The 72,089-nt window shown below is 41.4% G+C and overlaps 1 protein-coding gene across 1 annotated transcript; it reads left to right on the top strand.

Moving 5' to 3' along the window:
• The first annotated feature begins 19,496 nt into the window (after positions 1-19,496).
• Positions 19,497-56,353, top strand: LOC147701208 (trafficking regulator of GLUT4 1-like). Its single transcript, XM_086929963.1, has 2 exons — positions 19,497-19,912; positions 54,754-56,353. The coding sequence occupies exons 1-2, from the start codon at positions 19,559-19,561 to the stop codon at positions 54,952-54,954; spliced, it is 555 nt and encodes a 184-aa protein (XP_086786089.1). The 5' UTR covers positions 19,497-19,558; the 3' UTR covers positions 54,955-56,353.
• Positions 56,354-72,089: the final 15,736 nt, after the last annotated feature.

Raw genomic sequence — 72,089 nt, 5'->3', positions numbered from 1 at the left:
ACCAGTTTTAGCAAAAGAAGCATACATGAAAAAATACATTTTATATATATTTGTAACATCTGCTAGGAAAAATGTTTCAAATAATTCTCTTCCTTCCTTTCAACGCGCAGTAGGACGGATATTTTAACTAACTGGTACATTGGCACAATCACAAGAATGTACAAAGTTCAAGATGGCCTTGACTCCCTCGTGGCTTGAGGAAAGCTGCCACAGTCTGTGCATGCATTCTTCTCTGAAAATGCAAGTCATAGCCTTGATGGATTCACAGGCAGCCATGTTCTCTTAGGCCCAAAAAACAAAGCAAACACAAAGAGAATATTAATTTCATGTAAATCAGCCCATTATGTTTCCCTCCCTCATACTAATACCCCTTATAAATGTTTACCTAGCCAAGCTATTAGTTTCAAGCAGCTTTTCTAATATTTATGACATGTAAAATAAATGTGCAATGTGCAACATAGCATTTTTATGCTTTAGTGTAAATTTTAAAAGCACACACAGTTAATACAGCGCACACAGCAACATGCTTTGGTGTTTTAGATAGCTTTTCATGCAAAAAGCATTTAGCCCCATGTATAGTGTTTGGTGCATTTGTTAATTCACACATTATAAAAAGAGGTGTTTTAAACTAAACATGTTTATCAAAATATGCAACAAGCCAAAGTCTTTTAAGACAGGAATAGTGAATTTAGATTGCAAGGGATGAGCTGGGAAGAGAGAAACACATTCTATTATTCTTCAAAGGTAAAAAGGCCACTTTTCTCTACACTGAAAAAACACATGTTAATTCAGCAAAAGCATTTTAGACTGAATAAGCCTCACTTTCATGATTTTCATGTGCCATGTTTTTAACTTGCACCAAAATGTGCGTGGCAATTTAAATGCAGTCTGTCTGTAGCACAAAAAATAAAACAATGCCTGACTGCAGATGAAATCTGCTCCATCAATCCACCCTTCTGATGATATCAAATCATAATCAAATGATTTATAATTCATCACACATATTTAATTTCAAAAATGACATTTTTTTTAATTGCAAAAGCTGAGCATATAACAATTTTACTTCTATTTCTAAGGTAAACACAAGTCTATCTGTAATCAGATCATATATAGGCAAGCTCAAATGTTTTAGTGCAGAGGTCTGTAAGTAGCTTCTTGAAACAGTTAGTCTTCTTTAAAATAAGTAACTAAAATAATAAAAAAGGAAATTAAACAGGACAGTTTCAGCATTTCTTTGCTCTGTGTCATCAGCTTGCCATCAGAATGGCTCATACAGTGTGGCATTCTGTACTTTTTCCATGCAAATTAGACTACTTAGGTGCTGAGAAACTCTGACAGAGCACCATCAATCCTTTGCACTTTTTTCAACCTAGGCCTATCACTCTTATTTTCACTTTGATCAGATTCAGATGTTTCACCACAGCATCTCTCAGATCAAAGCTGTTGCACCATCCATTAGGCAGATCTTGTGTAGCAGCTGCAATCTGGTGAGATACTGCACACTGTACATCAACCAGACTTACACAGCAATGGCTAGTGTTCACATCAATGTTTTCCACAAGTGCATTTGCATATGTATTTTCAAGCCACTTTGGTGATGCTGAAACACTGTCTTTTGCAAAAGATAACTCTGTGCTGCCATTGTGTTACTTTATTATGCTTGACACTTCAGGCAGATAGCTACAATCCACTCATTGTCCAATCTGTTGTTCTGCACTCATTATCTTTGAGACCACATTATGATCTGATTTCAGAGAAACTGGCAATCTATACCTGGGCATCAGTCTTTGCAATAACACTTTTGCCACTATGCAGTTGTCACTTTTCTCAAAAACAGTTCTGATACAACCCTGATGTTCTGCTTCTGAAATATTTTCTTGAGCCTCTTTTAATTCACCTGTGAAGATTCCATAGAATGTACAAATGTCTGACATAATATCGACAGACAGAATATCGAAATACAAAAATATCGGCACAAAAATATCGACATCAAAAATATCGGAGTCATATCTTCATAAAGGTAAGTACAAAAATATCGAAAAAATAATATCGTAGTACAAAAATATCGAAATTAAAAATATCGTTTTTTTAAATGTATTATTAATAATGTAAAAATAATTTTAAAATACATATAATTTTACAAATATTAAATAAAAATAAATATTAAAACAAAATTAAAACTAATACATATACATTTAAAATAAATAAAACACTTAATAATTTAATATAATTTTCTTTTTTTTAATTTCATTTAATTGATTAAATGAAAATTATTTTTATTTTTACCCTGTACGCCTGTACCCCAAAAACCCAAAACTGACCCTGAACCCTAAAAATATCCCTGTACCCCAAAAACCCAAAACTGACCCTGAACCCTAAAAATATCCCTGTACCCCAAAAACCCAAAACTGACCCTGAACCCTAAAAATACCCCTTTACCCAAAAACTGAAAACTGACCCTGAACCCTAAACATACCCCTTTACCCAAAAACTGAAAACTGACCCTGAACCCTAAAAATACCCCTTTACCCAAGAACTGAAAACTGACCCTGAACCCTAAAAATACCCCTTTACCCAAAAACTGAAAACTGACCCTGAACCATAAAAATACCCCTTCACCCAAAAACTGAAAACTGACCCTGAACCCTAAAAATACCCCTTTACCCAAAAACTGAAAACTGACCCTGAACCCTAAAAATACCCCTTTACCCAAAAACTGAAAACTGACCCTGAACCCTAAAAATACCCCTTTACCCAAGAACTGAAAACTGACCCTGAACCCTAAAAATACTCCTTTACCCAAAATTAATTAATATTATTTAATTACCAATTAATTATTAATTAACAATAACAATAAAGTAAATATATTAGCACATTAGCAGTAATTAATTTAATTTAATAATTAATATTATTTTTTCCCAATTAATTAAGAATAAAAAAAATTATATATAAAAAAATTACTCTAATTAATGTAATTAAATAATTAATATTAATTAATTACCAACTAATTAATAATTAAAAATATGTACAAAATTATATTAATTAATTAACTAATTAATATAAATTAATTACCAATTAATTATTAATTAAAATATTTACAAACATATATTAATTAATTAATTATTATTAAATTACTTCCCACCCTATTCCCCTATAAACCCATAACCCGCTACAGAACATATTTATCAATTAATCAATTAATTAAAATTAATTAAAAATTAATTCTCAATTAATTAATTAATAATTCCTACTAATTAATAATTAATTTAACATAATTAAATTACTTCCCACCCTATTCCCCTATAAACCCACAACCCGCTACAGTAGTAAAAGACAATATTTAATTAAATTACATTAAAAATAAATAATAAAACATAATAAATACAATATAATATACACTAAATTTATTTAAAAATTGATATTAGTAACATCGAAGTTATTTATTTTGATATTATTGACATCGATATTTAAAACTTCGATATTACTGATATCATACTAATATCGATATTAAGACTGTCGATATTACTTACCTTCGATATTTTGTCCCATCGATATTTAAACTTCGATATAATTGTATATCGAAATTTAAAAATCGATATTTTGTCTGTGTACCAGAATGTACATGCTAACAGAACACAAATGTGTGCAACTGAATTAGCATTTCTCTCTCCCCTGACAACAGTGACTCTCATTTGAGCACTTATACTGCATGTTATGGTAAAGGCAATCAATTTCGGATTTTGGACTGAGGTAACTACTGAAAGCCATATAGCTTTGACAACATAATGCATAAGGAGCACAGCATGTGCTGCTTTTGATGTGTCACCTTTCAAACATGGGCCATCTACAAAATGGACATTGTTGGGCTGACTCAAACGTTCATCCTTAAAGTCTACATTTTGCATTGTGCATATTTTCATGATATTTAGACACTCATATTCATTTTCATCACAACCCAATTCATTTGCTAACATTTCTGTGATGTTAGGGTCAAAGGTCATTGGGCAATACATCACAGGCCTTTGAACACATTCATCTTTTTGAATAGGCAATGAGAGAGCGCAGCCCTCACTCTCACTGCAAATTGGTGTATTTTCTTTCAAATAAACTTTCATTCCTAGTGCTGGGGCGCAACATTGTTTCTCTTTCAACTCTAGGAATGCTTGTGTGCAATTGTTGTCCAATGGAAGCAGATCAGACACACCCTTTTGTGTCAGCCTCAGTGAAGGCTTAGTCAGTAGGGAAAAGTTTAGTAACCACTCTCTACAGCAGCTAACCATTCCCAAAGATTTCCTGACTTCTTTCTGAATTTGAGGTGGATTTATCTTGGAAATTATTTCCACCTTCTCTGGTGACACCTTTCTACCTCCCTTTCCAATTTTGTGTCCAAGGCATTCATTTTCTTTTTGACAGTACTCCTGACTATTCTCATGCAATGGCACTGTGACATGAGCTTGGCAAAAATCAATAAAAATAAGCCATTCTTCAGCACATGGAATGTGAAAAAATATATTGGCTGGATTCGGTACCACAGGACAACATGGAAAAAATATGCTTTTAATCTCTTGCACTATTCTGTTCTTTTCATTTATTTTCTGTGAACCTGTGATCAGAAAGTTATACAAACTTCCAATCAATTCTATCAAAAATCCTTTTATTGGTAACATTTCTGCAACTGATGGTGTTCCTGAATACATGTCATTTGGTTCTAATTTTAATAAGACATGTTCTGCACATTTTATTAATCTGACATCCTTCTCTGTGAACTCTCTTATTTCTGTGTTTATTATTTTTTCCAAAACAGAAGGTAATTTATCAACTGTCTTTTCTGAAAATAATGCTACAGCTGTCTCTTGTTTGGCCATTTTAAATTGTACATCCTCTACAGGAATCTGAAAATTAACATTATCTGGTGTACAGTATTCTGTGCTGTTTAGTTTGCAAAACAATTGTTTTCCTGCTAGGCCAGAGACAACAGTTTTGCAATTTTCTTCAAATGGGCCTAATTTTTGTGCACATTATTCTAAAACTGGGTTTGTAATTTCTTTGTTTAATAATCCTGCAACTAAATTTGGACTTTCCACTGCCTTCACAATGGACTTGGTAAATTCAGAATTGTGAGGGTTAAAAATCTCATTTTCAAACACAGCAACCTGTTGAACTGGGTTCTGATTTTGTCTCTGGAAATAATTCACATTTGCTCTGGACACTTTATTTAAATTAATTTTAGCATTTTCCATATTTTGTGGGACCATCTTTGCTTGGAAAATTCCTGCCATAGGTACCTTTTTCTGAACTGACATTTGCATTTGCTTAACTGGGATGTTTTGCATCTGCATTTCTCTGTGTTTTTGTGCAACATATTTAAAGTTATTTTTCTTCTTCCGATGCTCAAATCAACATCCATACCTGGATTTGCACAAACCAAAACACCTTTACTTCCATCCTTTGTTCTTTTAATCCGTACCCAATCAACATCCTCTGCTGGCACTCCACCCTTCAGAAAAAATAATCACTGCTGTATTTTCCTGCATAACAACAGAAAATGATGGTGCATTCATGCAAACCCTTTTCATGGTCTCTTCACTTGGCCTTTGAACAACTTTAGATTCAAACCACAATTCAGTCTGCATGGCAATGTAAAAGAAAATTTCCAAATTAATGCACAACTCCTTTAAAATTTCAATAAATCCTTTAACTTGTGGGTACCACAGCATAATTCTGTCTCTCAATTGTGGGATTGTGTTCAGAAATGCTGCAAGCTCACTTTTATTCTGTGGCATAGGAACATGCACTTCTCCCACTATTTCTCTCAATGAGTATGCAAAAGCTTCTCCCTCATTCTGCTTATTATTTTTCTCAATTAAATCTTGTGGCTTCCTTATCCATTTTCCTTGCTAGGTCTGGTGGTTTCTTTTTCTTCTCATGTTTTATTGCCCACTTGTCTCCTAATTGCTCAAGTCCATTGCATTTAAAAATATATTTTAATTTTGCAATGTGCAATTGCATTCCTGAAGAACACATTTTGTCATTTGCCTCATCATCCATGTTTACCCTAAAACTTTTCTAAAATGGAAAACTTCCTGAAACATCCGTTTCATATTTTTGAGCCAAATCTGTCAGTCCATTATGTGTAGTTAATGCACATGCAGCTGTTTCCTTACTCAGGGAAATTAAATATTTTTCCTGACACTGGTTCACATTTTCATGATTTAAACAGCAGGGATTGTTATTTTCTTCATGTTCACATGTTGAATTTAAAACATTAAGCTGTTTCTCTTTTTCAGGGCCTGTGATAATATGTTCTCCCGTGTTTTCTATCTTTTAAATCACTGCTGCTTCCTCAAAGCATGTTTGAGAAATACCATTTTTAAATATATTTATTTTATCTTGGGCTGCAGATGTTGTAAATACCATTTTCCCTCACCTTTTAGTGCTTGGGGTAATTTCTGTTCAATAATCTGTTTATTATACGTTTTTGAATTAAACCCTGCCATAGTCACTCCTTCTGCAGCTCTTTGAACCTTTTCAGTAGAGACCATTTTAATTGGGGCAGTCATAATTTTTCTAGGCATTATCTGTGCGTCTGCCGTTAGCAATTCATGTACTGAATCAGGCACATTTGAAGCAGTAACACCTGGAGGTATCACTTTCAGTGCTGAATAAACAGGTAATCGGTCAATATAAAATGTTTGCAGTTTTCTCAATCTGTGTTTTTCTCTGTTCAAGAGAAGCAGTAGCCACTGCAGTACTTACTGGTGCACTATTTTCAGTATTTTTACTGGGAACCACATAAAGTGGTGGACACTCAGTTAACAATGCATCCATTATTTCATCCCCAGAATCATTATTTATTTGAAGCTCTTTATCATCACTAATTCCCTTCTCCTGCATTTGGTGCTTTACCTTTTTATCCTCACTTGCTTTGATTCTTGCTACCTTTTCCCATACGCTTAAGGCCTCAAATTGTGCAGGTTTAGAAGATGTCTTTAATTCACATAACACTTCCCTTAATTTGTCAATAATTTTCAATTCAAAAGTACCATCTTTTGGAAACCTCAAAGCACCCTCTTTTTCAGTAATCGTGCACCATTGGTGAACCCACATACCTGTATTTTGTCCCAAATTGGTAGACATAAAATGCACAGGTGTTCCTTCAGGAGCATCACCAATGAAAAACAAATTTTTCACTTTACCTCCTAACAGCTTCTTTAAACCTTCAAACAATTTCACTTTTGCAATAGTTCAATGCAATTTCTTTTTTTCCAAAGCTGTCAGTCTCAATTTCAGTCAGTTTTACTCCTACTACTGACCCTCCACAAAATCTTACTGCAATATTTCTCTTAATCAATAACTCTGTTAGTAACAACATAAATACATTCGCTACTCTGTCTGTTCCACTAAATAAAGGATAGATTTAGATTCAATGCGAGTAACACATTCCGCTTACCCTTCACAAAGTAAGACCTTCCGTTTATCCTTCAAACACTACAGGTAAATCCCTTCCGCTTACCTTTCACTCAAGCTCAGAAGAACCTGCTACTCCTTTGGACTTATCCTTTAGGATACATCTTAGGCCAAAGTTTCACCAGCGAACCCTTTTGCTGTCAATCAAACTCAGAAGAACCTGCTACTCCTTCAGTGTGACCCTTTCTAGGTGATATCAGGCCAAAGTTTCACCAGCAAACTCTTTGCTGTCACTCAAGCTCAGATGAACCTGCTACTCCTTCAGTGTGACCCTTTCTAGGTGATATCACACCAAATTCTAGCAGTGAACTCTTTGCTATCAATCATTCACACAGAATATAGTCCCTAATTTACCACTGCCAGCCCTACCTAGCTTCTCAGTGATATTCCAACAGTCGAGTAACCTCAGTGCAGTGTGGCTTCCATTTACCACCCGCTATTCCTTCCTGGGATTCTCCCACAGGTGTGCATACCTGTGTTTCCAGACAACATAAAAAAAGACACTTACTTAACATAAAGAGTTAAAACATGTAATCAATAACCAAAAAAATTATATCCTATGAAATTACCAATATAATCATTAACACCATCAATTCAAAATGAGCAAAATGTCACCAACAGTAAAAAAAACCATAATAGTTTCAACACTTCAAAAATACACCCTAGCACATTAACAACATTTCACAACCCTATTGATACTCACACCACTTCTTGCATCACCTTCCAGTACTGTTTTGCCAGTCTTCAGGTTCTGAGCATTGGAGTCTGGAATCAGGACTTGGACATTTATCTAACTTGAGCAATTATTTTACTCTCCTCTTAAGGTCAATGATCCATTAGTTGAGAACTTGATGGTGAAATCAATAATCATTAGTCACCAAACTAATCAATAATGAACCATCCTCTGCTACCAAAAACTGATGGAGCGGTAATTTCTTCTGGTAATTTCTCAACGCAAAACCCTCATGCTACCTCTATGTTACCGCTGAAAAAGGTGTTGGGCCCTTCAGACCATCTAAACCTGAACAGTCAGAAATGCAATTATTATTCAAGCCAATAAAGAAAGTTGTTGAGTATTTTAAAGGGTTTTATTTTCTAGTCAAAAGTTACGTTTTTCTCAGACCCTTTATTCATTAGTAAAATATCAATCAGGTTACAGAATTTGGAAAACAGGAAAAATAGCATTAATACAAAACATATTACAGTCTGCATATAAGCATTACATGTAGGAAAGAAAATGTGGCGCAAAATATCAGGCAAAACTCTTGAAGAGTTTCTAAGATAAATAGTCTTGCAAAGCTAATCAATAATTAAATAGTTGGCAAAAAATCTCCCATTAAGAGAAATAAATGCATAAGTCAAATAAATCTTTTCAGACCTAATTAATTAGTCAAAGCATAAACTTTAAGTTTAGCATCTAATTCTATCCTAATCCACTGCACTCTGCTCCAGTCTGTGTCTAAAGAGCAAAACAGCCCGCCTTTCACTGTACCTCAAAGGAATGTGGCCTGCAGTGCCAAAATATGACGTGCAAGGACTCTTTGGAAATAAAACTCTCCTCTCCTCGGAAGCAATCTCCACCCTATCAACTATCTCCCGGGACGTTCTTGTACCTAACCCATGTGAATGAAGCAAAGCCTAAGCCAAAATGAGCAAGAAGCCAACCACGCCTCCAGAGAGGTCATTATTTATACTCTAATTCTTGGCAGACTACACAAATATGTTTCATCTACAGGAAAACTTGTGCGTGATTGGTCAGTCATGATGGCAAGAGATCTCAGAATCCTGACTCATTCTAAAATCCTGACTATACCAGTTTTAACAAAAGAAGCATACATATATAAATACATTTTAAATATATTTGCAACATCTGCTAGGAAAAATGTTTCATTCTAATTCTCTTCCTTCCTTTCACAGCGCAGTAGGACGGATATTTTAACTAACTGGCACATTGGCACAATCACAAGAATGTACAAAGTCCAAGATGGCCTTGACTCCCTCGGGCTTGAGAAAAGCTGCCACAGTCTCCGCATGCACTCTTCTCTGAAAAGGCAAGTCATAGCCTTGATGGATTCACAGGCAGCCATGTTCTCTTAGGCCCCAAAAACAAAGCAAACACAAAGAGAATAGTAATTTCATGTAAATCAGCCCCTTATTTTTCCCTCCCTCATACTAATACCCCTTATAAATGTTTACCTAGCCAAGCTATTAGTTTCAAGCAGCTTTTCTAATATTTATGACATGTGAAATAAATGTGCAATGTGCAACATAGCATTTTTATGCTTAAGTGTAAATTTTAAAAGCACACACAGTTAATACAGAGCACACAGCAACATGCTTTGGTGTTTTAGATAGAAACACATGTTAATTCAGCAAAAGCATTTCAGACTGAATAAGCCTCACTTTCATGTTTTTCATGTGCCATGTTTTTAACTTGCACCAAAATGTGCGTGGCAATTTAAATGCAGTCTGTCTGTAGCACAAAAAATAAAACAATGCCTGACTGCAGATGAAATCTGCTCCATCAGGGGGAGGAGTTTTCCTTTCAGATACCTGGGCCAGGTTTGCTTTCAACAATGCTGCCTCCACCTCCTGCCAGGAAGCTGCACCAAGGAGGACAGATCTGGGTTTGACTATGCACAGATGCTTTCTGCCTTCAGAGAACAAATTATTTTGCAGTATAAATATTGAGCCCCAGACCCCAGAACTTTAGATCACTTCTGGGAAATCATGAGGAACCCTCTGCCAAGGAGAAGAGCCAGAGAAGCTGAGGAGGAATACTGCCCCTGTGCTGTTTTCTGTCTGGGGTTGGCCTGCAGTGGCTGCTTTCTGCCAAGGAAAGGAGAATAAGGACTTTTCTATTTGCGATGTCACCTGCTTGAAGAAAAGATCTCCAGGGGCTTGAAACTGAGCCTGTCTCCTGTTCTGAAGTCTCAGGAGCACAAATATGTCACCCCTTCTGTCTGCCTGTATCTAGGACTGCTGTTTTTAGCTGCTACAGTAGGAAATTGCAACACCAACGCCGGCGAACGATGCCGTAATCTGCACCGAAGCCATGAGCACTGCTCTGACTTGCGACGTGGGGCTGACCCGTGCTACTGTGCCGCATCGACTCCGAAGCCGACTTCATTATCGGGGAGCTGATTCTCGACGTTGGTGACTCCCCGAATGCATCAACATTGCAACACCGTAAGGAACAGTGGTTTCTGCGCCATCGTGAAGGAACCAGGGCTGGACCTCCCCTGGGGTCGTAAGGAAAAGAACGCTATTGCAGCACCAACGAAACTGCATCTACCAAAAGCCCTTGGCCTATCCTTGTTTTCATAAATTCCATGGTACTGTTCTTTGTGGGTCGGCTTGACTTCGGGCCCGAAGCCACGCACCTCACGGTCGGCACCGTACTTTTGGATTTCTTCTGTCACAACATCATAATAACAGAGAGGAGTTATTTGTTGCTAGAAGCTTGATTCAATTGAATACCCTATTTTTAAGGATACTTTGATTACTGCATTGTGGATTTTTGCGGTTTGGTCTTGTTTAGATAAAGATACTTATTTTTCTAAACTGGTGTGGTGTCCCTTTGTAGTGTTTTCACTGTATTATTGTATGTGTTCACAAATGCTTTACACGCTGACTCTGAAATAAGCCTGTCTGCTCATGCCAAGCTACCAGGGGGGTGAACAGGGGTTATTTTAGGAGTGTATCCCCCTTTCTCTGACTAGAAGCAAGGGTCCCTTTTTGGACAAAGGCGCAAGCCATTGTCAACTAGAGACCCCCATTTCTAACAGTGGGTCATTTCCTTAATGGCCTTGGCATATAAGGAGACAGGTATACCATGGCCAGCTGTGGTGGAAGCTAGATCCACCAGAGGTATGCTTACACCCCTCGCAGAGTTGCAGAGGGCATCATTTATTGAAAATCTAGGCCCTCTATTTTTGTCAGACACAGCAGGGTACCTAGGTTAGATCAACTGTATTATAGGGGGTTTAGGGGGATTATGTCACCTGAAACAGTAAGTGGTAGGGGTAAAGGGGCTTTAATACTTTTTCATTCTTAAGGGGTGTGACTGTGAGTCTGGAGGCCTCGGCATGTAATGAATCTTGGTGAAAATGTACTCAGAGTAATGCAACTGTTGTTAAGTAATTTGCATAGGGACTCTTATGAGGGCGTAACAGATGTTATAGGTACAACATTCACCTGGTAGATGCTGAATATATCCCTTAGAAAGAAGTAACAGTTTCTACTAACCATACCTACTTAATTCACCTCCACATATGAAGACATATCTTTCTCTATTACTGCCACTGTGGGGCTGTTTTCTTGAATTGTATTGTTAAATGCATGAGAAATCAAGCTTATGCTAACCTAAGTCCATTTCATGCTTTCTTCAGTTTTGAGCAGGACATTGTAACCGATCACATGATCACTGTTGTAGTGTTTTTTTCCCGCTGCAACACAGAATTGTGGGCTAACACTGAGAAGCCAAGATTTTCCCAGTGTACGTGATGTACCTACTCAAGGATAACCTGTCTCAGAGAACATCAAATACTATGTACCAAGTCATGTAACCTGAATAGACTCTGGGAGTGCCTGAGTCTAATGTAGTAGAAACGTGAGAGAATCTTTGAATGTATTCTGTGGTAAAATGTTTCTTCTTGCTCATTCCCCATTGGTGCATTTCCTGTGAACCATGTATTTGTGTAGTGAATGTAAGAAATCCTTTTTTGTCTAAAGTCCTATAAAGGACCTGTTTTTCATCTGTTGTAGCACCCAACTTTTCTCATTGTTAGAAGGTGAATCAATGCTTGATTTTCTGTAGAACTTTACTGAGTTCTCCATTTATTGTCCGCTCTATGCTTAATTGATTGATGGTCCAGCTTATGTACTTCTGAGAATGTTTATAGCCTCATTTAAATGTATTGAATAATTACAATGAGATTGGTCAATCGGGGGGCACCAAAGTCAGTACAAGGACTGTATCGCTCTTGGTCTAAGCCATTTGCATGCATTTGATGAGTAAGTGAGACACAGGTTTGAGCACCCACACTCCTAAGGTATCAAACTCCCTGCCTCAGAGTCTGCGCATTAGTTCTTTGTTGGAACATTTTAGGGGCGCACGACTAAAGTAACATTACAACTTATAAATAATCCTAGAATTACTCAAACATGCTAACCAAGAAACAGTCTATTGCAGCAGCATGAAACAATTAGCAAAGGCTATACAAGGCACTATAATATAACACAACATGTGGAGCTTATAGCTTTGTAGAGAGTGAGGTGGTATGTAGGTAAATCTCGACCCTGACCAAGGCCTCCCTCTCAAGTCTTGTGAGCCACAAAGCAATGGGCTTGAAAATCTCTCCTGCTCAAGTCATTGATCTTTGGACCAATTATTTTAACACAATTCTGTTGTTCAACACCACAAATATCTTGGTGGAGGGTTCGGGGAAGCCAAAAACATTGATTTTAGAATCAAAGTCTCAGATAGATGGTTGAAAACTTGACATCAGCTGTGCCGTGCAGGTCACGAGGTTAAAGCCAGGTGAGCCTAGATGAGACTTCCATCCTTCTGAAGTTGGTAAAGTGAATACCGTTAAAGTGAATCATTGTAACTGTTATACGGTTTCTACTATTTCCGTAATACTGTGCATTTGCGAAACATAAACATCAAAACTATGTGAAACTGAGTCTGTGCATACAATCTGAAAATGTTGACTTAGTTCCTGGTTAGCTCACAGTGTGGATACAAAGAGGTATGCAGTTCCTAACTAGACAAGTGGGCTAGGTGGTCATAAGTCCTCACTGGTTACAGAGGGAACAGGGAATTCCTCCTTTTGGAATTGGGGCCTCCGGGTGTAATGCTTATGGAATGCTCCGAGTCAGGTCGGCGCTGCAATACTTGTCGGGCTCCCTATGAGGGGCTCCTTGGTAGAGATCTTTTATTCCAATTTGCTGTATGGTGCCGTGGAGGTGAGGGGCCTAAGTGTGTAGAAAGTGGTTGAAAGTGAGGCTTTTAGGAATGGAACTTGCAAGTTGGTTCCTGAGGGAGGCAATAGAGGCCCATTCATATGGAAATTAGGCCTCTAGTGAGTCCTTAGTCATGGGTGAGACAGAGAGGTTCAGGATTTGGGATGTTGGCATATTGACCAAAAAGGTCTGAAGCTTTGTGATTAGAGCAGGGAGAGAAATCAAAGGGTCTGAGATCGCCAAAAGTCATGAAATCAACGTAGGGGCTAATTAAGTGTTGTTCACCTCCAAACGTGAAACTGGAGATGCCCGGGTGTGTTCCTATGCACTGGGCAAGGGGCTAAATATATAGGGCGAAAAGGAGAGGGAAAAGGGGTCAGCCCTGTTGCGTACCACGCCAGACTGGAAAAGACAAGGAAAAAAGCCAATTAACATGTAATGCAGCCCAAGGGGAGCTATAGATGCTCCTGATCCATCCAAGAAACTGGGTGCAAAAGCCCAAAAGCTCCAAACTCCTGAAGAGGTCGGGCCAAGTGGACTCAGTCAAATGCCTTCTCTGCATCAATTGAGAACAAAGGGCCTCCTTTTTCATCCTTGACACCATGTCGAGCAAATGATAGATGTGCCTAGTGTTGTCCCTCCATTAGTATACTGGTATGAAGCCAGCCTGAATTGGCGAGTTCAGTCGCCCCAGGGTAAATGGGTTAAGGCAGTGTGCTAGTACGCTTATAAAGAATTTAGCATCGACATTTAGAAGAAATATTGGTCTATAAGACCCTCATAGTGTTGGGTCTTTGCCTGGTTTGGGGCTGACTTATATGGAAGTTCCCAACATGGTATATGTAAGGGAACCTGTGGAGGCAAAGGAGTTAAAGAATTGTGTAAGGATTGGAGCAAGTTTGGGGCAAAAGGTTTTGCAAAATTTAGATGGGAATCCATCAGGTCCCGGGGACTTCATCAGCTTGAGGTATGCAATGGCTGATATTAACTCTTCAAAACGTATAGGCTTGTCTAGGGAGTCAGCTGTTTGTGGTGGGAGTGTGGTTGGAGGGCAGGATGCAAGGTAGTCTGAGGGGTTGACAATAGTGCCTATTGGTTCTGTATAGAGAGACTTATAAAAGTTTTGGAAAGCATAGGAGATCTGTGTATCTGAATGCACCTCTGTAGTCAGGGTAGGGCGGATTACCCTGATGGACCGAGATTGAATCTTGCCCGTAGGCGATGAGTCAACATTAATCTACAACGAATGTCTGACATAATATCGACAGACAGAATATCGAAATACAAAAATATCGGAACAAAAATATCGACATCAAAAATATCGGAATCCTATCTTCATAAAGGTAAGTACAAAAATATCGAAAAAATAATTTCGTGGTACAAAAATATCGGAATTAAAAATATCGTTTTTTTAAATGTATTAATAATAATGTAAAAATAATTTTAAAATACATATAATTTTACAAATATTAAATAAAAATATTAAAACAAAATTAAAACTAATACATATACATTTAAAATAAATAAAACACTTAATAATTTAATGTATTTTTTTTTAATGTTATTAAATTGATTTAATGTAATTTTTTTTTGTTTTTACCCTGTACGCCTGTACCCCAAAAACCCAAAACTGACCCTGAACCCTAAAAATATCCCTGTACACCAAAAACCCAAAACTGACCCTAAACCCTAAAAATACCCCTTTACCCAAAAACTGAAAACTGACCCTGAACCCTAAAAATACCCCTTTACCCAAAAACTGAAAACTGACCCTGAACCCTAAAAATACCCCTTTACCCAAGAACTGAAAACTGACCCTTATCCCTAAAAATACCCCTTTACTTTCTGAACCCTAAAAATACCCATTTACCCAAAAACTAAAAACTGACCCTGAACCCTAAAAATACCCCTTTACCCAAGAACTGAAAACTGACCCTGAACCCTAAACATACCCCTTTACCCAAAAACTGAAAACTGACCCTGAACCCTAAAAATACCCCTTTACCCAAAAACTGAAAACTGACCCAGAACCCTAAAAATACCCCTTTACCCAAGAACTGAAAACTGACCCTGAACCCTAAAAATACCCCTTTACCCAAAAACTGAAAACTGACCCTGAACCCTAAAAATACTCCTTTACCCAAAATTAATTAATATTATTTAATTACCAATCAATTATTAATTAACAATAACAATAAAGTAAATATATTAGCACATTAGCTGTAATTAATTTAATTTAATAATTAATATTATTTTTCCCAATTAATTAATTAAGAATAACAAAAAAATATATTAAAAAATTACTATAATTAATGTAATTAACCAATTAATATTAATTAATTACCAACTAATTACTAATTAAAAATATGTACAAAATTATATTAATTAATTAACTAATAATATAAATTAATTACCATTTAATTATTAATTAAAATATGTACAAACATATATTAATTAATTAATTATTATTAAATTACTTCCCACCCTATTCCCCTATAAACCCATTACCCGCTACAGAGCATATTTATCAATTAATCAATTAATTAAAATTAATTAAAAATTAATAAAAAATTAATTAATTAATAATTCCTACTAATTAATAATTAATTTAACATAATTAAATTACTTCCCACCCTATTCCCCTATAAACCCACAACCCGCTATAGTAGTAAAAGACAATATTTAATTAAATTTCATTAAAAATAAATAATAAAACATAATAAATACAATATAATATACACTAAATGTATTTAAAAATTGATATTAGTAACATCAAAGTTATTTATTTCGATATTATTGACATCGATATTTAAAACTTCGATATTACTGATATCATACTAATATCGATATTAAGACTGTCAATATTACTTACCTTCGATATTTTGTCTCATCGATATTTAAACTTCGATATTATTGTATGTCGATATTTAAAAATCGATATTTTGTCTGTGTACCATCTACGACAATTGCTATTCAGGTAGAATTTATGTTTCAGATGAACGAGTGCATATTCTGCTCTAAGTCTAAGCGCTTGAGGAGCAAGTGCCTTCCCTCCAGCTCTCTCCAGACCCATGGGGCCCGGTGCCTCAGTGTATTGCACAGAATATCTTCCATTCAGGAAAATGCTAAAGACCTTCCTTTTCAGCCAATAGACAGCATACGTGCTCCCGTTCCAAATGTGGCAGATGTCAAAAGCGCGGAGATGCTCCCTAGGGAGTCGAGACCAGCGCTATACAAGCCAGTAAAATAAAATAAAATAAATAAATATTGCCTCTAGCATGCGGGCGGGGAATGACCAGTTGGGCGCTTTAGGAGCAAGTGCATTTCCTCCAGCTCTCTCCAGAACCATGGGGCCCGGTGCCTCTGTGTATTGCCTCTAGCTCGAGGACTTTCAGCTTGAGAGTCCTCTGTTTCTCCTTCTGGAGATGATGTTCTGAGGCAGATATGGCAATGAATTCCCCTTGGATCACTAATTTCAGAGCTTCTCAGAGGGAGGTTAGTGCAACCTGGTTGATATTGTTAGTCTGTAATTAGACTCGGGAGGTGGCGGAAGGGGGGATGGGTACAGGGGGGCGCCCAATAGGGGGGATTGTGTCCCGGACTGCGGGAAGTTTTAATGAGGGGAAGGAATGCTGGGAGGGGGGGTCGGGAGCAAGAGGTGGTGGAAGCAGGTAACAGTGGATGGGGTCGCTGTCTCAGGGGAGGAGACGAGCTTGTGGGCAAGGCTGAGTAATCCAAAAAATCGAAAACACATACACGATCACTAGGGTTATAAGGTGACAAAAGTGTGGCGGGGGCACCAATTTGAGTGGCTAGGGAAGAGACGGCAACGGGTCGGATTGCAGGGTAAAGGAGGGAGGGACCGGATTGTGGGGATGAGGCCGTCCAAGAGGAAGAATTTCTCGATTAAAGAGATAAGGGCGGGCGGGGGATGACCAGTTGGGCGATCCGTTAAAGCTGGGCAGTAACGAACGCTAGTCTTTCCTTCCGTGGGGGAGGCGGACGGTCATGAATTTTAATTTTGGTGGAGCATGGCGGCTTTTATAACAAATTCAAGCTTGATTTGTGTTTAATGCTAGACTCACATTTGCATACTACAGTACGACTGCATTAAAAATACATGCAGTTACGGTTGGAAGGCAAAGTTGTGGGCCTAGAGCATGGCATGGGGGAAGGCCATGTAGGGGAGTTAGGAAGCCACACCCGAACGCGTCTGGAATGGTTGGATCCAGTGCGTGAATGGTTGCAATGAATGAGCTTGTCCTCTTTGGCGGGGCCAGACTTTGTCAGGACAGTGCTGCCGAGTGTTAATGCTGCCGTGTTTGGAAGCCCCTCTAGCAATCCCTTTTATGAGAAAAATTAAGGATGTTGGGCATGTGTAGCGAGGGGGTCATGTCTGGTCAGCAGCTGTGTCGAAGCGCGCGCTTGGAAGAGCAAGCCTGCGAGCAATGCAAGGAATGCCTGGGAAACTAAAAGACAAGACAAGCCCGGCCTCAAAAGTGGTGCATGCGCAAGCGCCCGCTGTGGAGAAAGTACAAGCGCGTGCTTGGGAGAGCAAGCCAGCGAGTGATGCGAGGAATGCACGTGCGGCCGTGAAAGTAAAAGACAAAACAAGCCTGGCCTCAAAAGTAGTGCACACGCGAGCGCCCGCCGCTGCGAAAGTGAGAGTACCGCGTTTTAATGACCCGTGACGGAGGAAAGACAGATGGCGGCTGGGCGCGTGCACCCGCACCTAACCGCAAACTTGAGACCACCAAAACCGTGTGGTAGCACTTTCAAAACCCGCTTACTAAATGTCTCGCAGGCCAGCGCATACGCTGGCTCAGGCGAGACCTAAAAAGCACTGGCAAAGTGAAACGCTACGCATTTGGGGCCGAGACCTATTGGCTTTACCAATCCCTGTTTTTCCTGGAACTATTAAGGGAGTGCACTAGTGCGGACAACTCTCTTCTTAATTCGTGTATAAAACATTTATTCAGATCTCGAATTAACATCTACTTAGACAGTATTCCGTATTCTGCCTAGAGTGCTAGGCATAATAAGTTCAAAAATTTGAAAATTATTATGCATTCTATTGATTTGTGTCTGTGGCCTGAATGATCTAGTGTTTTTGTTTTGAAATTTACACTGTGGAAAAACACGAAAGAATAGAAAGGCTAAAATATGTGTGACTCAAAAAGAGAATAAAATGGGTGTAGGTGTGCTAATATAAAAACTACCAAAAACTAACGAATAAATCAATATTACCTTCATGAGTGAATTGTAGTTTTTAAGAAAATTAAAGAATATTTAAATGTGTAAAAAGATTGTAGGAACATACCTGTGTAAAGAAATATTTAACGTTTTTGAATTCTTTTATGTATATGAGAAATCCTAATAAAGAAAATAAAATGTGCTCTGCAAAGAATGTTTTGTAAACAGTGGTTGTATGCAAGAGGAAACAGTCACGTGAGAATATGATATGCTTGTGAGAGGAGTGAATGTGTGTGTAAGAGACAAAGTGTGCACCTTTGGCCGTTATTACAGACGGGCGTCCTAATGGCAGTGAGACAGGGAACAGCAGCAACCAGCCTCAGCAGAATGTTGAGATCTGTGGGGACACCGTGGCTCTGTTACCTTCCACTGATGAATTTCAGCTGTTGAAAGCAGCCTATTCCCGGTACAGGTCTGGCTTAGAATAAGGAGTACAAGGAGAATCTGACCCAGAATTTGCGATTTGCCAAGTAATTCTTCATTTCTAAGGTGACCTTCAGGGTCCCACCTGTACTGCTGGTAGAGGAAGGATCACCATGCCTCTCACAGTGAGGACGTTAGTGTGTTTGGGAAGGTGAGCCTGGTGCATTGGTGTGCAGCTGGCATTGTAACACCTTGTTTCTTCTGGGCCTGTAGCCACACCCTTGGATGGTTTGTGGTAACTGGATCGCAGCCAGTTTTCTGTCTGATTCAGCAAATAAATGATGACTAGAAGAGAACATGCGCCCTCACAACCAACCAGAGTTTAGTTTTTACTTCCTGAAATGTGACATTTTTTGTCTAAGGCTTATTTTTAACTTTCCAAGAAAAGAAAGCAGAAATATACAGTTTCAAGATAGACGTGGTGAGAGCTGCAGAAGAAGCGCCAGCAATGGACCACAGCGCATATGAAAAAGAGCATCTCATTGACCCTATGGATAGCCAGATCCTCAAGGCACCCCCAGACTATAAGGATGGAAGTCTGGAATTTCCTCACCCTCACGCCTGTGTCTTCTCCACTGAAGAAGGGCATGCTAGACCTGACCGAGGGTCCATCTCGATGTTCCCACACTACGAGGAGTATTCCTTGGACTATGAAGAAGAAAGCAAGATGCTCATGGATGCCACCAACAACCAGGTGGCGGTCTCAGAAGCCAACGAGCCCGACTACATGTGCTACTCCATCTTCAGTATCACCTGCTGCTTCCTTCCGCTGGGTATTGTCGCTCTCATTTATTCACTGAGGGTAAGGCCTGCAGGCTTCTGCTTTAACAAGATTGTGCTTGACATCTTCTTTCTTCTATTTTGTTGTCATAATTGCAACTATGAGCCAGTGTTTCCAGCTGTCTTTTGTTGCATTTCTGACCAGTATTTGCTATAGATCTGGAAAGTTCTTTATAAGGTGAATCTGTCTCAGCTGGGTGTGTCACCTCAATATTGCTTGATTTGTCAGATGCTGGCAATGTTCAAATTGAAGGCATCTAGCCGCTGCTGCATACGTAGGTTAAGCCAAACTCAAGTTGCGTCTCTCACATTCAAGCTCAGGAGAACTAAGGCCTGCTGCAGAAGAACCATCCGGTGTTATGAGACACGCACCAGCAGGGGTAGATACGCTCAGATTGTTATAAGGAGAAATTTGAGGTTTTCTGTCTCCTGGGTGAGAGGAGATTGCACAATCCTTAGCCCTAGGTAGTCCGAGTGGTTTACAACACAAAATGTGGGGCAGTGAGGAAAATATAAAGGGCTATGTTCATCATTCTGTCATGCAATGCAACACAGAAAGACATCTTGCTGCGCTGAGCTGAGATGCGTGAAAGGGAGAGGGCAGGAATGCGCCATATCTGAGTTCTCCATGCGCCGGTGCACTTTTAGCTGCCCAGCACCGATGCAGGAACACTTGCACATTGGTTGATGGCTGGATTGTTTTTGCACAAAAACAATCCATGGAGTCTTTTTCATCTTCCTACCTGTGCTGCATAATGCAGCACAGGTAGAAAGAGGAAAAAATTAGAAGAAATAAAGATATTTCTCCTGTTTACGCCTCACCTGGGGAGGCGTAGCATTTTGATGCATTGCTGGGTCTGCCACTCATTGCAAATCTGGGAATGTCCTAAAATCCATGAGTGGATGTGTGGAAACACCCAGGCTTTCCTGGGGCAGAGTAACGGAAAGCAGCGGCTTGCACTGCCTTGTGTTACTCCAGATTTACCAAGCACTGCATGACCATGCAAGGTAGCTCTGCGTGGCTTGGTAAATCTCATATTGGTTTTGCATTGCCCTTGCGTTACCTTAAGTGGCTCAAGTGGCTAAAAAATTTACATTTGCCTCTGATTCCATAATGTGTTCAGCCGTGCTTGTGTGAGTGTTGCGTTTAGTGACATATTGGTCTAGAGCAGGGGTACTCATAGTACGGCCCGTGGGACAGGGGCGGCCCGGCAAGCCTTCCCTGGCGGCCCACGGACCTTGCAGACATCCTACCAATGTATTTTTTTTTATTTTAAAGATTGTCTGCTGCAGTCTCGGCTGCTCTGTGGGGGCCAGGGGCAGGCGATTCTCACTTAGCCAGAGTGGAGCTGCAGGGGCCTAAGAAGAGGTGGAATACAACAAAGCCTCATTAGCATACAAATGGCCTTTAACGACCTCTGAAGTGCTTTGGTGTGGCTGTGTGTGTCAGGAAGCTGTCTCACTCGGGGCTGATACACAGGCAGGGTGAGATGACAGAGGGAGACAGAGGGAGGTCGAGGGAAAGAGACATAGGGAGGGATGGAAAGAGAGGGAGACAGAGGGAGAGAGGGAAATGGAGGGAGAGATGGAAAGGGAGGGAGAGAGACAAAGGGAGAGAGGGAAAGGGAGGGAGAGAGAGAGAGAAGGGAGAGGGAAAGGGAGGGAGAGGGACACAGAGAAAGGGAGACAGAAAGGGGGACAGAGGGAGGGCGGCGACAGAGGAGGACGATGGAGGGAGTGAGGGTGACGGAGGGAGTGAGGGTGACGGAGGGAGTGAGGGTGACGGAGGGAGTAAGGGTGACAGAGGGAGTGTGGGCGAGGGAGAGAGTAAGGGCGACGGAGGGAGTGTGGGCGAGGGAGTGTGGGCGAGGGAGTGAGAGGGGGAGGGAGTGGGAGGGAGTGAGAGAGAGAGGGAGGGAGACAGAGAGAGGGAAGGAGACAGATGTGTGTATGCCGGGTGTGGTGGCGCAGTCGAAGAAGGCATCCGCTGCAGGGACCTGTGATAAACCTCATGGTCATAGGTTTTTTTGTTGATCTAGCCCCGCCGCCTCCCCCACTGACCCCGCCCCCACCGGTGCGGCCCTCGGAAACAAACCACACTGTAAATTTGGCCCCCAAGAGAAAGTTTGTGAGTACCCATGGTCTAGAGTTACAGCTAATGCAACCTTCTACCGGGTCTTGGCTATAATTGGTGTAGCTGCATTTCCCAGACTAAAGGACTGATTTACAAGCCCCTTGCACTGCAGGTATGTCACTTTTTTATATTGAAAGTGATGCACCAGCATCGCAAGGGGCTTGTAAATTAGCCCCCAAGATCCTTGCCAATTTCGATTTTTGGCAGACACGATACCTTTGAACGAGTACCCTATCCACCAACCTGCTGGTATGCCTTCTCTATTTAGGGTCCAGCAAACTAACATGTTTCCACCAGCAGAGCTTCTGCTGGCTTTTTCAGTGGAAACCTAAGACCTCAATTACTTAATTTGCTGTTAGGGGTCACCGGGGGGGATCCTCATGGTCCTGAACAGGAAAACAAATCAATGAAACCCACGCCAGGGAGAAAACTTTAGTCCTTTCTGGACCTGGGGTATTCATTTTTCGTTTTTCAAAAACAAACTCTGCTTTGGGATTTTGTGTTTTCAAAACTAAAAACGTTGCTGGGTGGGTACAGTGAACATGTCACTAGCACAGCAAAGATTCAATGCCTTCAAGGAAAGCGCTGCTCTGAAGGCACATGGACCTCTACCTGCCTATATGTCTTAGACTATAGTCCACAAGGACAGAGGTGTATATCGCTCCTCTGCCTTCATTGGATGCAGTACGGACTGCCAAGAACTAAATTAGTTGCTAAAATATTGATTAAAAGAAATAGCGCATTTAAAAAAAAATTGGGATGTAGGATCTGACCAACCTGTCGCTATCATAATGGTATGCTATATAATCTAATTATGCATTTTTATATTCTTTGCGCTCACATCCCGTCAATCGTTTTCTTTGTGTGTTTAGACGCATGTATCTGTTTCATATCTTTTATGTAATTTAGGTACTCTGAAGTGCTTATGTAATGTAACTGTTTCTAATGTAAAGCGCTCTGACACCTTTGAGTAAAGTACGTGCTATATAAAAATGAATAAATCTTGCCTTCCTTATGCCTCTTACCTGATGCCTGTTCCTTTAATTTCCTTTCCCATACTACTCTTTCTTGGCTTCCTTTACCCCTCATTCATCCTTTGGGACAGATTTACAAGAAGGTTACGCATCTGTGTAGATATGTCACTTTCCCTACGCTACCCTGACAAACCCTTTCGGCGCCATGGATGCGCCCTATTTACAATACTAAACAATAACAGGCAACCCAATATACCCCAAGGGACTGGGTAATAGATGCACAACTGTTCCTTGAGGAACTTAGTTCACAAATATTTTAGTAATCAATAAAGTCATAGATATGAACAAAGAATCCATCACAACAGGGATGTATTCAAAAGTGTTGTATTCCGAAACGAGATCGGATAAAATCCAATCTCTAGCCACACTGACACTACAAAATGTATTTCACAGGTTTAATCGTAGAGTGACACCCTTCTGTAAATATAGACAAACAATACATTCAAATATATTTCACCATTCAGAGGTTTAAATATTCGACCAGTAACCGATGAATATATACAAAATAGGGTGTTTGTACAGTCGACGTTTCGGTCTCTAATCGGTCACATAGATGCCTGAGACTATCTTCATGACACAGCATTGCTTCTTAAACCACTCCTGTAGATACTGAAAACACAATATTACATACAACAATGAATCTTCCCTGGGTTATCTAGTATCGCCTGCTCACACTGCAGATCAACAAAAGTGACTGACCCACCAAGCATGCTGAGTCATTCCAATGGACATGCCTCCAAAAACCAAACAAATCTTAAAAGTGTACTAATACCAATTAACAGCCCAATCGAAGCACCCTAGGTGACCCTATAGTGTAATCAAATAAATCATAATGTTCTTACTGGATTCAGGAATGTCTGTTCCAAAACGATTCCTTGAAGGATCTCTAAACAATACAAAACACCAAGTGAGATCCCAAATTCCTTTGTAAACCAAGTAATAGATCTTACACCAAAAAGAACAGCATTCTTGCATATACAATTAAAACCATTTCATAACTGCAATGTAAAAGATGTAAAGTAATTTCCCATGTATTACTTGCCAAGACATCAACATCAAACATTCTTCATCTCAAACACAGTCATAATCTTTAACTTACGTTAACTCAGAGAGTAAAACATCCGACATAACACAAGCGGTCTGCCACACGTTCAATCTCCGTATGGAAAATCCATACGGAAGGTAACCTTTAACCCTGTTGACGCCATGTACGGCGTAGCGTGTCGGCCATCTTAGGTGTATTGAGTGTATGTTAAATAAACGCCAAAAAACGAACAGCAGCGGTACACATCTACGGGAATCAAAAAACAAGAGTGGCCGTAATATCTGAAACCAAATAAATCTCAGCTGATAAATGCACAATAATGCATATAACTTATAAGAGAAAGTTACTTATGAAGGATAAACGCAACAATCAATCCAACAATATAATTTGTATATTTACAATACGGTGCACCATGGTGCAAGGATTGACAGATGCATCAGAAATTCTGACGCATCTGTTGGCGCAAACGTCACTCATTGCTGGAGTCGTGTCGCAAGCACGATACAATTCCAGCAATGCATTTTGAGTCCCCTCTTTAAAGGGCTGCATCACTCCATATGCCTCTCCCAAGCAGGCATTAGGTTTTGGCGCAGTGGGGTCCTAAAAGTGGGGCAGTGAAATCTTGTACATTTCAATGCGTCACATCTACAAGGCTTTTTTGCGTGGGAACGCGCACCCTGCATAATTATACCTGATTCATGTATAATGATGCAGGGCTTTACAACGTGATGCATCTCCCTATATGCGTTACGCTGTAAATGAGCTGTCTTTTTGTGACGCGTGGCTGCGTCACAAAAAGTGACTCAATGGTGGCGCAAAAAAGACACTGCATCTTTGCAACTTTACAGACTTGTAGAATTTTTGATTTGAATTACATGACAATTCTTCGGTGGTATAATCAGACTCATGTAGGCCTGTTTCCCAATTTACAAGCGTCTCAAAAATAATAACTTTTTTTGAATTGAAAGCTTTCTGAAATAGTTTTACCGTTGCTTTGTGCGGTATCCAATTTAAGGGTGCCCAGTTTCCAATGTAAGAAATAGGAAATGGTGCCCTTTCCTGGATGGGGCTGGAAAATGTATTTTCAAGTTGAACACAGATCAGCCCACTACTTTATATTAGCTTAGTAAACTATGTCTGCTGGGATGGTTTTTCTCAGCTCTTGTACCTGCTTCTCTGTTTCCTTGGAACATCTGCACATCACCAGCTGAACCAGTCTGTTTAGGTGTCACATAGACAGCGCTTGTGCTGCAAGACCTACAGTAAATACAATATTGAGGGTATTTTCTCCTGCCACTTCCCATTGGTTAACTCTAGCATTGCTGTTGTTATCTCGCTTACTGTTCGCTGGCAATCCCATATGTCACTTCCATTTTGGGAGGAAGCAGCACCGACCAACTACAGTTTCCCTACACTGAGAATGTTTATATATTATTTTGGGGACTACATTTTTTGAGGTCGAGCATCACACACACACACACACATACATAAACAGCACGGCACCCTTTCATGAGCGCCGCGCAGTTAATGGTCTCATTGTTTCCTCCACCCTCGCTCTCCGCTCTCACACCCCCTCCTCCCCCTCCCTGCTCGTCAGTCACCGGGCTACAGCTTGTTTAAATTAACTTCACACTATTCAGCGCGGCGCCCATTTCCCGAGTGCCGTGCTTTCAACTTTAAAGTTTAAAGCTCCATCCCTCCCACCACCAAACACAGGCTGCCCATGGAACTCTCCTCCGCTTCTCCTTGTTTAAAGTACTTCCTCCTGCCCTAACCCTGTGTCCAATTCTAGGTGTCTCGTTGCCTAGAGCCAGAGGCCTAGTGCGGTCATCACAATGTAATTGTTAGTTTTTAATAAACCATGTAAATATATGTAAGTTGGGAGATGAGTATACAACCACAATCAACATTACAGATCAGTGCACATAACATTACGCTAAAAATAGCTTTCCATACATGGCCCACTAATTAATTTTTTGGTAGATGCAGAGTTTTTGGCCGCCCTTAATTGATTCCCCACAATGTCTTCAACTATCCAATGCTCACAGGTCAATTCAGCACACGATTCAAACTAGGAATAAGTCAATAAAACTGCAGCTGGGTTTCAGCATTATGAGTGCCACAAAATATGCATACCTGGAACTAGTGCAAATACAACAACAAGCATTGGCCAGTTCAATAGGTCTCGCCTATGTGCGAGCTATCAGCTTTGCCTATGTCTTTTAGCAGTGTTACACAGCAGCGTTACATGACCATCTCAACAGAGCTGAAGCTCCAAAACTGGATGTTATGAGTTCTGGATGCTTTAAAGAAGAACAATCACATTCCCATGAGCCCAGGCACCATACTCCATTCTGATGACTTTTGCCTGCGCTGGGGAAGTCAAGCCACTGACCATGCATGATAATGTCTATTAGGGCTTCAACGTGGGCCAGAGCAAACAACTCACCCTATGTTTTACAAAGGCAACGGGGTGCATTTGTTGTAAAAATGCCACCATTCACTTACTATACATAGCGAAGTCATAATACTTGGAAGCTTAAGACACCAGGAAATGTAATGTAAATTGGTATTTATAAAAGCGCACCGCTACTCAAGAGTGTCCTGGGGCTAAAAGACCCCATGACAGAGTGCTGAACTATACAAATAGAAAGAGGGGCTTTCACCTGTTGCTGAAATAGCCAGGTTTTTAGCCTCTTCCGGAAAATGAGTAAGTCCTGCATCTGTCTAAGTGACAATGGCAAGCTTGGAAGGATTGCCGCCCTTGTGGGCAAGGAGAAACGTGGGAATAATCGCCAGCTGCTGCGAAGACGATCTCAGAATTCGGCCCCGGGTATAGTGCTGGACTCTCTTCCTAATGTAGGAGGCACTGGTGTCATGTACCGGTGTCATGTAAGGCCATAAATACCAATACCAATGCTTTAAACCGGATTCTTACAAAAACACTTGACCTCACTTTTAAGTAGATTAACCTATTTAAGCATTCTTTAATTGTGTGTCACCGGGGAATTGACTTCAGCATGGGTCAGGACAGTGTCACAACAGAATTTACTACAGCGTGCATGTGGATAGAGTCACTTAATTTAGTATATGTTGGAACACTGTATAAAGCTCACAAGAGGCTAAATGCAGTGCGATTTAACACCAAGATGTCATCTGCACGTGCCCTGATCATTTCTTCTTGGTGTCATACTTCTTGAAGAATAGGGATATGGGGGTGTCACACCACCAGCAATGCTCCAGAGTGAAGGTGCTGCTATTTGCTCCTTCACAGCCCCCAACTTGCTCCTGCAGAGCCCAGGCATCAGCATGAAGATGAGGCTACTGCCCCTTTTGGAGCCTCCTAACACTATGGGGATGTGGCTAGTTCCTCTTTATGAGCTCCGCCATCATGCTGAAGAAGTGTTTACTTCTGCTTTCAGGGCGTGGCAATTGCCCCCTTCAGAGCCCCCACCACAAAAATGAAGAAGTCTGGGGGCTGGCCTTCAGCTCAGAGCCTAAGGGACATAAATAATAATAATAATCATTCGTATTTCTAAAACACAAACATATCCCCCTTAGGGGTTTGAAGGCGCTGGGGGCCGCCGGGAGATTAAGTGATCTATTGCTCAGAGTCAAATGATGCTGAGCTGCTGCCGACGGCAATCAAACCATGAGCCCTGCTCTCTAGAGTCAGCTGCTCTGGCCGCTGCACCACACCGTTCTGCAGAGGCTTCAGCCAACATGTACCTGCAACTGGACCCAGCCTGAGTGAGTCCTGACCCTCCAATTGGTGCCCTTCCATTCCAGGAACCTTGGAAGTGGTGCTAAATGTGCCCAGAATGCCCCAATCCAAAATATACTACTTAAAAAATGTTCAGCAAGAAAGTGCCCTAAGAACCGGACCTACCTGCTCACCGATTTGCTCACAAGGTTCATCATCAGTTGGCCTGACTACGTGGTAACTCCCACTCTGTTCTTCCCAGCAGCAGCTCATTCTGTTCAGGGGCTCCTCTCCAGAAGGGTATCCAATCTTGTGGAACCTTCATCTTTGTGTCCTCATATAACGCAACTGGTGCTATGTAAAACGCTCTGATACCTGATATCGGGTCAAGTTCACCATATATAAAACTCCGTAAAAAATCAAATTGAAAAAATAAGCTACAACCTGCAGCTTCATCCCGCTGGAGATTTGCTGCCTCCATAAAAGAGACTAAGTCCAAATGTAGAAATTTTCACTGCGACTTCATCCAGTGTTTTCCCAGCGACAATGACTCCTCCTCAGACACCGCTGGCAGCCCTGCCATGCTGAACTTTACCTTCTCATAGTCAAGTCAAAGTCAAGTCAAAAGATTTATATAGCGCGCTACATACCCGGAGGCTCTCAAGGCGCTTGAAGGAGGGTGGGGAGTTATTTGTCGAATATCCAAGTTTTAAGTTGCTTTCTGAATGCTAGATGGTTCTGAGTGAGACGAAGGTGAGTGGGGAGTGAGTTCCAGGTTTTAGCTGCGAGGTAGGAAAAGGATCTACCTCCCATGGTGGTTTTATTGATGCGAGGTACGGTAGCAAGGGCTTGGTTGGAGGATCGTAGCTGACGGGAGGGGGTGTAGAAGGAAAGACGTGTGTTGAGGCATTCGGGTCCAATTTCATAAAGTGCTTTGTGTGCGTGGGTTAGGAGTCGGAAAGTGATCCTCTTATTGACGGGGAGCCAGTGGAGGTTTTTCAGGTGACTAGAGATGTGGTCTTTACGCTGGATGTCTAGTATGAGTCTGGCTGATGCGTTCTGGATGCGTTGGAGTTTATTCTGGAGTTTTGCTGTGATACCGGCGTATAGGGTGTTTCCGTAGTCCAGGCGGCTTGTAACCAGTGCATAGGTGACCGTTTTTCTGGTTTCGGTGGGGATCCAGCGAAATGTTTTTTTGAGCATGCGAAGAATGTTGAAGCAAGATGATGAGACGGCGTTTACTTGTCTGTTCATAGAGAGTGAGGAGTGCAGGATGACGCCCAGGTTCCGTGCGTGGTCCGTCGGGATGGGTGCTTTTCCAAGGGCCTCTGGCCACCAAGAGTCGTCCCAGGTGGAGGGGGAGGTACCTAAGATAAGGACTTCTGTTTTGTCTGAGTTCAGTTTCAGACGGCTGTGCTTCATCCACTTGGCTACTTCTTTCATTCCTTCATGTAGGTTAGTTTTGGCGGTGTTAGGGTCTTTGGTGAGTGATAGGATCAGTTGAGTGTCATCCGCGTAGGAGATGATGTTGAGGTTGTGTTGGCGTGCGATGGCAGCGAGGGGGCTCATGTATACGTTGAAGAGGGTGGGACTGAGTGAGGACCCTTGGGGTACGCCGCAGATGACTTCAGTGGCCTCTGAGTTGAATGGTGGGAGGCGGATTCTCTGGGTTCTTCCGGTGAGGAACGAGGTGATCCATTCCAGTGCTTTTCCTTGTATTCCGATGTTTCTGAGGCGCTGTAGAAGGGTGCTATGGCAGACTGTGTCGAAGGCTGTGGAGAGGTCGAGGAGGATGAGGGCGACTGTGACTCCATTGTCCAGGAGAGTTCGAATGTCGTCTGTTGCTGCGATGAGGGCGGTCTCCGTGCTGTGTTTGGCTCGGAAGCCGGACTGTGAGGAGTCGAGGGATTTGTTTGTTTCGAGGAAGGCGGCGAGCTGGTTGTTGACAGCTTTCTCGATGACTTTGGCTGGGAATGGAAGGAGCGAGATGGGGCGGTAGTTTTTGAGTTCGATGGGGTCCGCTGTGGGTTTTTTCAGAAGGGCGCTAAGTTCTGCGTGTTTCCAGCTTTCCGGGAAGGTGGCGGAGTTGAGGGAGCAGTTGATGACGTCTCGAAGGTGTGGTGCGATGATGGAGTCTGCTTTGTTGAAGATGTGGTGAGGGCAGGGGTCTGTGGGGGATCCTGAGTGGATGGAGTTCATCAGGCGGATGGTGTCCTCAGTGGAGATTGGGTTCCAGTCATTAAGGATATTCAAGGGGGGTGAAGGTCCTGCAGAAGGTTGGGTGGGTTGGTCTCCGGGTCGGTTGTCGAAGCTGTTGTGGATGTCTGCGATTTTGTTGTGGAAGACCAAAGCTAGGGAGTCGCAGAGGGCTTGAGAGGGGGTGATGTTGTTGGAGTTGGCTGAGGGGTTGGTAAATTCTTTGACGATGTTGAATAATTCCTTGTTGTTGTGGGCGTTGTTGTCTAGTCGGTCTTTGAATGCGGCTTTCTTGGCAGATCGGATTAGTTGGTGGTGTATGCGGGTGGCGTTCTTGAAGGCGTCCCTGGTGCTGGTGTTTGGGTCTTTTTTCCAGGCCTTCTCGAGGGAGCGACAGAGTTTCTTGGATTTCTTAAGATCATCGTTGAACCAGGATGCGTTTTTGCTGCCTAGTTTAATTTGACGTTTTTTCAGCGGTGCTAGGATGTCGGCGCTGTTGGATAGCCATTGGGAGAGGTTAATGGCTGCTTGGTCGGGGTTTGAGGAGTGGGCAGGGGGTTTTGGAGAAGCGATGAGGAGATCTGGTCGATGGTGATTTTGTTCCAGTTTCTTCGCATAGTAGGTTGAGGATGGTTGTGAGTTGTGGTCTTTTTGTAGATAAAGTGAACGCAGCTGTGGTCCGTCCAATGGAGAGTAGTGGTGTGACTGAAGGAGACATGTTTGCTGGAGGTGAAGATAGGGTCGAGTGTGTGCCCAGCGATGTGGGTGGGCGTAGTGACAAGTTGTTTGAGTCCGAGGTTTGCGAGATTGTCCAGAAGGGAGGTGGCGTTGCTAGGTGTGGGCGGAAAATCCGTTCCGCTCGCGGATTTTGCGGATTTTCGGGAAATCCGCAATCCGCGAGATTTGCGAATTTCCCGCAAAATCCGCAAATCCGCGAGCAGCGGATTTTGCTCGCGCTGCTCGCACTGTTAGCGTGAGTTCGCGCCCCGCGAATAAGTGCGAAATTGCAGAAATACGATCTTGGCAAAACTGAAAGTAACTACTTACCAGGTTCAAAAGTTCAGGCACATCATTAGTAGCCATTTCCTGTAGGGCTTCCTGAGGGGCCCCTCCAGAGTTCAGTTGCCAGTTGAAACTATTATGTGACCCTGCTCTGAACCTCAGAATAGTTACACATATGTCACAAAGGTCCTGAATTACAGCTAAGGGAGACAAGCAGGAGCCAGGCTGGAAGTTAAAATCCATTAATCAGCCCCTAATTCATTATTGTCAGTTGGGGCAGGGCAGGTGTTGTAACTAATTTTGCAACAATGAAAGCACTTAGCAAGTGCAAAAGATCACTAATCAGGGCGCACTAAGGAAGCAGGTGCCAGCTAAAAAAATATTCTGTGACACATTAATCAGCCCCAAATTAATTCAGGTCACTTGAGGCAGGGAAGGTGTGCTTTGCTTTGCCGAAAATAATGTACACTGGACAACCAGAGGGTGTAGTGATGAAACAGAGGGTGGCATGGGTGGGCCAGAGGGTGGCATGAGTAGTCAGAGAGTGGCAGTGGTGACAGAGAGTGGCAGTGATGAAGAAGAGTGTCCCAAACAGGCTGGACACGTAGAAACAACAAGTTCGCAAAACTTGCGACCCGACAGGTAAGTTCGCAAATTGCGAAATTGTAAAAACCCTCGCGAACTGGCAGAAACACGGGCGAACACAAAAAAAAAAAAAATCCGCAAATTCGCGGGAATTCGCGGATTTTGCGGATTGCGAATCCGCAAATCCGCAAAATTCGCGGATTGCCAATCCGCAAAATCCGCTCATGCTTAGGCGTTGCTGTCATTGCTCTTTTCTAGGTGAAAGTTGAGGTCTCCCAGCAGAATGTATTCCTCGGAAGGGAGGGCGTGTGGGGTGATAAAGTCAGTGATAACGTCGCTGAATTGTGCACGGGGTCCTGGAGGTCGGTAGAGGAGTGTGCCTCTGAGTGTGGTTTTGGGGTCGGTGTGGATCTGGAAGTGAAGGTGTTCGGCGCTGGTAAGGTTGACGTCTGAGCTGGTTGAGATGCGGATGGAGTTCTTATGGATGATAGCGATGCCTCCTCCTGTTTGGTCGGTGCGGTCCTTACGGATGATCTTGTATCCTTCCGGGATGGCTATGGTGATGTCTGGAGCTGATGAGGCGTTCATCCATGTTTCTGTTAGGAAGGCGACGTCGGGAGAAATGGTGTCTAGTAGGTTCCAGAGCTCGATGGCGTGTCTGTGGACTGAGCGGGTGTTGAGCAGGATGCATTTTAGGTGGTTGGAGTCAGATCTCGGATGTGTGATCGTGGCTGAGGAGATTTTCCTGGTGCCGTCGAACTTGCAGGAGTAGCAAGTGAAGGGTCCATGGGTGTGTCCAGGAGTGGCTTGGGCGCAGTTGGAGAGTCGGCCGGGGTTAAGGGCTAGGAGGGTGGAGGCATCGTACGTAATGCGGGAGGGCTGGGCATTGCGTGGACCAGGGGGTCTGGCGCTGGGCGCGGTCCAGGCGCGGACGGGCGTAGACGGGCTTACCTTTGGCGCACCTTCGGCGCGACCGGGGCGCGAGCGCTGCGCGTAAATGCTGCGCGCAAATGCTTCTGTCATAAGTGGATAATGGGAGGGGAGGGGCAAGGCAGGCTCAGCTGGGAGGCGGGAGCGTGATTGGAGGGCCGGGCTTGGACGTTACAGCAAGCAAATGGCTGCAACAATAACAACAACTGTACGCAGGGAGAGGTTGGGGCGAGCAGTGGAGCGCTATTACTGAAACAATAAATATACAAATGAAATGGCTGAGTGGTGGACGCTGTGAGGGGTCACAAAGCAGCGCAATGAACACAGCACTTTACAAGTATAAAGCGGCGCTATGAAATTATACACAGTGCAATCAGTAATCAAAGCAGCAGAGCAGAGCTAAGGTCAGAGCCAGATTAAGAGACAATGCGGCGCAGTGATGTTATATTAGGAAGAAAGCACAGAGCGCAAGCAGCGTAGGAGTAGCGCTACGATACCCAGGAGGACAGAGGGGAGCAACCGGATCTGCACGAGTCAGGACGGTCACATGTTTTCACAAAATTTCCTAAGTATGAAGTTAAGCAGAGACCGGGCTCATTCCACTTAGGTGTAGCCGAACTGCGCTCCATCATGTTCGGCCATAACTTTTGACTTTCAATCAATCAATCAGGTGTTTGTTAAGTGCAACTACTCAATGGTTAGGGTCTCAAGGCACTGGGGCGTGGGTTGGGGTGGTTTGCAGTTCCAGTCCATCATGCTACGGTCTTGAGCGGCTAGCTATTTGTGGTTGGCGCTTTGATCTTTTAAATGCTATTTTTCACTTTAAACTTTAAAAAATCATCACTACAATTTTACTAAGGGGATTTTTCATTTTGATGTCAAATATTTTATTACATTTGTTTCTATTTTTCTAAATTGTTGTGCGATTTTTCTATTGTTGTGCTTCACTTTATTACTGTTTAAATGCTCCATAAATACTTTACGCATTGCCGGGAAGTAAGTAAGTAAGTATTTTATTAGCATAGTTAATTAAAACCATTGCAATGCAAAAAGAGAATAAAAGAAATATTTAAAATCACGTATAAGTTAAAACCAGCATAGCATAGACATCGCTTTTCAGTTTGTCCTAAGCTCAGAATTGCTGGGAAGGTAAAACCTCACTGCTTTTGCACCAAGCTATCAGAGGATTAAGCCCATGTTGATTTAGTCACTTTTTGTGGTTCACCCTGACAAGGAGAGGGAGAGTAGTAAGGCTTGGCCCCCACTCCTGGTCATTAGACAAAAGTTATGAGGAGTTTTCTGTCCTCAAACAGCCCATCTGGCTGCCTGTTAGGTGGCAATTTTTGAGGTCTTAATCTCCCCTTCTTAGAGTTAATTTCCAGACATCAAATGTGATTTAGAGTCTGGGTCTTTGAAGTTTATATTGGGATCTGCTTCTTTTCAATTGCCCACTCTTTCGTCCCCTTGAGAGCAGTTTGTCAGAGCTAGAGTGATTCCCAAGCTGATAGCCCCACAACACAGTCTATGGGAGTGATCAGAGAGAGGAAGTCAGCCACAGCGATATGTGTTTCAAAAGATTAGCCGAGGACCCCAGACCAACTCTTTATGATTCTCTTATCAGCCCCATTTCCTTAAGAGATGTGCTCAGGCCTCTTCCTTATGACCTCTCACTGAAATAAAGAGTGCTATTTGAAGTGTACATAGGAAGCCTGGCGCTCTGCCCTCCCCATTGTGTGTCCCACCCTCCTTGAAGGAGTTAAGTAATACACAAATCTGTCTGGCAGGATTAGTCTACCTCCTCAGGTTTCACCATGCAGGCCTAGGTCCCCCAAAATGGAACCCAGAGCCTGCCATGCATTGTGTCATTCACAGGCGCCCGTACGCCCAGTGCATGTATGCAGCATACACAAACTGCACAGCACTGTATCCTTCCTGTACTATACCACTCATTGACACACATAGATTCAGCACATGCATTTAATATGCACGCCCTGCACAGCACTGTATCTTTCATGTACTGTTCCACTCATCCCTCACATGCTTAACCTGCATGCACTTTTCAGAACCACATATTTCATGTATTGGACCCTTCCCAAGCACAAATGCACCCAGCTCAGAAACACCACTCATGCACTGTGCAGCTCTACATACCAAACTAATGTAGGCTATGGGTGTTTCACACACAGCAGCAGAACTTTAACACCATGCGCGCTAGCGGAATTCCGCTCGCACGCTGGCATTTGCAAAAACGCACTTTACGTGACGAGCTGGGCTCGTCATCAGCGTGCGAGGAGGCTACGCCATGACGAGCCCAGCTCGTCCTCAGCGTCGAAGGGGTTAAGATGAGTGAGCCTGCAGTCCCCACTCCAGTAACACAGGTTAAAAAGAACCTATTTACTCCTACTGATCACTAAATGGTTTTTGCCAACCCAATGCTCACGCTGCTTAGAACCTGGTGAAGGGAGTAGCAAACTTCCACCTCTATGAGGTCAGTGCTTTTGTTGCCCTTTCTGGTCCTACAAGACTGCAATCCATGACACAGGCGTATATCATGGCGCATACACAATATCCGTGTGTGTCTATGACAAGAAAAGTAAGCATTAAGGGACCAGACATAAGTACAGTTGGGCTCACAGAGCAGGGGTGCACATCCATTATCATGCAGAGCACTTTCTCTGCCAACACTGGTAAAGGAAGGGGTAAGGAAGACATCTAAATCTTTTAATCAGCTTGTCACACTGCACCTTGACTGACTGGGATAGTTCAGGCCACAGAAACAAATGAGAAGTGCCACACCTCTGGAGGCCAACAAGGGAGACATTTGTCTTTAAGATTTGGTGGGAAGGGATCAGGCAGTGGTGTCAGTTAGGGCAGAGCTGAGGCTCTTAAAGAAGCACTATCCACATTGAACTTGAAGTTGCCATGCTGGAATGTGGCTTGAACTGGCCACCAGAAGCAAAAGTAGCCCAGAAACATCAGTGTCCCTGCGGGGACGGAGAAACAGACCTGTGAAGTATTGGACCTGGTAAACTAGAAAACAGCAGCATTCTATAAATATCCCTGGAGTGGGCCAGCGCTCTGGAGTCAGCAAAACTAAAAATAATGAATAATGTAATCTGTTTTGGACATGTGTTGGGTCTCCACCGCAAAGTCATATTTTTTTCCTGGGGAGCCCATCCCACAGAGCCTGACCCAATGCAGGATTCCCGGGTGATCCCATCCCCCAAGACAAAAGAGGGCAGAGATGCCAGACACATTGCAGGCCTCCTTGCCGATATCTGGGGGGACAGAGTGCTAAGGGGACAGAGCGCACAAGCACATTGCCGCCTGCCTTTGGCCAGTGCGATCAGGAGAGTCAAAAACAGCGTTGTTGGATCCCACCTGAGTTGGGAGCAGAGTAGAGTGATAGATTGTACAAAAATCTGTACAACTTCACAAATCTGGTTCTACTGATTGGATTTTTTTGTTGTGGTGTCAAATATTTTATGAAATTCTACTTTATTTTTCTAAATTAGTATGGGATTTCTCTGGTGTTGTTTTCACTTTATTACTTTTTGAATTCATTCTTTACACATTGATTTTAAGTTAAGCCTGACAGTTGTTTTGCCAAGCTATCAGAGGGTTAAGCACAAACTAATTTAATAATGATTTGTGGTTCACCCTGATGAGGATTGCGGCTCTTTCTTGAGTAGAGATTCAACCTCCCCTCAAACAGCAGCCCAATTTATCACAGTGTTGTTGTTGTGTACCAGTAAGCTGGGGTTACTTGGTAACATCTCCTCCCCAGAAAAATCCTAGACTGCTCTGAATCGCTACACTATGTTACTTGGTTAACGGTAAAAAAGACAATTGCGGATGTATTACTTGTGAAGCACTCACATCCTTTGCAAATAATAACCCTGGCCTAGATGTATCAAGATTCCATTTTGCGAATCTTAAATAGCGATTTTTTGCGAATCGCTATTTAGAATTCGCAAAATGGAATGTATGTAAAAAATTGCATTTTTTTTTGCGATTCCTTATTTATCTTTATTTGCGAATTCGCATTTTGCGAATTCGCAAATAAGGAATAATTCCCCATGCATTCCTATGGGCCAGGAGGTCCATAGGAATGGTTGTGCAGTAATTCTCAAATTGCGAATTCGCAATTTGCTAATCGCAATTTGAGAATTATTTCAAGGGTGCAGGGGTGTCTCATGGACACCCTGCTGCACCCCTGAAACTTACATGTGTGTGCATATGGCACACATACATGCCCTATGGGCATGTATGTGTGTCACATGCCACCTTCAAAATAGTCATATTATGTTTTTTAAAAGGATTTCGCAAATTAACACGAACCTCAAATTGGTGTTAATTTGCGATTCCTTAACCCGAGTTCGCAATTTTAAAAAGTTTCATACATGCCATTTAAGGAATCGCAAAATTGTGATTCCTTAAATGCATAAGCAAAATAAGGAATCGCAATTTTTAGCGATTCCTTATTTTGCTAATTTCTGATACATCCCAAAAGATGCTAAAAGTCCGTTTAACGAATCGCAAAAGGCTTGATACATCTAGGCCCCTGTTTCTTACAAAAGGAATCTTTACACCTCAAACAGAGACTAGGTTTACACCGAGTAAATTGATGCAGCAAAGGAACTTGTTGGGAATTATGTATTAGACAGAGAGATTTGAATAGAATCCACGATCTTCAATTGGGAAGTAAGAATACCTTATGATGGAACAGGTACCCTGATGGAATGGGAGGTACGCTAAATTTGTCTTCTTCTCCATATGGAGTCTGGTATGTCGATAAAAACAGCATGATCTTCTTACAACCCTACCACTAATTTCACATACATGCATCTTGGTGGTACATTCAGCTTCGAGTTACATAGATGTTGAATTAAAAATAGTAAATTTCCACACACCTATATATACTTAATAATGTTTTGGTTGTCCGTGTTCTGTCTGCATCATTTTTGTAGCATGATATTTTAGCACTCGATTTTCTAACATAGAACTGATCCCATTCTCTCACTATCCATCCTCTTGCACCTTGAATAGCTGTGATGTGTATGCCATTAACTAGAACTTTAGATGCTTCCCATTGGTGGTTAAAGGTGGAGTATATGTTAATTTGCAAAACAAAAGAAATTAAAATAAGTGATCCATAAATGCTTCCCATTCTATACACACACCTTCAGTGGAACCAGTTTTTTCCTTAAAACAGTCCTCAACAGCATTCCTAATAGAATCCTCAAATGCTGGCTGTAAAATATGTCAATACTTTTCTGTCAATATTTTTCTGACAGCAATAGTTTATTATGATTGTGCAGAAATATTAAAAATACATCACCAAACTTACAGACCTCTCATTCAAGTTATGTACAGATGAGTTAAACCAAATATTATATGGTCAATGTTGCATTAGTACCATAATCTATGCAGAAAGAAATTCCAAGAGCTTATCAAAGACTTTGCATTCAGAAGGAGAAGCATTATTATGCCGCATCAAACCAGTGCTTCACTTGGGTATTTCCAGAATGCATTGCTTGTAGTGAGCAAGAGGGGATTTTCGCAAGTCACATGGAGCACAAACCACAAACAGTAGTAACTGGATTTGAGAAATATGTGCAGCATGAGGGGTGTCAAAGCCATAAGCTTGTGGGTGAGGGAACCTCTAAAATTGTACACACCAAAATGACACCTCAATCATACGCCCACGGGTAGCTGGATCAGGGACGATGTTAAACCATAATTTCATAAGCCAATGTGTTCCAAGATACGGTACAATACAGAATATCAAATATACAGTCAATTAAGTAAGGACTGACTAAATAAGTGAGTATGAGGGCATCAGTATACAATGTAGATGCATTTATTGCAAAAATTAAAAGGGCACAAATACAGGAATTGCAGAGTGCAGGTTCATAAAGTCATTGCCATGAAGGCACTCAGTAAAAGGACAATATGGAATTATGGGCAAAATCAAAAATATTTCCAATCCCAATGATCCGCAAAATAAGTAAGAAATCGGACAGACTCCCTAAAAGCATTGGTAAAGTCTCTGGCCTACCCTCAAATTTGAGGGTTTATACAGCTATCTGAAAATGTTCCCATGAAGCACAGGGTCAAGACTGTTTTGCATATAGCTGGGTCTGAACTGAGATTATGAAGTGAGCTAAAGAATGATGATGGATTCAACCCAGATCTGTGACTGGGGGTGAGTGACTGAAAAGTTTCAGCGCTCTGTCCATCATCTCCTTGTGTTTGCTTTGTTCGCCCTAAGTTGGCAGGGTATGCCCAGAAGTGGGTCCTTTGCTCACTTTGCTGCTGGATTCAAGCTAGTCTGGCTAATGAAGGGTGTTACCCAGAAAGCAGTACCAGGGTGCTTGTTTCAGGTTCAGGGAAGACCTGGCTTGGCAGTTCAGGCTGGACTGGTCCCATGAGGCACAGGGTCAAGACTAATTTACATATAGCTGGGTCTGGACTGAGGTGGCGAAGTGAGCTAAAGAATGCTTATGGATTCAACCAAGATCTGTGACTGGGGGTGAGTGTCTGAAAAGTTTCAGTGCTCTGTCCATCATCTCCTTGTGTTTGCTTTGACCAACCTAAGTTGGCAGGGTATGCTCAGACGTTGGGCCCTTGCTCACTTTGCCACTGGATTCAAGCTAGCCTGGCTGATGAAGGGTGTTACCCAGAAACCAATCCCAGGATGCTTGTTTCTGGATCAGTGAAGACCTGACTTGGCAGTTCGGGTTGGACTGTTCCCATCAGGCACAGGGACAAGACAGATTTGCATATAACTGGATCTGAACTGAGGTGGTGAAGTGAGCTCAAGAATAATGATGGATTCAACCCAGATCTGTGACTGAGGTTAAGTGTCTGAAAAGTTTCAGCACTGCCTCCATCACCTCATTGTGTTTGCGACTATCTAATAGCCAGCTAATTAGTGCCACTCATTCATTTCACCCTAACATTGCCTCCCGCTCTATTTGTTTTGAGATAGGGCGGGGCACCAACCAAGCCTATTCAATGCCTATAAAGAGGATGCAAGCGTAGATGCGCAGCAGACGTGCCAAAGTCAAGGTCGTCTGCGCCCGTCCGCATCGGAACTTGACCAGTCACGCTGCCCGTTTTTCCCCAGAGACATCAAGGATAGTGTCTTTCAGTAGGGAATCTCTCTAACCTCCTAAATGTAATCAATAACTCTCCTGTGAGAACAAGAGCTTGTTTTCTTGTCCCAAATGTGACTTTCAGCTTGCCCCAAACAAGAACTCTCCTTACAAGAAATCCCAGATAAACTCTGACACTCACTTGAAACACTTAGATACCTCCCTTCAGGTACATCTGAGTCCCTGTTACATAGAAACTGAAAGAGTGTTTCCAGTCCACCTATGGCTCGAAAAACCAATATGTGATTATAAATATAAGTGATTATGAAAACTTGCTTAATAAATATTAGATTGCTCCTCAAACACAAAAGAGAAATTTGGAATATTCTATAGAATAGCACCTGGGATCTTATTTTCCCTACTGAAACATGGCTGAGAAACAATTCAGGACCCGAACTTGAATCCATAACTGCACATGACTAATCTATTCCACACTTAGGGCCCGATTACGATGTTGTCAGGAAGGCCTTCGAATCAGATTTTGCTGTCCCGATCCGATTCACAGCCCTTTTTTCTGACCAAATCAATTACAGGTCCGAACGACCAAGTACGATGCGAAGATCGCGTACGCGTCGACCACATCGTTTACAACCCCGATCCTGTCCGTACAACTTGTTTAGAGCCCAAACGTGCCATGGAATGGAACCGTATTCCGACCGAGTGAGTACAATTCGTACAGCCGCATCGACTTGGTCTCAGTGAGACAAAACGTCTGTCGGAATCATACTTCGGGGGGCCATAGCAGGCTCCCCTTCTCCCGGGGCCCTCCGAATCTGTCACAGGGTTTGCCCAATGGGTCACCCGGATCAAAGCATGCAGAGTGTGGCGGTCACCATGGAGTGCCCACCACAGGGTGTACGCTTTTCCACATCCACCCCTTTTTGGTATGGGAGCCTGTGTACGCGTCCAGTATACAGGCTCCCATACAGTTCAATGGGAATTCGAGAGAACCTTGGTTAACAGTAAAAAAGACAATTGCAGCTGTATTACTTGTGAAGCACTCACATCCTTTGCAAATAATAACCCTGTTTCTTACAAAAGGAATCTTTACACCTCAAACAGAGACTAGGTTTAAACCGAGTAAATTGATGCAGCAAAGGAACTTGTTGGGAATTATGCATTAGACAGAGAGGTTTGAATAGAATCCACGATCTTGAATTGGGAAGTAAGAGTACCTTATGATGGAACAGGTACCCTGATGGAATGGGAGGTACGCTAAATTCGTCTTCTTCTCCATATGGAGTCTGGTATGTCGATAAAAACAGCATGATCTTCTTTCTTACAACCCTACCACTAATTTCACATACGTGCATCTTGGTGATACAGCCAGCTTCGAGTTACATAGATGTTGAATTAAAAATAGTAAATTTCCACACACCTATATATACTTAATAATGTTTTGGTTGTCCGTGTTCTGTCTGCATAATTTTTGTAGCATGATATTTTAGCACTCGATTTTCTAACATAGAACTGATCCCATTCTCTCACTATCAATCCTCTTACACCTTGAATAGCTGTGATGTGTATGCCATTAACTAGAACTTTAGATGCTTCCCATTGGTGGTTAAAGGTGGAGTATATGTTAATTTGCAAAACAAAAGAAATTAAAATAAGTGATCCATAAATGCTTCCCATTCTATACACACACCTTCAGTGGAACCAGTTTTTTCCTTAAAACTATCCTCAACAGCATTCCAAATAGAATACTCAAATGCTAGCTGTAAAATATGTCAATACTTTTCTGTCAATATTTTTCTGACAGCAATAGTTTATTATGATTGTGCAGAAATATTAAAAATACATCACCAAACTTACAGACCTCTCATTCAAGTTATGTACAGATGAGCTAAACCAAATATTATATGGTCAATGTTGCATTAGTACCATAATCTATGCAGAAAGAAATTCCAAGAGCTTATCAATGACTGTTTGCATTCAGGAGAAGCATTATTATGCCGCATCAAACCAGTGCTTCACTTGGGTATTTCCAGACTGCATTGCTTGTAGTGAGCAAGAGGGGATTTTCGCAAGTCACATGGAGCACAAACTACAAACAGAAGTAACTGGATTTGAGAAATATGTGCAGCATGAGGGGTGTCAAAGCCATGAGCTTGTGGGTGAGGGAACCTCTAAAATTGTACACACCAAAAAGACACCTCAATCATACGCCCACGGGTAGCTGGATCAGGGACGATGTTAAACCCCAATTTCATAAGCCAATGTGTTCCAAGATACGGTACAATACAGAATATCAAATATACAGTCAATTAAGTAAGGACTGACTAAATAAGTGAGTACGAGGGCATCAGTATACAATGTAGATACATTTATTGCAAAAATTAAAAGGGCACAAATACAGGAATTGCAGAGTGCAGGTTCATAAAGTCATTGCCATGAAGGCACTCAGTAAAAGAACAATATAGAATTATGGGCAAAATCAATAATATATTCAATCCCAATGATCCGCAAAATAAGCAAGAAATCGGACAGAGTCCCTAAAGCACTGGAAAAGTCTCTGGCCTACCCTCAAATTTGAGGGTTTATACAGCTATCTGAAAATGTTCCCATGAAGCACAGGGTCAAGACTGTTTTGCATATAGCTGGGTCTGAACTGAGATTATGAAGTGAGCTAAAGAATGATGATGGAGTCAACCCAGATCTGTGACTGGGGGTGAGTGTCTGAAAAGTTTCAGCGCTCTGTCCATCATCTCCTTGTGTTTGCTTTTTTCGCCCTAAGTTGGCAGGGTATGCCCAGAAGTGGGTCCTTTGCTCACTTTGCTGCTGGATTCAAGCTAGTCTGGCTAATGAAGGGTGTTACCCAGAAAGCAGTCCCAGGGTGCTTGTTTCAGGTTCAGGGAAGACCTGGCTTGGCAGTTCAGGCTGGACTGCTCCCATGAGGCACAGGGTCAAGACTGATTTACATATAGCTGGGTCTGGACTGAGGTGGCGAATTGAGCTAAAGAATGCTTATGGATTCAACCAAGATCTGTGACTGAGGTTAAGTGTCTGAAAAGTTTCAGTACTGCGTCCATCACCTCATTGTGTTTGCTACTATCTCATAGCCAGCTTATTAGTGCCACTCATTCATTTCACCCTAACATTGCCTCCCGCTCTATTTGTTTTGAGAGAGGGCGGGGCACCAACCAAACCTATTCAATGCCTATAAAGAGGATGCAAGCGTAGATGTGCAGCAGACGTGCCAAAGTTAAGGTCGTCTGCGCCCGTCCGCATCGGAACGTGCCCAGTCACGCTGCCCGTTTTTCCCCAGAGACATCGAGAGTGTCTTTCAGTAGGGAATCTCTCTAACCTCCTAAATGTAATTAATAACTCTCCTGTGAGAACAAGAGCTTGTTTTCTTGTCCCAAATGTGACTTTCAGCTTGCCCCAAACAAGAACTCTCCTTACAAGAAATCCCAGATAAACTCTGACACTCACTTGAAACACTTAGATACCTCCCTTCAGGTACATCTGAGTCCCTGTTACATAGAAACTGAAACAGTGTTTCCAGTCCACCTATGGCTCGAAAAACTAATATGTGATTATAAATATAAGTGTTTATGAAAACTTGCTTAATAAATATTAGATTGCTCCCCAAACACAAAAGAGAAATTTGAAATATTCTATAGAATAGCACCTGGGATAACATGGCTGAGAAACAATTCAGGACCCGAACTTGAATCCATAACTGCACATGACTAATCTATCCCACACTTAGGTCCCGATTACGATGTTGTCAGGAAGGCCTCCGAATCAGATTTAGCTGTCCCGGATCCGATTCTCAGCCCTTTTTTCTGACTAAATCATATACAGGTCCGAACGACCAAGTACGATGCGAAGATCGCGTACGCGTCGAATGCATCGTTTACAACCCCGATCCTGTCGGTACGACTTGTTTGTAGCCGAAACGTGCCATGGAATGCAACCGTATTCCGACCGAGTGAGTACAATTCGTACAGCCGCATCGACTTGGTCTCAGTGAGACAAAACGTCTGTCGGAATCGTACTTCAGGGGGGCCATTGCAGGCTCCCCTTCATGCAGAGTGTGGCGGGCACCATGCAGTGCCCACCACAGGGTGTACGCTTTTCCACACCCACCCCTTTTTGGTATGGGAGCCTGTGTACGCATCTAGTATACAGGCTCCCATACAGTTCAATGGGAATCCGAGAGAACCGAGTCCGTTAGCATATGGATGCATCATACTCACTCATTCAGACTCCATTAGCACAAATCGCACGGATGCCCTCCAGATCAGAGTCGTACGGAGGGCTTTCCTAGCGAGATCATAATCGGCCCCTTAGACAGAGTGGGCACAGCCGGAGGAGGTATGGCAATTATTCACCACTCTAATGTCTGCTGCTCCTGCCAGCCTTTTGAGCTACTCGAAAAGGTGGAGGTCTTTACCTTTACTTTTAAGATCTTGGGAAAATTCTCTCTCTCTGGAGACATTGTTTATCGCCCCCTCAGCCTGATTCCCTTTTAAGTAAAATGCTATTATGCCTCTTTTTCCTAAGAGATGGCAATCTTATGGTACTTGGTGATTGCAATCTTAATGTTGCATCATGCACATCTGCCAAAAGGCTGACTAAAGTTATGTCCGATTTTAAACTAATTTAAAAGATGAGTGGTTCTGCACACAATAAAGGTCACACTTTAGATGTTATATTTTCCAACTTGCCTACACTTGAAGTAAAGACCTCTGTACCTCTAGCTTGGACAAACCATCACTTAGTTCCTTTTCTATTTAAAATGCCCATTGCAACAGGTCTCCAAAGCAAAAAAGGACAAAGTGCTATCACCCTTGGCACTCTATTTATGATGTAGGTTTAAACATGGCTTATTCTCAAGTCAAGGTAGATCAGTTGGTAGAGATCTATTCAGCATTCTCAGCATTTGATTCAAATCTCAAAGATAATCTTGCTATAATAGTGCCCTTGAATAGGTACTGTAGTAAAAGGACAGTTCTCAGAAAAAGCTGAAAAACTGAAATGTAATAAACTAGAGCGGAAATGGCAATGCCATTTAAGTTCAAAATGTTTTATTGAGGTTTTATGCAACAAAAGAATAAACAAGTACAATACAGAAAGAATAATTTATACATGCGTAAATGAGTAATTGAGAAGTATGAAATGCAATAATTCAAAAATGAAAAGGAAGGGAAAGGGGAAAAAAGGAAGGGAGAATGGGGGAATGAGCATATCCTAGAATCATAAAATCAGAACATATAGAGTTACCCATTGGTTGAGTATAACAAAGATGGCAATAAAGAAAAATTGATCATCAAGAGACATAAAAGCATACTAATCATGTCATTTCAAAACATACGAATCAATAGGTGACCAAAAAGATTGAAATGACTGTGAATTGTGAGTAACGCCTTTAAGAGACAGCTGAGCTCCTCTTCTTGTAAAGGTAATCCAAGACCACCAAGCATGAACTGAAAGAGAAGAAGCGTCTTTCCAACAAAAAGTAATGGATTTTAAAGCAGCTGTTATTAAAAAATTAAATAGCTTTGTCTCTGAATCATTAAGAGGATGGGAGAGGGCAACCGATTTGCATATTAACATAGCATAAGAAATATCATCATGTACAGGCAAAATTTTCAAAATGACATTCCAAACATCCAACCAAAATTTCATAATAATTGTACATTCAAATAACATATGGCGAAGTGATCCAGAAGTTGTCTTGCAGTGCCAACAAACATCAGATGGTATCAATTTAGCATGACTTAATCGAGATGGGGACCATAAAGCGTTAAATAAAATATAAGCATTAGTCTGATAAAGGGACACTGGAAGCCAACCGGAGATGCTGCTGAGCCATATTGAGGACCATGAGTCATCTGATAGGGAAGTGGAAAGTTCAGTGTTCCAAAAAGATGATATTGCACCAACATTAGAGCCCTGGAAAGTAGATTTTTTTTTTTATAGAAAACAGAGACAGGTTTGGAGGTTGACGTAACAGCCTTAAGGTAAATCAAAAGGTCGTTAGTGGTGGAAGAGGGATTACCATCTGGAAAGGAATCTAAAATAGAGTTACATAAAGACTGGTCTTTTGAAAAATCAGAAACCGGGATATCAAACTGTAATTGTAGTTGTTCAAAAGGAATAAAGGCATTGTTATAAAATACTTCTTTAAGATATAAAATTCCTTTTGAAATCCATGAGGACCAAAAATTAATGTTCCTGTTTAGTTTAAATAGAGCACTATGCCATAAAGACAAGTGGATTGTAGAGAGTAAGGGAAATTCAAAATTAGAGTCTAAGCCATTAAGTATTAATCTAGAAGATTTAATTATAGATGACCGATGAACTACCTTAGAAGCAGAGGACATTGACAGCAAAGAAAGTAATGTAAAGGGGAGTACAATTGAGGTTTCAATATCTAACCAAATTGGAGGCTTGACCACAAGTGAATTTGAAAACCACAAGGAACTTTGTTTTAAGATAAAAGCTTTATGATAAAGGTAAAAGTCTGGAAGGGCAAATCCTACCTGGGACTTGGGGAGTTTTAATTTTCTGTAAGCAATACGAGGAACTTTGTTGGACCAAAGGAATTTAGATAAGAGCTTATCAATATCTTTATAGAATTTTAGAGGAAATTGAGTGGGAATCATAGCTAAAGAATAAAAGATTTTTGGTGCAATATTCATTTTTATAGCTTCCATTCTCCCCCACCAGGTGAGATGAAGGGGAGACCATTTGGACGTTTTGTCTTTGATGTAATCAAGTATAAAATCCGTATTTAATTTTAATGTAGCAGGCAATGAAGAGGCAAATAGAATACCCAAGTACTGAAGCTTAATGTTTTGCCAAAGAATGTTTGTGTTTGGTAGCATATCCGGCATACAAAAAGCATTTAAAGGAAAATATTCAGTTTTACTTACATTTAACTTGTAACCTGAAACTACAGAATAATTAGTAATAATGTCTAAGAGGGAGGGAACAGAGGAGAGAGGATTGCTAATAAACAACAACACATCATCTGCATATGGTAAAGTTTTAACAGTGACATCATTTATTGCAACACCTTGAATAGTATCACAGCAGCGGACATAATTAAGAAAAGGCTCAATTCCTAATAAAAATAACAGTGGGGATAGGGGACAACCCTGCCTAGTACCTCTAAAGAGTGGAAACTGAGTAGAAATTTGACCATTAATAAACAGACGAGCAGTAGGGGCAAAATATAAAGCAGAAATCATACGAATAAACTGGATACCAAAATTAAAAGACAATAAAGTTTTAAATAAAAATTGCCAATGAATTTTGGCAAATGCTTTTTCTGCATCTAAAGCCATCACTCCCGCAGGAGAAGTAAGGTGAGAGCTCTGTTCAATAACATGTAAAAGCGTTCTGGTATTATTTGCAGAGTATCTATTTTTCATGAAACCAGATTGATCTGGATGAATGATGGAATGAAGGATAGGAGCCAATCTAGTAGCAAGGATTTTAGCATAAAGTTTACAATCTTGGTTTATTAGGGAAATGGGACGATAATTAGAAACCAGGGTAGGGTCCTTATCAGGTTTTGGCAAAACAATGATTAAAGCATCCGTAAAGGAGCCCGAAATAGTACCAGAGGAACCAAAATGGGAAAAAAGGGCACTTAAATAAGGTAAAAGGTGAGAATTAAATTCTTTATAAAATTCAGATGGGATACCATCCGGGCCTGGGGATTTATTCTTAGGAAGTGATTTAATAGCAAGTAAGATCTCATCACAAGTAATTGGGGAATCTAAAGTTAATCTATCGGATGGAGAAACTTGAGGCAAATTACATTTATTTAAAAAGGAATCAATTAAAGACTCATCACAGTTATCAGGTTTACTATATAAGGTAGAGTAAAAAGTTAAAAATTCTTGGATAATATCATTATGGGAAGTAGCTACTTGGCCATTAGCACCACGTATCGAGGTTATTTGGGTCTTATCCTTCTTGATTCGTAAATAATTTGCAAGGAGTTTCCCAGACCTATTGGTATTAAAGCGAAATTTAGCATTGGATTTTGCGAGTTGAATCCCTGCTCTAGTACTAAGTAGAGCATTAAATTCATAACAAAACTTTTGTAGTGTAAATTTGTGTTGAGGGTCATTAGAAGAAATAAATAAACGCTCATATTTGGCAATTTGTTTGTCCAAAAGTGGATTTTAGAGTTAAATTGCTTGTCTGCATGGGCCATAATAGAAATTGTGGTACCTCTAATGTAGGGCTTAAACGCATCCCATCTATTGACAAGTGAAGTTGAACCTTCAGGGTTAAATAAAAAATAGTCCTGAATAGCTTGTAATAGTTTAGGTTTATGCGTGTCATTAAGTACAACATCCGTGTTCATACGCCATCTATTTTGTTTAGTAAACATAGAGGAAATATTTAAAACAAAAGAAATTAAGGCATGGTCCGAGATATCAATATTACCAACAACAGGATTGTCAGCTGATTGGAGTAAAGAAGGCGAAAGCAAAAAGTAATCAATCCGTGAATGAGAATTATGGGAATTAGAGAAAAAGGAAAACCATTTATCAGTTGGAAAGTGTATTCTCCAAATATCAGCCAATTTGGTGGATCGAAGGAAAGATTTAAAGGCATAAAAAACTTTAGGAGGCCGGAATTTTGCAGAGGAAAGTCTATCTAACAACGGATCAATAATCATATTGATATCCCCCCCAACAATCAAAGGAACTTGTCCTAACTTCAGAACTTTAGTAGTTATAGTAGACCAGAACAAAGGGTCATCAGCCGTAGGGCCATAAATATTAAGCAAATAGAAGGTTGAGTCATACATTTTTACCTTAACTACAATATATCTACCTTCTGTGTCATTAAACTTACTAAGAATTTGACAATGTAATCTTTTTGCAAAGAAAATTGCAACCCCATTTTTCTTCCCCAGCGCAGGCGGGGAAACAATATTATCAACCCATTTTTTCTTCATATATTGTAAAATCTTATCATCAACATGCGTTTCTTGAAGAAAACAAATGTCAGCTTTGCATGCACCCAGGTAGTCCAAGATTTTTGTATGTTTTACTGGATGCCGCAGGCCCTTGACATTAAGTGAAACAAGTTTAATAGAATGAGTATAAGCCATTAGGAGTTAGAAGGAAGGGGATAGGAAAAGATTCAAAGGAAGAGGAATTGAAAAACAGCCATAGAGAAAGAGTAACTCTACGCAAAGAGTAATAAAAGGAAGGACACAAAAGGGAGAAACACAAAGGAAGGGAAAAAGAACAAACAAGAAACAGAAACATAAATAAGAAGATAGAGACGCACACCTGTTCCTCAAGCATGGCCATATAAACCGTTGGAGCCCGTGAAGAGAGAGAATTATAAATGTCAGGAGAAATCAGAGTAGACGTCTTCAAGTAACAGGATCATGAGTATCCATTGACGATGAAGCTTGTTGTTCCAGAAAGAGTCTCAAATCTTCAGGACGATGAAAAGATTTAGAAAAGGTGTCTTTCCAGATTCTCATCGTAGAGGGATCAAATAGACCATACTTAAAACCAAGGCTTTGCAATTGTGGACGAAAAGAGGAAAATTCCTTGCGAATAGCAACCGTTTCCTTAGCAAAATCTTGATGGATAAAGATTTTACAGCCATTTACTAAGAGGGAGGGAATGTCTCTTGCTGCTTTCCTGATAAGGACCAAATGATGATGTCGCAGAACCTTAAAAATCATTTGCCGGGGTTTAGTATTGCGAGGATTCCTGTGTGAGGGAATTCTGTGAGCCTTATCTATTTCAAATTTTTCGGGAAATTTGATATTTAGGAGGCCAGGAAGCAAGGACTCTAGATATAATCGACAATCAGATCCCTCAACCTCTTCAGGAAGATTGAAAATACGAAGATTGTATTGTCTATTATGGTTTTCCAATTCCAGTAGTTGGGTATGCATTGGTACTATTTGAGTCACCAAAGGAGTAAAAGCGTCCAATTTATTCTTATTGTCCTGAATTTTGATAGTATTATCAGACACTTTCATGGAGATAGAAGCCATATCTTTGCGCACATTTTTCACTTCAGTGGCAATAGTGTCTGTATTCAGACGCAGCGCTTGAATTTCCTCGAAAATCAGAGCAAGGGAAGGTTCAGAAGATTCAATAACCTTAGACTTAGTTGGAGGAGGTGAAATCTGCTGTTTCCTTTTATTAGTAGGCAAATTTTTATTTTCCATCTTGAGGTGAAAAAACAACCTTTTGCGTCAAAAAACTGCAAAAAATAAAAATCACCCCAAATTTTTAATAAATATGTGGGAAAAAGCATGTAAAGTCCCCAAAAGTTCTGCAAAAGGACTGGTGCAGCAGCTAAACAGGGTCGTGGGTGTGGCCAGGCCAAAGCCAGGCCCTTTCTTTATTTTCACTCCTCCCCCCAAGCAGAGCAAGCCGGCAGAAGCCGAAGCAGAGGCAGGAGAGAGGACGAAGGAGCGAGCAGAAGTACTTTCCCTCGACGAAATCACCCAGAAATAGAGCAGCAAGTAGGGGACAGTGAGAAAAGACAAGCGCCGCTATAAATTGGCAGTTCCTGACTAAAAATTTGTCGTTTTCCGGCTAATTGGGCCGGGAGACTTACGGAGCTCCGGCGGTGGCGGCCATCTTGGTCGACGCGCTCGCGCGACTCCCCTAATGGCAATGCCATTTGACACTCGAAGAAAAGGGTGCCCGCAAACAGTTCCGAAAAAACATTAAGGGCCATATGTAGGTAATCTCTATTTACCGATTCTTAAATACCAAATTTTACCGATTCGGTATTTAAGAATTGGTAAATAGTATGTAGGTAAAAATTCTGTGAATTTTACCGATTCAGTAATATTTGGTATTACTGATTCTGTATTTACCGATTCGGTAATTCCCATTCATTCCTATGGGCCTGGAGGCCCATAGGAATTAATGGAAAGCCATTCACTATTACTGATTTGGTAAATACCCCTGAATCGTGCATTTGTGCACATGTGGCACACATAATGTCTGCCACATGGCAGACATTATGTGTGCCACATGTGCACAAATGCACAACATTGCTTTTTTAAAGGTATTAGATATTTACCACCAACTTGTAGTTGGTGATAAATAACGAATCCTTAATTCAAAAATGCACTCACTTGAGTACTCCCTACATAGGATTTAAGGATTCGGTAATTTACCGATTCGGTATTTTAAGAATTCGGTAATTTACTGATTCCTTAAATTACCGATTTGGTAAATTACCCACTCCTTAAATCCAACCACCTACACTAGAAAAAGCTAAATACCGGTTGGTAATGGAAAATTATCGATTTTTGGCTGTTACCGACCTGTATTAAGCTACCTACATATGGCCCTAAAACTGCAAAACTGTATGTTTGCAAAACAAATTAGGGAAGCTGATAATGCACCCATGGACCATATTTAAAATTGTTGATTCCTTTTAGAATTCCAAAACCAGAAACCCCTTTTTCTCAGGACTTTGCTGACAATTTGGCATGTTTCTTCCATGACTAGGTTTGTAACATCTACTTCAGATTTATAAACAATAAGAATGTTATCCCCCCCCCTCGTTCAAGGGGCAATGCCAGCCAAGCCATCACCTTTAATAATATCTCACTCATCGACATTGAATTGATCATCTAAAAAGCCAGATCGGGGTCCTTTAGATATATGTCCTTTGCACGGTTTGAAGCATTGGATTAAATCTTTAAATCCCTAGATTAACATGCTTTATAATCTCTCCCTAGAATCAGCAGTGGTACTCTCAAATTGGAAAAAGGCACTGGTGCTTCCATTGCTAAATAAAATACCAACTTGGACCCTTTAAGCCTCAACAGTTATAGACCGATTTCCTTACTTTCTGTGCTAGGAAAGATGCTGGAATCTTGGGTCAATTGCCAAATCTATAAGGGCCTCATTTTTTAAATGGGGTGCATTGCTGCATGAAAACAGTGATGCGTCACTTTCCATTGCGCCCTCCTTGCAACATGCTGAATGCGTCATATTTACAGTATGACACATCATGTCGCAAGGAGCTACAGATACGTCAGTATTTCTGACGTATCTGTAGGCGCAAAAATTAAGCATTGCTGGAGTGTCTCACAAAAGTGTCGCAACTCCAGGAATGGGTCATTTCACATGGGAAAGTCCCATGGTAAATGTGCCTGCATCAGTCTTACACCTGCCATGAGGCAGGCGTAAGATATTGACGCATTTGCGCCCTAGAAGTGACGCAGTGAAATCTCATAGATTTCACTGCGTCACTTCTTTGAGGCTTACCTGCGTCAGAACGCCCACCCTGCATACATTATACCTGGTGCAGGTGTAATGTGGTTCAGGGGTTTACAAAGTGACGCACCTACACACAGATGCGTCACTTTGTAAATATGACACAACGTGGTGCATTTTTTACGCCGCTGGTGCGTCACAAAAAGTGACGCACCAGCAGCGCAAAAGTGACACAAGGGCTCATAAATAAGCCCCTAAATCTGTAGACGAGAATAACATTTTGCACCACTCGCAGTCCGACTTTCAGGCTGGCTTTAGCACAGAAGAAGCCATACTATAGATGACTGAATTTAATAAAACCCAGTTGGACATGGGAAGAAAAATCTAAAATCATGCTACTTGACCTATTTGCCGCCTTTCAATACAGGGTCTCATGACATCCTTCTGCAGCAGCTGGACAAACCTGGCATAGTAGGCACCGCCTGGAGCAGGATAAAATCTTTCCTATCCAGCAGAAAACAAGCTGTTTATCTACCTCCCTTTACCTCAGAATTCAAGGTGGTCAACTGTGGTGCCCTCCAAGGATAGGCCCTTAGCCCTACCTTATTCAGTATCTATATGGCCCACTTTTCCTCCATTGTACAAGCCTTGAGATTCACTATGTTAATAGGGTTGTCATGTTCAGTGGTTGCCAGAAACGACCTACACCACTGTAAGATACAGGAGGGTGGTAGTGGCACTGTAGAGCTAGCTGGCCTAGCGGCTGACATATCCTGTGAGGGTATCCGGAATCTGTATGGACACCAAGCCATCAGTATTGGCCATCCAAAACGTGCAGGTCCTGGGGATTCCTGGGAACTACACAACACGCCCCCTCCCCACCCCAGCCCTGAAAACTATCCTGACCTCCCCAGACCTGAAAACTAGCCTGAACCCCCCCAGCCCTGAAAATTGCCTCCAATCCCCTTGCCCTGATAACTACCTCCACCCCCCCACCCAGAACAACCCCAGATCACCCCTAGCCCTGGAATCGAACACCGATGGACCCCCAGCCCCAAAAATAACTTGACCCACCCCACGGCCCACAAAACTACCCCCAACCTCTCACAAAACTACCCCTGACCCACCACAGCCCACAATGCAACCCGACTCACCCCGAGCCCACAAAACAACCCCGGCCCATCCCCAGGCCAGAAATCTACCCGACCCCCAGCCCACATAACTATACCTGACCCACCCCCAGCCCACAAAACTACCCTGACCCACCTCCAGCCCACAAAACTACCTCCAACCCACACCCAGCCCACAAAACAACCACAAACGATCCCACGAAACAACCCCGACCCACTCCCCAGCCAACAAAATAAACCAAGACCTACCCCCAGCCCAGAACTATGCCCAGCCCCACTTACCTCACCTCTTCCTGCAAGGTCTTCCTGCCTCTGTCCGCAGCAGCCAGAAGCTACACCACGCATTGCTTTAACCACGCATATGCTTGGTTAGGGCATATGCATGGTAAAGGTAAGCGTGGTTTAGCTTGCGGAGTCAGAACACTTGTGGTTCCGACCGCAGTGTTTCGACTGTTCCCCTTAAATAAACATTGACATACAAACCACAATGTAAAGTGAATGAGAAACATTTCAACCCTTCCTAAGCTGCCATAACAAGTAGCGTGGAGGCTGTTCACTCTTATATGTTTTGAAAAGTGTCACTGACCAATGAAGCAAACCAAGTGAACTAAGAAGAATGTGAGAAAATTGATAACATGAGAAGAAAAGAGCCAAGGGGATCAAACATTTTACCACCTTCCCCAGTTTTATGTGCACAGTGATACTCACTGCATCACCAGAACAGGCCACCACATCTCCTGGATCATCTTCACAGCTGACCTCCTATATGGTTGATCTTAGAGTAATGGAAGTAATCAATGTTCTGTGCAACTGCAGTCGGTAGCTTCATCTCACTTAATAGAGTGGAACAGTATCACTTTCCATCAGATAGCATCAACCTTTGCTACCTCAATCTCAGCCTCCTGGACTAGGTGCCCCAATTTGCCTACTTCTCTTTATCCTGCTTGATTATCATGATCCTGACTGTGATCCACTTGGATTATGATTGGTTGCCACCCACAATTTTGCTCACTCGCAAGCCTCCTAAGCAGCTTCAGTGAAAAAAATTGGAAACAACAGCATGTACTTCTTTTGAAGGATAGACAGCCCCTTCTTCATCTCAGTGAATACCAGCTACTGCTTTTTAATAAATTGTGTGTGTAAACGAGGGGAATCCTGACTCGCAAACCTTTGGAACTCAGTGCTTTGCTTAATGTGCCTTCTTGATCTCTGGGATTCAGCAGGAGAGGAATTTTGGATTGGGAAGAGTGGATAGCAGGGGCAGAGTCACCTTGTGTGCTCATTCTATTGTGACAGCCTACTTTGAGGAAGACTAGCTTCTTCAGAATGATCCTCAAGCTGTATAACTCCTCCTTGTAGCTTCTCCAAATACTTCTGCAACTCCAGGCTTTAGTGATACCAGGGGGCGCCTTAGACCAGTTTACTGTCTCCAGTTTTATTCAGGTCGGCCAGCAGCAGTCACCACTGCCGTTCCATGTCATTTGTGGCTTATTGACTACAACCCGGCCACCTCTGTCTGCGTGCATATGGTTAGAGTCCATGGTCAAATCAGTTTTTATAATATTCAGTATTGAAATCTTATATACTTTGTTCTTTCTTTTTTCTGACTATGTATTGGTTAAATTGTGTCAGCACTTAGAATCTGTATTTAAAAGTATATACAGCTTTTCTAAAATAAAGATCTAAACAAAAACAAAAAATCTGAAATGACTGTGCATGTAAAATACACTATTTTCTTCTCCACTTCCAGACTCAGGATTTCAATGTCCGAGGAGATGTGGTCGGTGCAAGGCGGAGTTCTCGCACAGCACGAACCATGAACCATCTTGCTCTTGGAATTGGATTTCTCTTTGTAATTATCTGTGCAATTGTGATTAGTTTCACGGTAATGATGCAATTGAAGTCCCAAACTATGCAAGAGGGCTACCATTCAGGGAGCTATGCTCCTTAAGTGGATGTAAGGGTTAAACACACTTGGAATCCTAGGTGGGAACAAGGCTGAAGATATTATCAGTTTTATGGTTATAATCATAACAATTTAAACGTGTATAGAAGTACTATTAGTTTAAATGGGTAGAAGTAGGATTAACATAATATATACAAAAATATGTGGTAGAGGGATTAGTAAAATTTGATATAGTGAATATTGACCACACCTAGAGTACAAGAAGGGTTAGTAAAATTATTTTTAATGTAGTCAATGGCCAAATCTTGGGGAACATAGATTAGTAAATTGAGGTAGAGCACGGAGTGTTATGATGACAATAGGGCTAGAACTGCTATATATATTGGGATCTATTTTCAAAAAGTATGATGATGAGTACTAGATTGGAAGTATTATAGGTAAACTAAGTTATCTTTTAGAGAATTACAAAGCACAATTGTGCGATAGATAGAAGTAGTGTTATCATATTGGGCTATAGAGTGATGGGTCACTGCATAAATCTAAGTTTTACATGAGAATAATAAACTGAGATTAGTGCGGAGCAAAATGAAAACATCTAAAAATGTGGGTGTAATGTAGAGAGTTTGGATAAGTAGAAGTAATAATACTCTAGAAATAAGATAACATGCTTCCATGTCATGTGTAGAGTTATAGTGGCCAATTCTGGGACAGAAGTAGAATACGTAGAACAAAATAGATAGCATAGATATTTATAATGACTGTATATTGGTTAATGTACAATATGTATCTTGCTGGTGTGCCCAAGAATGTAACCATGACTGTTTGTGATATAATACATGCATGTATAATGTGGGATAACATTACAAAAACGGTAAACAGTGCATTTGGAGAGTACCAATAGTATAGTAAGAATAATTTTTTCAAGTCTTTATGTGTGGTTAAAAGGCAACGGGATATATGGGGAATACAAGTGGCAATGACTACTATGAATTTTGCTAGAGAAGGGCCACTCTGATCATGTAGGATGATGCAAATGTACAGCCATGTCTTCAAGAAGATAACCATACTAGTCTAATCCCAACTCCAGGGACAATCCCCTTCAAGCTGGACCAGTTCCTGCCTGAAGAAATACAACTTGCACTGCACTCCAAGTATTGGTTATTGATACCACCAGCAACTTCAACGCTTCAAGCTTCATCAACTATGTTAATTATTGTGAAATAGGCATAGTATGAATGATAAGTTACGGGTGTGGGCTATAAGCACGCTTACAGCATCAACGGGAAATCTACTCTTCAAAATGTAACATGTTTAAATATTGTTCTATAAATGGGTAACCTGAATGATTTTATGTGTATTCCTTTATAAAATTCATAAATATGAATAAGATCATACAAATCCTGGATACAGTACAATGAATACAATAAATATGTATTGATATAGACTGTCTATCATTCGTTCCATCCTTTGTTCAAGCAATGACATTTTAGGAGTCTACACATTCTTGATAGCTACTCTGTTTCAATGTTTATACTCATCACATGGTCATTAGTCCCAGCTGGGCTGAAGCAATACTTAATTCAAGTTCACTGTTTAATAGAATCAAGCAAGAGTTTTCATCAGTTTCCTTCCTTAGTGCTATGTTTTCACATCACCCAATCTGCTATATCACTGTATTAAATTTTAATGTATAATGTGCTTCATTCTGTTGATGAGGAGCTGACGTGCCGTAGCCTCTCCTCGCTTAGGGTGGTCTACATGGTAACTATTTTAGTTTCCTGGGTGAATGACCAGAGATTTGCTCCTGTCTTGGGTTAAATCACTGCAAATACATGTGTGATGGTAGGAAAAGAAGTGAAAATATAGAACACATGCTACTTCACTGTTGTGTCTTATTTAGCAGGTCTCCACTGAACCGATCCATGAGCATCAGAGGAGCACTCCAGTCATGGTAAATGGTCTATATATTCCCCGCAGAGCATCAGGCCAGTCTCTCATAGGCGTGCATTGCGTACAGATAGTCGTGATTATCTGGGTGTTTCCAGGACAGACAAGCTGTAACCCATAGTTATGTACAATAAAAATGAAACCTGCTGTTTATAGCCTGCCCAGGAACAACAAATAGGTGGCCCACAGATGTGAACCAGTTACAGACAGCTTGGATAAATCCTTTCAAGAGTACAACAGGGTATATGCCCTGTAGGGTCCACCCAGTGGCGCCAGAAGAGTGGGCAACAGAAGTATCTTAGTTACAGATAGCCAGAGTAGATGTCTCAAGGTTAGACTGAGGGAAGTCATGACAACAAATCAGTTTCTCTGATCTCTACAACCAGTTAATGCAGTCTTACCCACAAATCAACATTTCTCAACACAATTTTCTTACAAGTCAACCAGGATTATCCAGTTTCAGCTACCTGATAAACTTCTTCCCACAAAGTAGCTGCTTTCTGTTTATCATACTTTTCTAGAACCACAGTTTGGCTCTTCCTTTTGCATACTCCCTGTAAATCTGTAAGCTGTTCAGCTCTTTATGTACCCCGCCTTGTCTTTTCTACTTGTCTTCCAGCTATTATCTCCTATCAAACTTAAGAGTAACTTTTCTTTTACAAACACATCTTCCATAAATGTATTGCCATCTCACGTATTAACATCTCCTACAAACCTCTCGATGATCAAAAAAAAAAATAATCACTACAAAGAGAAAAAAAACTTTATTCAATTGAATTGCAACACCTGCCTTATTTTAGCGATGCACTCTACAGACAACAATGGTTGTGTCCAACTACATTCAAAAACACAATATCTCAGAGGAGGCTGACACACCATCCTCATGTAATGACCAATCATTAGACCACACAAGCTTGTGGTTACAACAAAGAGGCGTGACTGGTGGATGTCTCTAGCCATCTTCCACCCTCAGACGTGTTTCAGCCTCCATGTGATTAATTTGTGCTTCTTTTGTGTGAAAAGCAGTGGCATACAATCCACTTATTGGAGATATATATAGATAGGCAATAAAAGAACATCTTATAAACAAGTGGCTAAAGAAATCAGTACCTGACTAATGAAATGAAAGTATGTACATAAATTGTAAATGTTTGTTGTTTTTAATGGGTTTTAAATTGTGCACTTTAAGCACTTTCATTGATTTGCCATTTGAATAACTGCAAATGTATGTATATATGCATTCAAAGATGGCCACCGCCTTTTTAATGTATGAACCTTCTTTTATGTTGATGAATTAATTCAGGTCCGGTGGGCTTAAAAATGGCAACCGATCACAAACACAAACTGACACTGACACTGACGAAGCTTTGATAGCGAAACGCGTCTGTCTGGGGTGAGGGGGCTTGCAATAAAACATCTCTATATATCGGATTACCTGTGTGCTTGCCGTTTTTCTGACGACACAAAGTTGGAGCGTGTTGCAGTCTACAAGCATCAGCCTCTGACCCGTGAGGTACCGTAGAACATTGCAAACCCCAAGCAAAGTGAGTAATCACCGCCCCGTGTGGTATTGACAAAGTAAGTACATACGCCTATGAGATGCAAAGTCAAATACGGAGGACATAACGGGGGAGAGAGAGTGTCAGCGGCAAACGTAATGTTTAGGTCTAGCATAGAGAGACCACCAAGAGCTGACAACACTGTGGTAACACCGGCCATAAGCAGTAATTTGAAAATATTGTTTCAGAGACTTGAGAAGTTACAGGAAAGAGAGGTGCGAAAATGGTGGGAGGCCACCTCTCTTCAACGGTACATTGAATGCGATAGAATCCCTAGGGGGCTCGGCATATTCACAATTCCATCATACGAAAATCCTGATCCCGCCCTTTCAAAAGATTGGGCGGACTATACAGCGGAGTCTTCAAAAGGAATAGTACGGTTGCTAATTAATTACGCATGGAGTGACCGGGAAAATGTATAAAAGAAATAGCAGACCTGGAGGAATTAATCGCAAAAGAAAAAGATACAAAAACGAGTGACGACCTAAGAGGTGCAATGACAAAGAAGATTAAAGACTACGAACGGAAAACGGAAACAGAATACATTCCAAAGGGATGAGCAAGATTATCTTACAGGCAGAATATTGACTTTTGCTAAAAAAGTTTGATGCAACGTGAAAAAGACTGGCTCAGGGAACTGTAGGAACCAGTAATGTTGACACTGAAGAATCGGAGGTCGACTTATCGGATGGTAAACAGATAACAGTTCCAGCAACAAAAGGAAAGGCGCCAGAAAAACCTTTTTTCGATGAGTACCAGGTCATAAAGGAGACTCGCCAACGACCACAGCAAAGGAACCATCCCCCCCAGCCAAACCAAAGAGGAGGACGAGGCGGGGTAAAAGGGGTAAGAGGAGGTACACAGACAAACACCTCACACGGAGTGTATCAAGCCGCAGGAGGCGATAACAACAGAAGAGGACAATAACGTGATCAATCTGTAGAAAAAAATACTGACAGAATCTGAAATTCATGTCCTTAGAAAAGGATTAAGTTTCTGCCCAACGAGCGAGTTTGACCTGGTAGATATAAAAATAGATCTATTCAGATACATACGCAAATTGAAATTTAAGAAAATCTTCCTATTACATCCTACAAACGCGGCCATGGGAACGCGTCTAGTTGACACCACGGAGGAACTGATAGAGGAAGATACTAATGTTTTGGCAAACATGCTGCTGACCCCGACACAAGATATTCAAAGAGGAGGATCGCAGACGAGTCAAACAAACGAAGTATCTGAAGCATCATCACAAATCAGAGAACCTATTAACTTAAAAAATTAATTTAAAAAACTGCTGACTGCTGCTCATGACGCTGAAGACGTTTTCAATGAAGCTGTGTTGATGGACTTGGAGAGAATGGCCAAAGAAAAAATGGATATGAGAACATCTAATATCTCAAGGAGGGAATGGGAGGCGATCAAGTCTCTAAAAAACGACAAATCAATCAAGATAAAACCCTCTGACAAAGGAGGAAATATAGTGATCATCAGCAAAGAAAATTATGAACAGGAAGCACTAAAACAATTGAAAGACACTGAGTGCGACATGACCATAAAGAGAGCGGAGTATGCCAAAAGTATAACTGAGTACCAATTGATGTTGGGAAAATGGAAAGATGAGGGCATGCTGAATATGGATGAATTTTTGTTTCTGAAATGCGATGCCCCTGTATTACCTACCTATTACCATGTCCCAAAAATCCAAAAAAACGCAAAAAGACCACTAGGGCGACCGATCGTGTCATCGACTGGAAGCCTTTTAGAGAACACATCGTGCTTTATTGATTATTTCCTTGCACCAATCGTTAAAGACTTACCATCATACGTGAGAGATACACAAGACTTTCTCCGTATGATGGATAATTTCTCTTGGGAGCCTGACATGCTTTTAATTACGCTGGACGTAGTAAATTTATATACATGTATAGAACATGAATACGGTCTAGAAGCTACTTAATGGTTCCTAGATAGGAAGCCAGAGAAATATCGTATACATAGTAGCATGATATTGAGCATGATGCGTTTTTGTTTATTTAACAATATGTTTCGTTTTGCAGGACAATTGTACAAACAAATCAGGGGGACCTCCATGGGCTCGTGCTTCTCCCTAAGCTATGCGAACTTGTTCGTAGGCTCGTGGGAGAAGCACGAGGCATGGAGGGGAGCCAATGAGGCTTGGAGTGACAATTTGTTATTGTGGACAAGGTACATTGATGAGCTTTTTATAGTGTGGCGAGGCGATCAAACCTCGGCTGAGGCATATATCGCTGCTCTGAATAATAACCAGTGGAACTTAAGATTTACCAGCACAATAAGTACTACAAGTGTATGCTATTTAGATTGGAGGTTTTTGTACACAACCAGACCCTCCAAACACGACTCAATAGGAAACCTACAGCGGGCAATGCCGTACTACATGCGGCTAGCTACCATCCTATGAGCCTTATAAAAAATATCCCTTATGGAGAACTCTTACGACTTAAGAGAAATTGCTCAGCGGAGAAAGATTTCCAACAAGCAAAAGCTGAAGCAAGTAAGAGGTTCAAGATCCGAGGGTACTCTAGCAACTTGTTTAACCAAGCGTTGGAAAAGGCGTCAACGATTAATAGGAGGGATCTCCTTGTGGCCAAAGATAGGCTGAAAGAAGATGATCATGTAAGAATGATCACAAATTTTAACAACAAATCTGGTGATCTGGTCCATAGCTTCAAAAAGAATTGGCATATTTTGACCACCGATAACGTTTTGAGAAAGCATCTTACAGACAGGCTCTTAATAACCTATCAGCGCTGTCAATCGTTATCAGACCATTTAGTCCGCAGTCACTTCTCTTCCAAACCCCAACCCATTAATTTAATCAATACCAAGGGTTTTTTTCCCTGCCTTAGATGCAAGGCCTGCAAAAGTAGCAAAAAAGTCTCAGAGTTTCTAGGAAGAACAGGTGAAGATAGACCGAACAGAAAAATAAAACATCTCCTCAACTGTAATTTGGAATATACTATTTACTGCCTTGAGTGCCCTTGTAAGAAAAGATACATTGGGAATACCATCAATGCCGCAAAACTTAGGATCCCAGAGCAAATGCGAGCGATCGCAAATAAGGATAAAAGCTACCCGGTCGCTAGCCATTTTGCTGAACATCACCAGAGCAATAGGGATCTACTCAGTTTTTATTGTATTGACCAAGTATCCAGGTCAGAACGAGGGGGAGATAGAGAGAAGGCACTCCGAATTTTAGAGTCAAGATACATCATTGACTTGAAGGCCATGACACCTTGGGGTCTGAGTAATGATGGGGAGATGTGGGTGCATCTGTAAATTGACACATGGGATCATGTGTACCACATATCTGTCCTAGGTGTATATAGTAAGAACACATTGAGTTAACAGAAACATGAGATAAAGTCATTAATCCCCTATGTCCGAGGTTACATTGCAGCACTATAGCATTGCTAAGAAAAGATTTAGTTTGCCCATGCAGGGCCACATAAAGAACAGAGGGGTCAGGACAAGATTTATTCATGTCACTTACAGAAAGAGTATTATTGGGGATTCACCCCGTGATAAACCAGAACAACATAGGCAATAAAAGAACATCTTATAAACAAGTAGCTACAGAAATCAGTACCTGACTAATGAAATGAAAGTATGTACATAAATTGTAAATGTTTGTTGTTTTTAATGGGTTTTAAATTGCGCACTTTAAGCACTTTCATTGATTTGCCATTTGAAGTAACTGCAAATGTATGTATATATATGCATTCAAAGATGGCATTTTTAATGTATGAACCTTCTTTTATGTTGATGAATTAATTCAGGTCAGGTGGGCTTTAAAATGGCAACCGATCACAAACTGACACTGACGAAGCTTTGATAGCAAAACGCGTCTGTCTGGGGTGAGGGGGCTTGCAATAAAGCATCTCTATATATCCGATTACCCGTGTGCTTGCCGTTTTTCTGACGATATTTACAACAAGGGGTGGTGAGGGACAGAGTCTCTGAATTAAGCAGAAAGCTCTCACCCAGTCAAGAGATCAGGGCTAGATCCAACACCGTTTTTTAGCTCACTGCACCATCCCAGTTTCAGAACCTGGCTGTATGCAAATTAGTCTGTTCCTGTCCCAGTGCATGATGGGAACAGGGCAAACCAAACTACAAAAGCCAATTCTTACACTGGGAAGGAAACAAGCTCCCGGGGACCGGTTTCTGGCATTACAGCCGTCTTCGGCCCGGTTTGCTTGAATCCTGATGGTGCAATGAGCAAGGGTCTCACATCTGAGAATACCCTTCCACGCTTAGGGTGGACAAAAATATTTACAACAAGGGGTGGTGAGGGACAGAGTCTCTGAATTAAGCAGAAAGCTCTCACCCAGTCAAGAGATCAGGGCTAGATCCAACACCGTTTTTTAGCTCACTGCACCATCCCAGTTTCAGAACCTGGCTGTATGCAAATTAGTCTGTTCCTGTCCCAGTGCATGATGGGAACAGGGCAAACCAAACTACAAAAGCCAATTCTTACACTGGGAAGGAAACAAGCTCCCGGGGACCGGTTTCTGGCATTACAGCCGTCTTCGGCCCGGTTTGCTTGAATCCTGATGGTGCAATGAGCAAGGGTCTCACATCTGAGAATACCCTTCCACGCTTAGGGTGGACAAAAATATTTACAACAAGGGGTGGTGAGGGACAGAGTCTCTGAATTAAGCAGAAAGCTCTCACCCAGTCAAGAGATCAGGGCTAGATCCAACACCGTTTTTTAGCTCACTGCACCATCCCAGTTTCAGAACCTGGCTGTATGCAAATTAGTCTGTTCCTGTCCCAGTGCATGATGGGAACAGGGCAAACCAAACTACAAAAGCCAATTCTTACACTGGGAAGGAAACAAGCTCCCGGGGACCGGTTTCTGGCATTACAGCCGTCTTCGGCCCGGTTTGCTTGAATCCTGATGGTGCAATGAGCAAGGGTCTCACATCTGAGAATACCCTTCCACGCTTAGGGTGGACAAAAATATTTACAACAAGGGGTGGTGAGGGACAGAGTCTCTGAATTAAGCAGAAAGCTCTCACCCAGTCAAGAGATCAGGGCTAGATCCAACACCGTTTTTTAGCTCACTGCACCATCCCAGTTTCAGAACCTGGCTGTATGCAAATTAGTCTGTTCCTGTCCCAGTGCATGATGGGAACAGGGCAAACCAAACTACAAAAGCCAATTCTTACACTGGGAAGGAAACAAGCTCCCGGGGACCGGTTTCTGGCATTACAGCCGTCTTCGGCCCGGTTTGCTTGAATCCTGATGGTGCAATGAGCAAGGGTCTCACATCTGAGAATACCCTTCCACGCTTAGGGTGGACAAAAATATTTACAACAAGGGGTGGTGAGGGACAGAGTCTCTGAATTAAGCAGAAAGCTCTCACCCAGTCAAGAGATCAGGGCTAGATCCAACACCGTTTTTTAGCTCACTGCACCATCCCAGTTTCAGAACCTGGCTGTATGCAAATTAGTCTGTTCCTGTCCCAGTGCATGATGGGAACAGGGCAAACCAAACTACAAAAGCCAATTCTTACACTGGGAAGGAAACAAGCTCCCGGGGACCGGTTTCTGGCATTACAGCCGTCTTCGGCCCGGTTTGCTTGAATCCTGATGGTGCAATGAGCAAGGGTCTCACATCTGAGAATACCCTTCCACGCTTAGGGTGGACAAAAATATTTACAACAAGGGGTGGTGAGGGACAGAGTCTCTGAATTAAGCAGAAAGCTCTCACCCAGTCAAGAGATCAGGGCTAGATCCAACACCGTTTTTTAGCTCACTGCACCATCCCAGTTTCAGAACCTGGCTGTATGCAAATTAGTCTGTTCCTGTCCCAGTGCATGATGGGAACAGGGCAAACCAAACTACAAAAGCCAATTCTTACACTGGGAAGGAAACAAGCTCCCGGGGACCGGTTTCTGGCATTACAGCCGTCTTCGGCCCGGTTTGCTTGAATCCTGATGGTGCAATGAGCAAGGGTCTCACATCTGAGAATACCCTTCCACGCTTAGGGTGGACAAAAATATTTACAACAAGGGGTGGTGAGGGACAGAGTCTCTGAATTAAGCAGAAAGCTCTCACCCAGTCAAGAGATCAGGGCTAGATCCAACACCGTTTTTTAGCTCACTGCACCATCCCAGTTTCAGAACCTGGCTGTATGCAAATTAGTCTGTTCCTGTCCCAGTGCATGATGGGAACAGGGCAAACCAAACTACAAAAGCCACAAAGTTGGAGCGTGTTGCAATATATATATATATATAAGGAGCAAACGGCGCCAAGGTGCAAAACAAAGAGCAGTGATCAATGCACAAATATATATCGTCTGACATTATCCCGGATATGACTCAACCAAAAACATCGGTGATTAACTTAATCAAGATGGAATTGTCTACTGAGGAGGAAAGGATCCTCAACTTAGGACTATCATTCTGCCCGACTGCTGAATTTAATTACGTCCAAACCAGGATAGACATTTTCAAATTCGCAAGACTTTTGAAATTAAAAAAGCATTTCTCTTTGAACCAGTGTTCAGTGAGCGAGACTTCTAATCATGGAAACAGTGAGGCTTCACTGGGTGAATTAAATGTACAGGACATGGACCTCATGCTCGACATCCAACCATCTGGTAGAATATACGAAGATAATGAAAATGGTGTGAGCTTTGAAAGACATATAGCTGATGAACCAATAGAACTGATGAGTCAAGCGGATGAGGTAGCAAGATCTGAAGGACTGGTCATCAATGCGAGTGACCCAACCAACTTTAGACCCAGATCTCGGTATATTCCTTATACTGCACGTGATACCATTGACATTTTCAATGATCTGGTTGTGAATGACCTAAAAAAATTGGAGAAATGTACTAGTGTGTGCAATAAAAAATTTAGAAAGCAAGAAAAAGATCAGACTGCCCTTATTAATAAAATCAAACAAGAGGACCAATGCATAGTACGTGATGCAGATAAGGGCGGGAATGTAGTCCTCTGGGACAGACAGCAATACTTACTTGAAGCTTATAAACAGCTGAATAATAGAGCCTGCTATGTAAGGGTCAAACCAGAGACTATGTTCACCAGTCACGCACAATACAATTCAGAACTGGATAACTGGTATGGCCAACAACTGATCACTCATGATGATTATAAATACCTTAAAATAGTCAACCCAGTTACTCCAGTTTTCTATTTGCTCCCGAAGGTGCATAAGGACCCTTGTAATCCCCCTGGTAGGCCGATTATTTCAGCCATAGGTAGTGGATTAGAAAATACCTCAAAATTCATTGACTCTTTTTTAAATCCATTAGCTGCTCAACTCCCGTCGTATATTTTGGATACAGGGGATTTTCTTAAATTCATCTATGATATTCCCTGGGAAGATGATTTGATTTTGGTGACTATCGATGTCACCACTCTGTACACGAGCATTAAGCACAGTGATGGGCTTAATGCTATAAGACATTTCCTTGGGACAAGACCAATCAAAAATATGGGCCCATACCCAAATGCTTTTGTCAATGATCTCAACTTGCTTAAAAAACAATTACTTCATCTTTAATGACGAATTATTCCATCAGACCTGTGGCACTGCCATGGGCACCTGCTTCGCCCCCAGCTATGCTAATTTGCATATGGGCTGGTGGGAGGAGCAGGTGATCCGGAAGCAGTGCCAAAAAGAATGGGAAAACAACATCCTCCATTGGAGTCGCTTCATTGACGACTTGTTTGTTGTCTGGAGAGGCCCACTATCTGACTTATATGTTCCTGGCTAAAATACAGAAAAATAGTTTAAATTTGAAATTTACCAGTACTGTCAGTACGGAGTCTGTGAACTTTTTAGACCTTACAGTCTATATTAAAAACAACAAACTACAGACTAAATTGTATAGGAAGGAGACCTCTGGAAACACTGTGCTTCATGCCAGTAGCTTCCATCCTACCAATTTGGTGAACAGTATCCCCTATGGGGAAGGTCTGAGGGTATTGAGAAACTGCAGTGACCCTAATGACAGAGATTGTGCATTAACTGACCTTCAATCACGTTTTAAACATAGGGGGTACAGTGATAACTGTCTAAATACATCTTTCAGGAAAGTCAGGCAAAAAACCATAAAAGAGGTCCTCTTCAATAATAGGAATAAGATGAAGAATCAAGCTGAAAATGAGTGTAGGTTGGTCACTAACTATAACAAACTGCATGGATCGGTGAGGAAAATCCTGTCAATTCATTGGCACATTATCAAAAACGACCCAAACCTAGGTCCCTCACTTACCAATAGACCCCTTATAACTTTTCGTAAGGCAAAATCATTCAAGCAAATGTTAGTGAAAACCACGTTGACAAAAGCTAAGAATAAGAAAAAGAGCAAAAAGAGCAATTGGTTGTCCAGGAAAGATGGGTTTTTGAGGTGTAATAAGTGTAAAGCTTGTGAGCATGGAAAGAATGTTAGTACATATCAACCAGGCCTCTCTAATAGAACTAAGAAGATCAGAGGACAATATGACTGCAAGACAGACTTTGCGATTTATGTTTTGAAATGTGAATGCAACCTACAGTATGTAGGGAGCACGATTAAGCCCGTTCATCAACGGGTGTTACAACATCTGAGGGCGATAAAAAATGCAGACAGATCTTATCCGGTCGCCCGGCATTTCGAAAAGTTCCATGATAATAATCCAAGCAGTCTGTCCTATTTTGTAATTGATTCCATACCCTTGAATGAGAGAGGGGGGGGGCAGGATTAAGAGGCTTCGCAAGCTTGAATCGTGGTACATAGTGGAATTAAATTAAAAAAGCCCATACGGATTAAATATTGAAGAGGATCTGTACACGCACCTATGAATTTTGACTAAACTGTAATAGTGATGAATTTTGTAAACTTTGCTTCCAGGTGAGCGTTATTCATGTCTTTTAGTTTAGAGTTTTTTTGTAAGATTATTTGTTTAAATTTTGTTTTGACACTTTAATGATTGAACTGATCTGATTTGCCCACTGGGGTTAGATTTGCAAACATATTGGTCTCTGGTGGTTGAGGTCAATCCTCCATAAAATTTGGGGTTTTGATTCAAGTGTGATTCATTGAATATAAGCCAATGGTTTACAGTTTGTTTGGATGAGATTAAATTGTCCACTTGGGCTGAATTGTGCGTAATAATTGTTGAGCATTACTCTCTTCATTTAAATATGGGGCCGCATTAATGGGCGCGAGTATTTTGCGTTTTATGGCGCTAATATGCTTTTAACAACAATAACTGTACCATGTTTTTCGTAATAATAATCATGTAATTATGTTTGGAAATTAGCCCCGTAATGAATGTATTTGTTCTGACGGAAACGTGCACCACAGAAGCCTGTGTTAATCTGTCGTTCAGTTCTATGATTTTACATGTCACGTGATGTATCACATGACACCTATGCACTTTAAATGTTTGTCTGTCTATAGTAAACTTTAATCGTGACCAAGCCTGCTGGGTCAGGCTAAACGTCTCCTCTTCAGATTGATTGTTGAGGTTGAGTTCGTAATATATATATATATATATATATATATATATATATATATATATATATATATATATATATATATATATATATATATATATATATATATATCACTGAAAAAACCATAGGTTATAGACCATATATAGTTAGGGATTAGCATTTAAAAAACCTTATTTTATTTGCACAAAACCATTGAAATTCCATATATAGTTAGTTGCACTAACTATATATCGCGGACCCGCAATCCACTGCTAATGATGTCACATATTACATCATTCATGACATGGTCAGTGACATCACTGATGACATCACTGATGACATCTCAAATGACATCACAGTGCAACTAACTATATATGGAATTTCAATGGTTTTGTGCAAATAAAATAAGGTTTTTTAAATGCTAATCCCTAACTATATATGGTCTATAACCTATGGTTTTTTCAGTGAATTTTCAAGGTTTTGTAAATGCAAATTCCTAACTATATATGGTCTATAACCTATGGTTTTTTCTGTGAATTTCATTGGTTTTTTAAAAGCTAATATCTATAGCTGTAAAATATATTCTTTATTAAGTGATGTATCACGTAGCCCGTGAGACGCCTAATGATGCATCGCATAACCGTGACGTATTGTCTCTGCAGCGCAAACCAAACCCAAAACGTAAGCGCGCCAGAACACGCTTAAAGATATATATATATTTTTTTAACCTTAATTAGACAAAATCCACACGTGCACATATCACAAATGTTCAAAAAACACAATATGTCGGACTCCCGTTACGCTGCCGGTTAGCTGCCCGGTTAACGTACCAGGAAGCACCTTTACCGCGAAAAATCGCAATTTTTTTTTCACCCCCCAGGGAACTTTAATAGCCCCCTCATCAATCCTAGGGGTTCAGGAGGGGTTTGCCTTACCCCTTTCATTCATTTACACCTTTTTTTTTTCCACCTCTTGTCTCTCGATCCCATAGAGAGACAAGATGGCGGCCGCTCCAGACTGTTTACAATGATAACAGCCAATCAGCTTCTCCTCAGACTCCCGTTACACTGCCGGTTAGCTTCCCGGTTAGCTGCCCGGTTAGCTGCCCGGTTCGCGTACCAAGACGCGTCTCTACGGCGAAAAAATCGGATTTTTTTTTTTTTTTTTTTGGGCCCAGCGTGGCTCTATAATATCCCCTCATCAATCCTAGGGGGTCAGAAGGGGTCTACCTTGCCCTCTTTCCTTTATTTCCCCCTTTGTTTTGGCCTCCTCTTGTCTCTCGATCCTACCGAGAGACAAGATGGCGGCCGCTCCGGACTGTTTACAATGTTGACAGCCAATCAGCTACTCGTCAGACTCCGGTTACACTGCCGGTTAGCTTCCCGGTTAGCTGCCCGGTTAGCTGCCCGGTTCGCGTACCAAGACGCGTCTCTACGGCGAAAAAATCGGAATTATTTATTTTATTTTTTTTGGGCCCAGCGTGGCTCTATAATATCCCCTCATCAATCCTAGGGGGTCAGAAGGGGTCTACCTTGCCCCCTTTCCTTCATTTCCCCCTTTGTTTTGGCCTCCTCTTGTCTCTCGATCCTACCGAGAGACAAGATGGCGGCCGCACCGGACTGTTTAGAATGTTGACAGACACCGGAGAGCCAATCAGCTTCGCTTCGCAAAGTTCCGATACGCGAAAAGTACGCGAACCGGAGCGCTGCCCGGAGCGCTGTTACAGATATATATCTTGTTTTAAACGTTAATTTCTCAAAATTCACTCAAGCACATATATTGAGACCTAGCAAAGGCACATCGGGCTAACAGTCCCTACAATTTTGCCAAGTTTCGTGGAAATCCATTCAGCCGTTCGGGCTAAAAGTGAGTCCAACCGCCCTATGGAAATTAACATGGGAAAAACGCGTTTTGGGACCCCCCTTTTTTCTCGGCCCCCCCTTGACGAACCCCCCCCAAATTTCCAGGAGCTGCTCAGAAACAAAATGTGCCATTTTCCTGAAAATTTCAGCCAATTCCGTCCACAAACGCCAAAGTTATTAGGCATAGAATTTTCAAAAGTTCCATAGAGAAAAAATCCTAACTATATATACCTACTGGCTATCGCCAGTAGGTAATATATATATATATATATATATTCAATGAAAAAACCATAGGTTATAGGCCATATATAGTTAGGAATTAGCATTTACAAAACCTTATTTTACTCGCATAAAACCATTGAAATTCCATATATAGTTAGCTAACTATAAGCGCTAACTATATATCGCGCACCCGCAATCCACTGCTGATGATGTCACATATTACATCATTCATGACATGGTCAGTGACATCACTGATGACATCACTGATCAAAACAACCAGTGATTGTATGTGTCTGTAAAGTTTAAATATGTTTCACATATTGAAGAATGAGTGGATGTATAAGTGTCTGGATGAAGAATTTAGTAGGTGCATGACTGACTGTATGAGTGAGTGATTAAATGTGTCTCACTGAGTACATGGGTTAGTGACTAAACTGTCTTAATTCGTGCATCAGTATGTTTGTTGTTGTGTAAGCTGCTGCATGTGTTGATCAGTAGCTATAAGAGTGGCCATATGGGTTATTGATTGGTTGCCCAAATATTTGAATGGGAGGCTGAGTGTGTGTGTGGGTGGCTGGGAGGTGCGTGACTCTGTGCATAGATGTGTAAGCAGTTGATTCACTAGGAGTATGAGTTCAAGAGTGCATGTGGAAACAGCTATATGGGCGGTTGACTGTGCATGGGTGTGTTGTTGAGTGAATGGATTTCTCATTGCTACATGTGCAAGTAAGTACGTATGTAAAATACAATACATGTGAGAGTTGAGATATATAAATAACTGAACATAAGAGCCAGTGAATGTGTGAGTGGCTGTATCGATCACTGTGAGCTTGTATCAGGGATTATATAAGAGAGTAAATATGTGTTATTATATGTTTGAATAAGTAAGATGTGTATAACTGTATAGTTGAGGAAATGGAGGTGTGATTGATTCTTTGCATGACTGACTAGGTGTGTGAGTAACTCCATGGATGAGTGACAGTCTGTGAGTGTCTGTTTATACTGAGTGTATGTAAGGTTATATTAGAGTCTGAAGAGGTTCATTGTATTATCACATGAGTGATGTGATCAGTGATGACAAATGAGATGTCATCAGTGATGTCATTTGAGTTGTCATCAGTGATGTCATCAGTGATGTCATTTGAGATGTCATCATTGATATCATTTGAGTTGTCATCAGTGATGTCATTTGAGATGTCATCAGTGATGTCATCAGTGATGTCACTGACCATGTCATGAATGATGTAATATGTGACATCATTAGCAGTGGATTGCGGGTGCGCGATATATAGTTAGCGCTTATAGTTAGCTAACTATATATGGAATTTCAATGGTTTTATGCGAGTAAAATAAGGTTTTGTAAATGCTAATTCCTAACTATATATGGCCTATAACCTATGGTTTTTTCATTGAATTTTCAAGGTTTTGTAAATGCAAATTCCTAACTATATATCCACTATAACCTATGGTTTTTTCTGTGAATTTCATTGGTTTTTTAATAGCAAATATGAAAAGCTTTAAAATGTCAAGTACGTGATAGATAAAAACATTTTCGTATTTATGCACGCTGATGTGCTTTGAACGCTGCCCCCCCCCTCCCCTCTTTTGCCTTAGTAGTACTCTCTCTTTGCAGATACTGAAGGGTAGTTAACGCAGGCCTTTACCCCCGTTGTAATCCGTCGTACCTCCTTGTCTCTCCATTTGATTGATTGTTGTCCAAGCATTTACTGTTTTAGAATTGGTTCTCTTTGGATCATTCTCTATTTACAAACAAGCACAAAGTCGCAATACTCTGTTTAGTCTTTGCAGATAGTGAAAAATCGTGTAAAAAAATAAAAGTAATCGAGCAAAATCAGTAGGCCACTAATTGGATCTCTTTTTTGACCTCGCTAAAATAGAAATATTAGGAACAACCCTTCTTGAGAAATACGAAAATAGTGAGATGAACTGAGCTCCACACCATGAGGGCTGCAAGACAGCTCGGCTCCATCACCCATCCCGCACAAAATAATGACAAACCCTATGCAAATATTAAAAATATAGACAACACACCAGCAAAGAAACAGGGTAAAACATTTTATTAAAAAACT

This window comes from Lissotriton vulgaris, chromosome 7 (genome assembly GCF_964263255.1).
Source record: "Lissotriton vulgaris chromosome 7, aLisVul1.2, whole genome shotgun sequence".
NCBI classification, from domain to species: domain Eukaryota; kingdom Metazoa; phylum Chordata; class Amphibia; order Caudata; family Salamandridae; genus Lissotriton; species Lissotriton vulgaris.
Note: the sequence above shows the minus strand (reverse complement) of the source record. Positions and strands in the feature narration are given on the sequence as shown.

Bases quoted from the DNA above. Each gene is read 5' to 3' on its own strand.
- LOC147701208 (XM_086929963.1), top strand. From the start codon at position 19,559: ATGGACCACAGCGCATATGAAAAAGAGCATCTCATTGACCCTATGGAT. The intron at 19,913-54,753 runs GTAAGGCCTGCA...CTCCACTTCCAG, and splicing joins CTCTCATTTATTCACTGAGG to ACTCAGGATTTCAATGTCCG.